We start from the raw sequence: 72089 nt of genomic DNA, 5'->3' as shown, positions 1-72089 counted from the left end.
GCCAAATAAGACAGGTCAGGGTGAAGAAGGGGCAGCCAAAGAAAAGCCGACCACAAAACGGAAAACTTATGACAAATCAGACTGAGGCAAAAAGAAAGCGTAGCTTTTTTGGTTTCATGGACAAAAGAATTTCTGTGGCTGGAATATGACAACGTTAATACCATAATGTTCTGCCGGGTGTGTCGTGAGTTTCCCTCGCTATCTGAGTCAACAAGCGCCTTTGTAACTGGGACCAGTAATTTTAAGAAAGACCCCATCAGAATCCATGAGAAATGCATTGTTGCTCAGTCTGCAGTATCTTTCCCAGAACAAACATCCATCCATCCATCCATTCGCTTCCGCTTATCCTTTCCAGGGTCGCGGGGGGCGCTGGAGCCTATCCCAGCTGTCATAGGGCGAGAGGCGGGGTACACCCTGGACAGGTCGCCAGTCTGTCGCAGGGCCAACTGCGACAGACCCAGAAGGAACCTTGAAAATATTCCTGGGAACTAAAGTACTTTGGATGGAAAAATGGCTCAAGATACCCATACAACAGCAGTTGCAAAAACATACTAAAAATAAACCAAGCACAACAAGAAGTCCTGAAAAAGCTGTTTAGAACCGTGTACTATGTTCCAAAGAGTGAACTACCACTGGCAAAATGTAGCCGTGTTTGCAAACTTCAAAAAGCAAATGGCCTCGATCTTGGTTCCACTTGCCTCTTACCCGTGATTTCAGTGGAAATTTCAGATTCAGGATCTGACACAGACTGATTCATGTTCTACACAGTTCCAAATATTTGAGTTGATGACTGTAATTTTTATACAATTGTTGTAATTTGTGTTTTAACAATTTTTTTGATGGATGTTTTGTTTCCTTTACAATATTATACTTTAATGTATATTACTGTAAAGGAAACAAAACATCCATCAAAAAGTTGTTCTCATGTTTTTTTTCGGGCTAGTTAAATTTATTTTGGGCTACCAAAAACTGAAGAGTGCCTGCCCGAAGGGCTACCAGGGATTTTGAAATTTTGCGAGCCCTGGTCTGATACCCAACCTGACATATAGACACAAACAAACAGGCACACACAGATACAAACATCCATTCCCACCCTCATGCTCTCATATGCAATTACTCAGCACTCACCCAACGTGGAGACAGACATAAATAGACACTGTACACACAATCATACTCCCCAAGCGTACTCTATACCCCAGGTCTAGGTACCCTTGCCCCTGGAGGGGGAAACTGCACCCAGACCCAGGTAGTGTTACCCTTTTCCCTGGGGTGGAGAGAAGCAGACCGCCCCGACTCCGCAGCAGCAGGGAGGCCCCACATTCCAGACCCCAATCAGATGGCCAACTCCTCCTCCCAGCCCCCCCGCCCAACAGGCAACAGAGAACAGGGGTGTGTGAAGACTCCCTCCGCCCGCTCATATGTAGTGTTGATGCATGTGTGTTCGAAGGTGCATTTAAAACCCAGGAGGGCATGGAGCTACCTGCCAGAGAGCAGCAGGTAAGCGCATAGCCCCTCCTGCTAGCCCTCAATGTCTACGTGTATTTAAAATTGAGAGGTGGGCAACGACGCCAGGGGTGAGGTGTACACCCTGATGGTAATTTGGATTCCGTGTAGCGTTCACACCCCCAAGATCCTATATGTATGTGTAATGAGAGTGTGAGTAATGTGATTTCCCTCTTCGCTTCTGTTTTACATATAATCCCCTTTCTTTTGATTTGGGCTTTCTTTTGTCTGTTTAAACATGTAAATGATACATCAAAAAATACTCCACAATTTTTAGTTTTAAAATGCTTGAGGAATTTGTCTTTTATCATCAACATATATTTAGAAATGCACACTTACATTTTACTTTAAGGGTCTTGGATGTTTCTTGGTGCTTTCCTCCATGGTATGTAACTCTGCATTGTAACAGTTTGTTGTGATCAGTGCGGTTTGAGCGAAACGTTAAAATTGATGTTGCCTTCCACTGGCCATCATGAAGCTTTTGTGCTTGAAAATGCTGCTCTCCAGAGTGACTCCAGTGAAAAGCTGGTGGATATGTGGGGCAGGAGTGAAACACAGAGCAGGATGCAGACACAGGTTGACCCTCCTTTATGTCCTCATGCGCAGAAAAATCAATGGCATTTGGTTCACCTGGGTTAACAAGAAAGATCATGAATAATCAAGTTTTCTGTGAGAACACTTAATGTACTCGGCAGTTGATACTGTATTTTATAAAGCTTTGACTTATGAACTTGCCTTCCTTATATTAATGAAATTTGTTGATACTGTATTTTTCGGACCATAATATGGACCGGATTATAAGATGCACTGTCGATGAACGGGTCTGTTTTCATACATAAGACGCATTAAGCGAAACAAAACAGTCAGATAAGTCAAACCTTACTCAACTCATTCTTCTTGCTTCCTCCACTTCCGTACCATTGATTCATTAATGTTGAATTCTCTCGCATCTGCTCTATTCCCATGTTGTTGCAGTATATTAATGACTAACCTCATATTGTGGATGGATTATCTCAGTTGTTCTCCTGACTGAAGTTTGGTCCGTTTACAGCATCCTGCGTTGCGATTGCATTTGTCCCTAACCATCGGGAACCCTCCCATTAATGAGTGGAAAAAATTTTGCGTTCATCCTCCAGCTTCACTGTGTTTATGTTATGCTAACATAGCTGTGCCGCTAGCGATTATGTAGCAAATCATTATGTACCAGCTAATTCAACTTCAGTAACCCTACAAAAGTCACCGCTACTCAGTTTTCTGTCTTCGTTTATGTTGGAAGTGATAGCAGAGCTGTACGATTTAATTTTTTCAGAAATCTCTCAGTCAGAACATGCTATATCATGTTTAGGTGGAAACTAGCGCGCTAACTTCCTGCTAAATTCTGACTCCTTACATTTCATAAATTCTGTTTTCATGGATGCCTGGATGTTAAACTTAATTGTTACACCTGGTAAAGCAGCAACGCAGATCATTTTATTAAAGATGAAACAATTCTTTAACTCAGTTTTTAACTCTCAGTGATGCTGCAGTGTTCGTTTGACTTTGGGACCTGAAGCAGAGTTTGGACCCAGATTACTCCGCGAGGCTCCTGACTACAGTAGCCGTAATTCTCTGACAGTCCATCAAGCGTATCAAGCTTTGTACTAAAACACTTTTTGACAGATTTTTGAGCGTACCACATAAAATCGGTTCGAGGTCAGTAACCACAACCAGAATTCACACATAAGCCACACCGGATTATAAGGTGCACTCTCGATTTTTGAGAAAATTAAAGGATTTTAAGTGCACCTTATGATGCAGAAAATACGTCAAACATGAAAAAAATGTTGAAAATCACCAGCAGAGTCTAGTGAGGTTATTAATACATAACACAGATATATTACTAACACATATTACAAGGAAGTATGGGGGGAAAGAATAGGAAGAAAGATATTTCCTGTTTTGTTTGAGTTGCTGTTCATGAAAAAAGAATCAGCTGTGGTTAGAAAATATAACAGGAAAAGAGTGGTGGCTTCATTTGGAATGATTTAATCTTTCCATGTCTGCATGTTTCCAAACCGATGCAAGATGTACTTTCAGTCTGATTTCAAGCTTTAGAATGTAGGGAAAAAAAGAATTGGACACAACATCACACATAAACTCATATACTGAAAGATAAAATGAATTAGCCTGATTTAATAGCACAAATGAGGAACATGAAAACAGAAATATTAAAGAAAAAAACCCCTCTAAACCAAATCAGTTTGTATTAACCACAAAGCCCGTCTTTCAAGGTTCTAAGTAATTAGTTACATTGGGCTTTCAGAAGCAAAATGTAAGGAAAACAGCCACAAACACTGCTGGATAATACTGATAATAAAGTGCTCTTATCGGTTGACTTGCTGGTTCATAAATGCATTGTCAGAGCTTAGGTTTGAATGAGTTAGGTAACAAAGCAAAAGCGTATCTGTTATTAGTACAAATGAATCAGGTCAGACCAGAAAACTAGCAACAACACTGAACAAACAGAGACAATACTAAGCTTGGAAAATGCGATTTTATTATTGGCAATATTAATTAACATTTTACTTACGAATCATTAAAATGGAGACTTTCTTATTTAAGTAGGAAAAACTGTTGTAGCCTCCAAGTTCAATCCTGAAGTGAAAAGGCCCTCCATCGTTTTGTTGAAGATTTTCAATCATCAGAGAACAGTTACTCTTGCTGATGTCTCCAAGAAGTTTTGTTCGTCTCCTATATTGCTCCAGCATTTTAGACTCAGTTGGATGATAGATGACTTGATTCCCATCATTGGTCCAAATCCCTGTGAATGTTTGGACCTTTGCATTTGGGTAGTTATAAGAGCAAGGGATCACCACACATGAGCCAAGGAGACCTTTTACTGAGGATGGGACATCAATAGTCCAAGATGACGCTTCTGTTTGAGTAACTGTAATAAAATGCACACCAAAGTGTGAAGAAATGAAGCACAGAAACAGGTTGATCAATGAGAGACAGGAATCTTAAATTTATGAAACAAAATGCTGATTCCCCTAAAAACCGCCTGGACAACAAAAGATGCATTATAAGACACAAAACTGACTCTTCAGTTCTGTAACTGGCAAATAAGTAAGTAAACATTACCTCTATTTATACACATTGTACAAAATGTATCATACCTTTGACACAAATGCATATGAAAAACAAAAGCCACTGCCAAACATCCATCGCTTCTTCTTATTTCCACATCTAAAAGAAACAAAACAAATGTGTGTGTGTGGGTGCTTTTATTTCCTCTGTGGACAAGTGATGTCAAGTTTCCATTCTGCTTTTAATACTCACTTGATCCACTTTACCACAACGTCTCAGTGTATAATGGGGAAGCAGGTCATACTTATCAATATTTATCCTATTTGAATGATTTGCCAAGGTTTTATCAAAGGAATGTTAAGAAAATAACAGAAGAACTGCTATGGACTTGTAGAAATTAGATAAGATTATAAAATAACACATTTTATTTTTCAAAAGTTGAATTTCAGCATTCATATGTAACGTATTAATAATAATGATAACAATAACAATAATAATAATGATAATAATAAGAAGAATGATGTACGAGGTATTTGTCATGTCTTTAAGCTTATGTTGTATCTATACTAGAGATGGCACGATACCACTTTTTTATGTCCGATACCGATACCGATATCATAAATTTGGATATCTGCCGATACCGATATGAATCCGATATAGTGTGTTTTTTAATCAATAAAACTGTTTTTTTAAATATCTTGCTGCAATTTGTATAAGTTCATACTCAAGTTTACATAAACAACAACACTAAAGCTATTCTGTTATACCTGTGTGTAAAAAAAAAAAAATACACTGCACCCAAAATATTTCATAGTTCAGCAACACTGATCAATCTAATAAACTTAAACCTACTCCATCCTCCCTATTCTGGTATTTTAAAGAGTACTTAGCAGAAATATTAAGCAACCTAACTAATAGGGTTGCAAACTCCCAGCAAAAAAAAAAAAGGGAACCACCCCCCACCCTCCACCTCATGATGCTTAATCGACGTAATCAACTTTAATTTGATGCAGGGTGAAAAAAAATGCACAGAAATAAATTATTTTTCAAGAATAATTAAACAGATTCAACATCTTTCTTCTACGGAATTGCAGAATTCACAGATGGTATCTTCCCAAAGGAAAAAGTACTATAGCTTACTAGGTTATATTAGACTTAACAGTTACTATATTCAGTAATGGACTTCTATACATTTTACATCAGATTAAAACTTTGGGTGTAAGATTCAGATAATTATTTATTAAAAGCTAGACATTTTAAATGAGAATAAGAAAGAAAAGTATGTCTTTGTGCCCCCTTTTCCCTGTTCATGCCCTATCGGCCCCCCTGGCTAAACTTTGCTAGATCCGCCCCTGCACAGTTACCAGCCGTCAGCTACGTAGAAAAGGATCCTGGTGTAGAAAGTAATATTAAATAAATTCTAACAACAGCTTATCAAGCTTAAACGTGCTGCTGTTGTTCAGCCGCTGGTTTCCTCTTTCTGGTGCAAAGTGGGCCAAAAACAAAGAAGAGAGACGGACTCGCGACAGAAAAGCCGATCAGCTGATCATTAAGCAGTTTCACGATTGAAGTAGCAACAGGAAGGTGAGGGAGAGAGAGAGAGGCAGTCGCTCTATATATCGGTTGTTAAGCTTAACATGGGAACGCTTTACAAACATTCAGAGATGAACTTACACACTTGCTTTACTTCTCTCTGGGATAACTTCCTCGGAGATGAAATGCTGGTTTGGTAGCGAGGCTACAAATACACACAGCTGCTCTATCACGTGATGCATACTGCTCCGACATGCTACGGTTATGAGCCGTGTTACACCGTGTCGCAAGTTTTGTGAGGTGTTTTTTTGATATTTAATGGATCGGATTACATTTTTTATTTCTCGCCGATATCCGATCCAGTAATTTAGGTCAGTATCGGACCGATACCGATACGTAATATCGGATCGGTCCATCTCTATTCTCAACATGAACTACTGTTACAGCAACAGACATGGACTACTGGTGCCCCACACAACAACTCAATGTCCACTATGTGAAGGAGCCAAATACATGCCTTCTCCTCTCATTAATCTATAGCACCAAATCATCAGTCAGTCACCTGTGACCTCGCCTCTTCACCTCTGTCCGAGCTACAACATGGCAGAGCTGCCTCTGTCACCTGATAAATAACAGTGAGACATTCCAAATACATGCAGTCACACATGTGCTTCAAATACAGTAATGAACCAACAAGTCAACATCCAATTTCACCTGTGATCTTGTATCACCTCTGAGCTTTGTGTTGGTTCTTCTGTCGCCTGACAAATAGGACATACATAACAATAAGAATAAAATGGGTAGCTGCTTCAGTGTTTCTGTCAGATTGTGCAGATCTTGACTCATCAGTAATGTTTGTAGGGTGAGTGCATTTTTAAAACAATTTGTGCAAACTGCACTACAAGGTGGACTATTTGCAAAATCATGACTACCTCATGTTATTTTGTCTCAAAAATTAACCCTATGAATATGTCAGTACCATTAGGATGAAATTATTGTGTCACCAACATTTTAACGTTAGATATATAATTTTAACAGCCTCTGTAAACTAATATCCTGGCTTGCTTGAGGCTGCCGTTTTCTCTGACAGTTTCAATCAAAATTAGAAATGCTACTCTGAGACTGAGAGAACTAATAGTGCTGCATGTTGTGCAGTTAGTTTCCAAAACACGTTATTCATGGTTACATACAATTTTAGACCAAAGCTTAGCATAGCCTGTAACGTTATTATGACGGACACATTTTATGAGTTAACTTGGCTTTAAGTGACTTACAGGTTTCTTTGAAAAATACTTTCCTATATCCAGGTTCTTCCATTTTGCTGCCATCCTCCTCTCCTCCTGCGCGGAACTGCAAGGAGGAGAGGAGCTTGCCGCTGCTAAAACTAAACAGAGCTCCCTGAAAGGCACAGCCAATCACATTGGTCATATTTGTCACATGAGGTAGGACTCCAGTAGAGAACGTAATTTAACTCTTTCTGCACCGCTAGGTGAATGAGACGTTGACAGATCGTTTTTTTTTCTTTCTATCGGGTTTTGTTTTTCTTTACTCGAAGAGATCAAATTATTGGTGGGGACAATTCAATAACCGCTGGTAAATCTGTACAATACTTTTTAAGACAGACATACAACATTTAAATTTATGCTTTAAACTTTTTGATACAGTTTATGGTTAAAGCTGGAACAGGTATCCATTAAAACTCTAGGCTGCTGGTGGCTTCACACAAAGCACTGAGCACTTCTTCTTCACAGCAAATTGGCCAGTGAGTACGTAAAAGTCATTTTCTGTTCTTTTGTTTTACTGAACACAACAGTTAGGGAGTGACAAGACAGCAGTCCTGATACAATAGCTGTTTTAGTAATACATGTTCTTCAGAGTGTACACAGGAATGTTGCTTTGCTGACAGACCTTTCCTTAGAACTAAGAAAAGCTGTTGTATTGTGGTATTCATCAACCTGAAACAAACTGACTACCTCAAAATGTCTTGCTTCATTCACATCACACCGGTTGAGAACCACTGGTCCAACAAAGAAAAAAGCTTAATGCTACTGGCTGTTAGCATTAGCTTTCTTCTAAAATTATGATGGATGGAAATTATTGCTTGGAATAACTTTCAGTTACAGATTTTTTTCTTTGCATTTGTAAAGACAGTAGGGTGAAAAGGCAAGAGAACAGTATAGCATCTTAAACCGGTATTTCTGGTTTTCAGTGATACTGTATACTGTACCTTATTCATACACGTGATGATATATCGTCGGCAACAACAAAACGTAATTATAATTTGTGTGTGCAGTTCCTTTCATTACACCTAAACCACAGTAAGTTTAATTTTTTACGGTACTTTGTGCTTACCTGCGCAGCAACTTTTGATGATCTAGACTCAGAAAGCACTGTTACAGGTCCTATGAAATGCTTCTAATCTGAATGAATGAAGCCTTTATTTGTCACTTGCAGTTGTTTGCAGCAAAATCATACCCCTTCCAACCATACATACATGACACAAACATCACATTGCGGAGACAGGTCCGAACAGGTAGCATAAAGAAAAACAATGAAATGTGCATGTATGAATGAAATGTAAGAGCAGTGGAGGAGGAAAAAAAGAAACTCTACTCAGACTGAGCTCCTGATAGGGGATGAGTATGAGAACAGAAAACAAAAAATCCTCAGCACAAAATCACATGAATCTTCAACACCATGAAAACACATGGCAAGCAACAGGGCTGGCTAAAGGGGTTAGAGTAAGCCAATGTAGACAGCAGCATTGGGTCATGGCATCTCTAGGCAGTCCAGCTGACCCGCCGTCTGCATCGCATGGGGGGCAAGCATCAGAGGAGTTTGGAATGGGGGAGGGGAGTGAGTGTGCATCTGCGTCCTGTTTTCAGCCTCAGAGAGTGTCCTTTCACCCAGTTAAGCTTTCTTCAATTTCCGATAAGCCAGGGCCAGTCAGATCAGCAAGAACCCCATTATCGTGGTTCCAAATAGGTAGATGTCTTCAATGTCCTCAATCGACAGTCCCGCCAGGCACACGGTGCACAACTTCTATCATCCATCCATTGTGTATCCGGCAGGGAACATCCCTCCAGTACACTCGGGCTGTCCCGAAGGCTCCTCGTCGAGAAGAGGGTGTCAATTGCATTTAGGGACCAGTTAATCAAATCCATAATTCTTCTTTAGGTTTTAGAGAACAAGACCCAGAGACTCTCTGAGGGTTAGAGTTAGACAAGACTAGAGAAGGACATAAGAAGTAAAGCAGGAAAGATAAGGTGAGGGAGAGTGGGGAGTCCACCTCCGTCAGAGCCAAAGAAAGACACCCAAGTGATGGAAATGATTGCAATAAAACTCTAGCCTGCAATGGAAATGAGGACTGTTAGGTTTATACTATTGATTGTCATTTACGCTTAGAAATATATATATTTATATATGCTTAGAAGTATATAATCATTTGTAGATTGAAAGAATGTCTCATCCTAGGAGGTCTGTAACAACTCTGTGTAGTGTAAAGAGGGGAGTGCGTTCACTCCTCTTCAGAGTGTTCTGGTATAGATCACACACCTCCTAGGGTCATGAGAGAGGTCGTATCTTCTCCTGCTGATATATGGTATAGCAAACACATGTATATCTGTTTGAGTGTAAGAGCCCTTTGTTTAGATGGACCGCTAGACTCCTGGCACCAGCTTTGGGGAGTCGTACACAGGGCCACACACACACACACACACACACACACACACACACACACATACCTACACTATGCACAGACTGGTACCCTTTGTTCACGTGTACGCCTATGTAAGACGTCATATGTTAATGAACTTATGCATATTCATATAACCTCAATAAAGAGCAGTGATGCAAGGGAGCAGACGAGAGCGACTGGGGTCAAGCGAAGGAATGGCGCGTGTCATAGTTCTCTCCCTCGTGCACGAGATCAAAGAGCTCTGGTGACTTGCGTCTTGCTTTTTGCTGTTTTAGTTGAATTGTCTCGTTCCAGCGAGGGGTTGTGCTAGACAGACCCATCAAGGACTACTGCATCTCAGCAGCAGGTAACAGGCATACAGCATTTAGTGTCTGCATGGTTGTTCTTTTCTGCTCAGAGAAATGTTCAGTGATTCTTCATCTGAGCCAATACAACAAAAGCAACATGTTCATGTTCCTTGACATATAGATGAAGCAGCAGCATATAATCTGCAAGGCTTAGGTTTGGAGCAGTGCAGCCAAGATATGTGAGGTAGCTGGAAAAAAGGACAAACTGAAATATTGAGCTCAATAGGACTGTTTTTTTGTGTTTTTGTTATGACAGGTTATTATTATTGTTATTATGGAAATTGTAAAATGTTTCATTTTATTTTCACTTTTCTACAAAATAATAACTATTGTCACTCATTTCCTGTCTCCAGCCATTTCATTTCGCATTCACCTCAGTTCCTATTGTAATCCTGTTGAACCTAGCAACTGGTCTGTACTTTTGGCTGTCCTATACTACTTAACGTGAGTCATGGGTTACAGTAAGGACTTAGGAAAAGAGAAGAGAAATGTGCTGGGAACTGGAACAGACTGAGGCTAGTCTCTTCTTAACAACCATGTGTCTGTGATATAACTAAAGTTTTGTCACAATGTGTTCTAACACAGGTGTTTTATGGAGGTCATATAAACACGAAAAAAACTATGAAAAATACCCGTTTATTACAAAAGCTTGCATTTTAAAGAAGAAGCAGGACAAAGCTTTCTTTTGATGTTAAAAAGCTGCTAGATCTAGGCTCAGTGTCAGTTTTGTGACTGAAAGTTGATGACAGGAGTATTTTTGGATCTGAACCAATGGGATATGTATTTGTAAGAGTTTCACTTTCGGCAGGAGAATAAACGAGTCAAGCAATATAAATTAGACAGTCTTGAAATTTTCTGCAAATCGCACAAAATCGAATGTTCAAACACAGTCTTCTGGTCGAGATATTTGCTATGAGAACAGTTTATTTTCATAGTCGGTGGATGTTATCAGAAAGAGTGTGTAATAGGCGCTTTGTGTGAATGGTTGTAATAGTATGGAGGACCACAAGAGCCACGCGCATCGAAATAAAAATCTCTGTGCTTTAATAATGAATTGTAGAATAAATTCTGCAATTGTAAATTCATTTTTGAATTCCAATTTAATAAACTGCATTTCAAAATCCTTTTTCCAATTGCATTTCAAAATCCTTTTTCCAATTGCACTTTAATAAACTGCATTTTAAAATCCTTTTTTCAGTTGCACTTTAATAAACTGCAGTTCAAAATCCTTTTTCCACTTGCAATTTAATAAACTGCAGTTCAAAATCCTTTTTCCACTTGCAATTTAATAAACTGCAGTTCAAAATCCTTTTTCCACTTGCAATTTAATAAACTGCAGGTCAAAATCCTTTTTCCACCTGCAATTTAATAAACTGCAGTTCAAAATCCTTTTTCCACTTGCAATTTAATAAACTGCAGTTCAAAATCCATTTCCCTTTCCTGTTCGCTCCGGGATTAACTGCTGGATTAGCTCTTCGATTAACAACTTGCTGGAGGCTATTCAAATTAGCCACACCGTGGGATGTAAGGAGCTCTCTGATTGGTTGGTCAGACACAGGCTGTCTGCCAGGCTGGATTTTTCTAGCTCATAGCTTCTCCCTGCTACAAAGCGTGTGTGCTTGTACAAAGGCCGTTCAGCGTCGGGATTTACACTCGGCTCGACACGGATATGTGAAGAATGAAGGGACCCTGCAGCGAAACGGAGAGCCAACCTCTGACTGAGTGCCTGTCTACACAGTCTGACCACCTGTTGAAGGTAAGGTGCTAACGTGGCTAACGCTAGCATCACCGCACGTAGCCCCGTTATTTTAAGATCATCTTAGCTAATGAAAGTTTTACGTCGCAGCTGTACGAGCTCGCTACGTGTTTTGTAAGCTGCTGTGCTCTTCACAAATAAAGCTGGAAGCAGCTCAGACTGTTAGAACCAGCACTGAGGCCCGTTACATTTATACAGTGTTAGAGCAATGGCTCCAACCTACAGCCTTTAAAATAGCGATTACAATGCTGACAGTAAACTCGTCAGTCCAGATGTTACCACATTACTCTATGGTACTTGGAGTTAAAAACAACTGAGACAGGTTGATTAAAATAACAGCTGTCAGTTCTCTCATTCCTTATATCAAGACTGGAGATCACACTACTGATTTCAGTTCATTTAATATGTGAGTGCACAGATTCATTCTCAACTGGACATAAATGATGATCAAAGGTTGTATATATGATGAATTCATCAAATCCCAGCCTCTAACACAGTGCGCTGAATCTTAGCTTTGAATGTCCAGTATATTCTAATCAGTGCAATTTAAGCATTCACTGAACCTATAGTATCTACACCTGTGTGGCAAATGTGTGGTAAAGATACAGATAATGAAATTTAATTATTAATACAATATACATCATGAAAAATGAAAGCTGAAATTGATTCAGTTTAGTACTTTTCTCTGTATGCTCTGTGATTATAAAGGCCTTAAATTCTGTGATATATACTGTAAATGATTTTCACAGAGGTCTTAAAGTACTTAAATCACTGCTGATAGTCTGGTTGTTTACATTTTCACATGTTTTTGTGTCTGTAGGGCTGTTTGATGACGATTTGGACTCCTCTGGGAGATGAGGACACACCCACATCTGTTCCATACTGCAGCCATTGATGGTGTTACAGCTCTGAGTCAGCTTTGGGCCATCAGATGCACACACTGGAAAACCAGCACCTGGACTTCATGCAGGAGAGACTGCCTCAGTGATGGACTCTGCATCCTCTAATCTCTTTCTTCTTTAACACACGATTAAAATCACTCCAAAAGAGTGTAAACTTACTGAGGAAGTCTCTAACTTGTACACATTTGTACATTTACTTGTTTTATGAGTTATTTTTAAGAAGAGTAAAGTTATTGACATAAAGTTGTTATTCTTCTGTATTTATTCTTTTGTATCATGTACCACAGTCATACTGAACTTTATAGACCTGGTGAATTGGAGAAAACAAAAGATCACACACACACACACACACACACACACATATTTTATATATATTTATCACTCATCTAGGTGACTTCTCCAGTGTCACGGGTGACTGATGAATGTATCTCCCACTGGAAACCACTGTGTCCAGTTAAAGTCAATCGACTTTTTTTAAGGAGAGTTGTTAGATGCTGTGCTCATGAGGACAATGGGTTTTAACTTGCAGCACAACACAAAGCTGCCATACTGGATCAACGATCAAAACACTTAATTGAGCAGAATTAAGTCAAAATGTAATATCCTCATATGATGACACATCACACATGATCCAGCATTGTTCTAAGAATGCAAACTTTCTTATTGGAAGTTTCCACAGCTGCCAGAAAGGGACAGATTTCTGTCTGGTCTTAATGAGTGGTCGTTGCTCTCTTGTTTTCTCTGGAATTGCTGCACAGAGGATGTAACACCCATGATAAGCACTGAGGTTTGTGTCCTTGTCAGAAATCAGCAATACTCAGCTTCCAGGTAAGGAAGAGTGGAACCAGAAGATATTCAAATGCATCTCTCCACAGCTGCTGATGAATTCTACAAAAAACAAAGTTTGTTAAAAACACTTGCAGGTGAATCACCACTGATTTATCAGTGACATCCATTTACTCAAAAATTACTGACAAGTGGATAACTAGAATATATATATATATATATATATATATATATATATATATATATATATATATATATATATAATTTCAAAATGTCCTGTACAAAATGGAACTGTATATGACAAATGTGGTGTGGTGCTTGTGGAATTTTTAACAAGGACCCTACAAAACTTTACAGTACTCATGCTGCCAAACTTTTGACAGCTAGGTGTGCAGTAGGGCTGGGTATCATCACTTATTTCTAGAATCGATTCAATTCCGATTCACAAGGTCCCGAATCGATTCGATCCACGATTCGATTAAATTCGATTTGAATCTGGGAAATTTTGACAGTCAGAAATATAATTCAGATCAGTACATTGACATATTTTTGTATCTATAAAAAGGAAGCTGACACACGCAAGTCTTTATCAAAGGTGTGAGCGTCACAGCAGATGCCTTTGTGTCAAAGTAGCTGAAGATAAAACAGAAAAACATGAAGGTGGTTGTCCTCGCCTGGGATTTTATAAAAATATTCTGCAGTACATCAAAAACGAAAGAAAACCATTAATCAACATATGAACGTTACCTCTGACGTTACAGTGGTTTTATTAGAGACACGGCTAAGCGTTTTGCATTTTGCATAATTTTAAAAAGTTTAAATTTGTTCAGTATTGAACGGCAGAAATTCGGTTTTCTTTTCGGAAGAATGTAAAACGAAAAAAAAAAAAAAAACAGCGGCCGACAGCGCTGTAAACAACAGTAGAGTTGTGCGTAACAACCAAGCGAATAATGCAGAAAACAGTACACAGAGAGAGAGAGAGCTGTGCATGAAGTGTGATTTTATCGTGGGTGAAGCAAAACAGTAAAAGTCAGAGGGAATTCATGACGATGTTTACGTGAAGCGTAGTTTGGATCTTCTTTTGCTGCTGGTTCGGTCAATATTGTTTGGAGAGAGATAAAACTAACAGCTTTAGAATCAGCGCAAAAAGGGCGTGAACACAAAGTGCTACCCGCCGAAATATCAGAATCAGGGAGCTGTCGGCTTTCAGCACCGACCGTGTCCATGCAGTTGTTGTGCCAGAAAGTGATTGCCGTCCGTGGGAGCGCGCGCAGACGCTTAAAGCTGCAGCGCCCGTCGGGTGAGAAAGGCGACATCTCACTGATTCTGATCCGCGGGTCCGCGCTGTGTGTTTACGTCCCTGTGCAGAATCCGTGTACCTGCTCTCATTTACTGTCTTAGCTGTTTGGTGGTTGTTGAAATTTTGTGAGGTTTCACTCGAGATTCTGGCTTTTCTGGCAAAATAAATTAATATTAAAAAAATCGATTCAGGATTTTAATGAATCGATTTCACGTTATCCAAGCCAGAATTGATTTTAATCGATGAATCGATTATTAAAACCCACCCCTAGTGTGCAGTTCCTGCTTTAAATGCATTCAAAATCTAAGTGATAAGAGGCCAGAAATGTTTGAACTCGCTTATGAACCTACATCACTGAGGCCGTCTCTCCTGCATGAAGTCCAGGTGCTGGTTTTCCAGTGTGTGCATCTGATGGCCCAAAGCTGACTCAGAGCTGTAACACCATCAATGGCTGCAGTATGGAACAGATGTGGGTGTGTCCTCATCTCCCAGAGGAGTCCAAATCGTCATCAAACAGCCCTACAGACACAAAAACATGTGAAAATGTAAACAACCAGACTATCAGCAGTGATTTAAGTACTTTAAGACCTCTGTGAAAATCATTTACAGTATATATCACAGAATTTAAGGCCTTTATAATCACAGAGCATACAGAGAAAAGTACTAAACTGAATCAATTTCAGCTTTCATTTTTCATGATGTATATTGTATTAATAATTAAATTTCATTATCTGTATCTTTACCACACATTTGCCACACAGGTGTAGATACTATAGGTTCAGTGAATGCTTAAATTGCACTGATTAGAATATACTGGACATTCAAAGCTAAGATTCAGCGCACTGTGTTAGAGGCTGGGATTTGATGAATTCATCATATATACAACCTTTGATCATCATTTATGTCCAGTTGAGAATGAATCTGTGCACTCACATATTAAATGAACTGAAATCAGTAGTGAGATCTCCAGTCTTGATATAAGGAATGAGAGAACTGACAGCTGTTATTTTAATCAACCTGTCTCAGTTGTTTTTAACTCCAAGTACCATAGAGTAATGTGGTAACATCTGGACTGACGAGTTTACTGTCAGCATTGTAATCGCTATTTTAAAGGCTGTAGGTTGGAGCCATTGCTCTAACACTGTATAAATGTAACGGGCCTCAGTGCTGGTTCTAACAGTCTGAGCTGCTTCCAGCTTTATTTGTGAAGAGCACAGCAGCTTACAAAACACGTAGCGAGCTCGTACAGCTGCGACGTAAAACTTTCATTAGCTAAAATGATCTTAAAATAACGGGGCTACGTGCGGTGATGCTAGCGTTAGCCACGTTAGCACCTTACCTTCAACAGGTGGTCAGACTGTGTAGACAGGCACTCAGTCAGAGGTTGGCTCTCCGTTTCGCTGCAGGGTCCCTTCATTCTTCACATATCCGTGTCGAGCCGAGTGTAAATCCCGACGCTGAACGGCCTTTGTACAAGCACACACGCTTTGTAGCAGGGAGAAGCTATGAGCTAGAAAAATCCAGCCTGGCAGACAGCCTGTGTCTGACCAACCAATCAGAGAGCTCCTTACATCCCACGGTGTGGCTAATTTGAATAGCCTCCAGCAAGTTGTTAATCGAAGAGCTAATCCAGCAGCTAATCCCGGAGCGAACAGGAAAGGGAAATGGATTTTGAACTGCAGTTTATTAAATTGCAAGTGGAAAAAGGATTTTGAACTGCAGTTTATTAAATTGCAGGTGGAAAAAGGATTTTGACCTGCAGTTTATTAAATTGCAAGTGGAAAAAGGATTTTGAACTGCAGTTTATTAAATTGCAGGTGGAAAAAGGATTTTGAACTGCAGTTTATTAAATTGCAGGTGGAAAAAGGATTTTGAACTGCAGTTTATTAAATTGCAAGTGGAAAAAGGATTTTGAACTGCAGTTTATTAAAGTGCAACTGAAAAAAGGATTTTAAAATGCAGTTTATTAAAGTGCAATTGGAAAAAGGATTTTGAAATGCAGTTTATTAAATTGGAATTCAAAAATGAATTTACAATTGCAGAATTTATTCTACAATTCATTATTAAAGCACAGAGATTTTTATTTCGATGCGCGTGGCTCTTGTGGTCCTCCATATAATAGAAGTTGTTATAGTAACGATAGCAGTCTCAAAACTTTGCATTTGGCATATAGTAAGAATATTTGAATTGAATGAAACACACAAATTGGCAAGTGAATGTGTCAAAGCCATTTTCTGTTTCTGTTCTCTTGTTTTACTGAACACAACGATTAGAGAGTGATGTGGCACTAATCTAGATATCCTGGGTTTTTCAGTAATACATGTTCTACGGTGTGTACAGAAGAATGTTGCTGTACTGCCGGATGTTTCCTTTAAACTAACAAAAGCTGTGTTATTGTAGGGTTTCATCAGCCCGAAACACAGTTACAACCTCATAATGTCTTGCTTTGTTCACATCACGCTGGTTGCGAACCACCGGTACAAACCTTAATGCTACTGGCTGTTAGCATTGATACAAATGATGGCTTGGAATACTTCCCAGTTGCTACTATATGAGCTCAGTTTGTGTTACATCTTGCACATTATCTGGAGAGGTATTTTCATTTCTGTTACCTTTATTTTTTAAATAACCATTTCAAACTATTTACAGAACAATCAGGTGTTCTGCATTCAATAAGATGCCACACAAATTATTTGTGCCACTCCAAAAAAATAATTTCTGTCCACTATAAAGGAGAACATCACAGCCTGATACCTGCAGGTCTGACAGCAGCAGCAGGTGTATCACTCCTGTTTCTACCTGGAGACAGCAGTCACCTCATTGTTTTGACACACAACACTGTAAAAAAAAATTGTTGCGAAAACGTAAAAACTCAAGGCAACCCACTGCATTTACGTTTTTAGGTTCTGATGGATAACTTATGATTTCAAGTTTAGGAGAAAAGTTGCTTCAATTAATGTTTTTGTGTTTACAAGACTAATAACTGTGCTTTTTCTCAACTCATATTTTATTGTTCCACCAATGTAATTCCTAAAGTTTACACAACATATATTTTTTTGTTTTGCCAATCAATTTCCTAAATTCTAGAAAAAGTATCCTTTATAGTTTTCATGAGGTGCTCCCTGTTGTATTAATGAATGTTTACACAATGTTGATTTTCAAATAACTTTATTGTGTTCAAACACAACTGCACCACTGACAATGTTTTGAGATCAGCCATTTGTAACATACTGACAACATTCAGCCACAAATAAAGTCCTCTTCCTTTCCTTTTCGATCTGGTTTCCATATATGGAAACCAGATAGAAGAGTTCACATCCTGCCATCTGATGGTTTGATCTGTTTGTTAGTGACTATCAATCAAGATATGTTTGATATTCTGTCTGACAATACCACACCTTTAAAATTGGATGAGTAACATTTATTACACAAATTTAACTTTCATTTTGTTTTTGGAAAAGGACTTTATTTGTGCCTGAATGTTGTCAGTATGTTAAAAATGGCTGATCTCAAAACATTGTCAGTGGTGCAGTTGTGTTTGAACACAATAAAGTTATTTGAAAATCAACATTGTGTAAACATTCATTAATACAACAGGGAGCACCTCATGAAAACTATAAAGGATACTTTTTCTAGACTTTAGGAAATTGATTGGCAAAACAAAAAAATATATGTTGTGTAAACTTTAGGAATTACATTGGTGGAACAATAAAATATGAGTTGAGAAAAAGCACAGTTATTAGTCTTCTAAACACAAAAACATTACTTGAAGCAACTTTTCTCCTAAACTTGAAATCATAAGTTATCCATCAGAACCTAAAAACGTAAATGCAGTGGGTTGCCTTGAGTTTTTACGTTTTCGCAACAATTTTTTTTTACAGTGAACACAAAAGTATCCACAACACTACACACTAACTACACAAGACAACACATTAACTACACACTCCAAACACGCTAAACGTCACAAATCTCTCACATCTCAAAACTCGCTCTCTCTCTTTTTCTGCTGTCTTTCTCTCTCTCTCTCTCTCTCTCTCTCTCTCTCTCTCTTTCACGCCGTCACCCCTAAAACTTCCCCCTCTTCCTAAACTTTTTTTGGTCATAAGCAGAGAGTGCTTGCTTGCGCTGTCCTTAGACAGCAAGCGTGAATAAAATATTGAGGAAAAAACGCTGCGTATATATTGTTTATCATGACTCTGGTTTTACGTGGCCTATCAACACAATTTACAAACTGGTATATATCACCTTGTTGCTTTGTAATCTTAAAGTGGTCATGTGATTGGCTTACCACGACTACTATATTCTTCCTCAGTCAAACTGCAGCACTCATGTGATTGTTTTTCTCCCTGAGCTCCAGGTGTTTTGCCAAAAAGTGATCGTCTACCAGAAAGTGATTGCCGTCCGCGGGAGCAAGCGCAGCTGTTTAAAGCTGTAGCGCCCAGATTACTTACGTAGACAGCTACTTCCATGCAACTGATATAAGGTGCAGTAAGCTGAACACAGCTTCAACCGTCTGTCTGTTGAAAAATAGTAATGCGACCGCACCGCATTTTCTTGTTAGTAAGGGTAACAGCGTTGTAACGATAGGAATAGTAATCAGTTAGATTACTTGTTACTGAAAAAAGTAACACCGTTACTTGTAACGCTGTTATTCCCATCACTGGACATAGATATAGACTTTATGTATCCCACACTGGGGAAATCTGAAAATTCACATGTTACAGCATCACCAAGGTCAGGAAGAAAGAGTGAATTAAAGATATCTTAGAAAAAATAAAAATAAAAAAACAAATAAAAAATGGGAGTACTGGAAATTGGGAAGTGGGAGTGATAGAATATACGTGTGTATTTTAGCAGGTATCTATTGTATGTGTTTGTTATACTACAGCCTGATATGATCCTCCACATGCAGGTGATGAGTTTGACTGTTGTCCATGATGGATGGACATTTGCTTGGCTAACACCCTCCTCTCATTAACCTCCTCTATGGGGTCTAAGGGACTGGCCATGAGACCGCTGGCCCTCTAAAACAATGAAGTCATTTCCTGTCTCTCTCCGTGATGCTTCCCAGCAGAAAATAGCAAACTCATATCAGCAGAGATGCGCTGTGTTCGTTTATTCATCTCCTGGCTTGGGATGATTGAATGGACTGTTAACACCCAGAGTGGCTGCATTAACAACAGAACAAAGGCATGCAAGTTTAATGTAATCCAAACCTGTCAGTCAGACATCATATCCATGTCACAAGTTGTGTCATCCACGGCATTATAGATTACAATTAAAGAAAAGGAAAGGTTCTTTGTCCACCACTGAGCAACTTGTGAACCAAGACATGTTCAGATTTAAAAAGACATGGGCCACTGTGAAATAAGCCATTATCTTTTAGTTATTTAGAAGAAAGAACATTTAGTCTTGTTTATTTGTATATTCACCTTTGAATTATTAAAAAATAAAACCTGACATCACAGCAGTTTGTACCTTTAACAGCGTGTAGAACAAACCTAATGACATTCACATAAAGCTTCAGTCAAACAATTCTTTGAGGGTTGCAAAACTGGGCAGGTAACTTGCATAAAATGAAGCTGACTCAGTCCCCAAAACAACTGAAAACCTGTGTGTTTATCACAACAACATAGCAGTGTTTGCTCAGTATATTTTATGATTTGGCTTAGTGTGCATTGCACTAAATTACTCAGCAAGTGAAACAGCCTCACATGTGTTAAAAGAGAGAGAAAATACTATTTTCTGAAATACATTGTTTATTACAGTCAGTGGCCAGTAGGCGTCACTGTGGAGATGGGTTTAAGATTTCCAGTACAATTTCGATGAATGTTTCAGTGTTTCACAGAGCCTCACTTTGCCTATCACTACCTCACAAACTGTGGTCTGTTGGTGAGATAATCAGTTGTCCATACAGTAAGGCGATGGTCGACTCCTGCTGAATTATATTGAAAGCATTAGTTTTTGTAACACAATCAGTTTTAAATTTTACTAATTTGTTATCGACATTTTTTGATAGTGGTATATGTATTAAAAGGATTGTGACCGTAAACAGCAGGCAAAATGCAATTTGCCTCAGGGGAGAACAAATTCTCTGTAACCTGCTTTGTAACATTTATCCTTCACATCATTTTCCAGCACAGAAAGCAAGAACATGTTGACCTCGGTTCCCTGATAGTCCTGTCCCTGGCCTGGGAAGATACTGCAGTTGAGCACAGATGATGTTGCTGAAAACAAATCACGTGTCATTGGATGATTAAACGTGTGGTCTGCCTGTTGAAGCATGTTGGAAGTACTGCTTTGTTACCAGGATGCTGATTACATTACAAACATACATTTATTAATACCTGCATATTTATTTTTTTAACATTTTTTTGCTTAATCACCATTCTTGAAAAATCTTTGGACATCATTGGTGACTTTAGAAGCTTATCACTCTGTTTCCTGTCAGGAAATGGGATGTTCACAGGTGAACTTACCCCTTGGGCAGAGGTGGTGAGTTTGAAAAGAAAGAGAGAATCTTCTCTCAGCACATGACTAATAAAAATGTGAGAATAACTTTTATTTCTTAAGTCATTGTTGACGATGTCTCAGTTTTTATGATGTTTTAATGTTTTAATAAAAGTTAACTTACAATGCAATCAAAACTCCCTCTGCAAGATCTGATGCACTCAGTACTTATTTTGTTTTAATAGTGGACATTTCTAACTAATATGTACATGACCCAGATAACACTGAGTTAAGTCAATTCAAGTCATTCAAGTTGTGAGAATGAATCAGACTCAAAGCATTCAAAGTTTTATTGTTGACCTAACCTGCTTTTTGAAAGAAAGATTGTTTTGATGTCCATTATACTTCGGTTTTATCAGCTTTCACAGAATCACAGAAGAAGCACTCCAGAGATGCTCAAAACTAGAAAACAAAACAAAACACAAAAGCATTTCTAATAGCGTGAGTATTCATCACTAAGACAAACTAAATATTGCTATCTGTAGCAACAACTGCTGCTGCTCTCTTTGGGAGTGGACATCCTGCAAAGATCACTCTTAACAACCCAATGATGCAATAATGAAAGATGGTTAAATAATTTCAAAACTTTACCACGAACTCTTCTTACAAATGTATTGAAGCTTTAAAAATTTGAAAATATTATAGAATAGAAATTTAAATAACTTGACTTTGTTTTATAATTATTATTTGTCACTGTCAAACACAGAAGGAAGGAGTGCTCTGAAAAAAGAAGACAACCTTTTGTCACCAGAACTGCTTATAACCTAAACAGAAACTAAACTGAAACTCACTTGTATCCGACCATCACACATATACGCATATTTGCTGATCCCTGGGACTGTGCTGCTCCCCAATGTCATGTTTTTTGTTCAGTTATCTGTTCTTTAACTTTTACATTTCTAAAAAAGTAAGTACTGTAATTTCCAGTTATTCATTGTTATTTTTTTAATGCGTACATGCTGTATTGAACTATTAGTTTTTTGTGTAAAGGTTTTAGAATGTGTCCATGCTTTGCAGACAAGAAAAAATGATTTAACTTATCTTTACCTTGTAATATTTCTTGTTTTATCAGCCTGTGCATTGAAATGTTATGAATGCATAATGGGACCCTCTCTGGGAAGCTGGACTGAAACTGAAACTGTTTTAGATCCATTACACTCACAGAGCACTCTACAGGCTGCTAACATGGAAACTTTAAATAAAAACAGCAGCATGTTTCATAGACCTGTCATTTGTTCTTTTGATTATCCACATTATTATCAACAGCTTCATCCATCCTGGGCGAAAACTGGTGAGGGAGACCATGCTGGGTTTCGTCGTTCCAGAGATTTGGAGAAACTTGTTCGCTTTCTTTCATCACAGAAAGGTGTCACATGTTCTGTTAACCCACTGAGAGATGCACCATTTCAGAAACATCAGGAAGACTGAAGTTCATTGTAATCCTCGTAATTTTTTTATAACTAACGTATTAGTAGTTAGACTCTGCAACCATGTTCTACCGTTTTGTGCTAGTCCTGGTCGTTTTTCTCTACTTTTTTCACCCGTGTCTGGGGACCCAGAGCAGGGATCCTTTGTTTATAGTAAGGATCAGCTGTTAGCGCTGTGTCCTGCCGGCGGACAGACTCGACATTCCCAGCGAGCTGAGGAAGAAAAGACGGGGGTGTCGTGCTGGGAAGGAGCACCGTCGCCCGAGAAGGAGACGTTATCGACCATCTCTTCCTTCTGTAATTATTGGAAACGTAAGATCTTTGCCCAATAAGATGGATGAGCTCACGTCGCTAACCTGGTCACAGAGGGAGTACCGGCAATGTAGCATCATGATGCTAACGGAGTCATGGCTAACATCGCTATCTCCGGACACGAGCATGACACTACTGGGATTCCAGCTGCTGTGAGCGGACAGGACGAGAGACAGTGGTAAGAGGAAAGGAGGGGGACTGGCAGTGTTTGTGAATGACAGATGGTATAACCCTGGGCACATCACTGTAAAAGAACAACTCTGCAGCAGAGACATTGAGCTGTTAGCCGTTAGCATGCGTCCGTACTACCTGCCCCGGAAATTCTCACATGTTATCGCGATAACAGCGTATGTCCCCCCCTTGGCCAACGCGGATGCAGCCTGTGGTCGTGTCCAAATTCATGGGCTGCATCCTCCTGAGGACGCATTTGTAGACCGATTACGTCACAGCGACGCGCCGAAGGCTGTCCAAATTCGTAGACTCCTCCGAATGCAGCCGACAAATGCGTCCTCCTTTTCCCCGAATTTGAAGGATGGGTCGGTTGTGTCCTTCGTGGCCCACCATATCCCAGAATTCATAGCGCGGCCCAGCCAAACTCCAGTTTCCGGCAATGGCGGCCGCTACTAAGTTTTAAAATTACTTTTATTAATCTTTCTGGGTCACAAAATAAACTTTTAACATATTTTCAGGCGAGAATGTAGCTGTGTAAACTTCAAATATCTGCTTGGTTTATCAAGGTATCGCATATTTGCAAAAGTGCTTTGACGTTTTCGGAGACGTCTGTTACCCACCAGCTCGATAGCTAGCCGAGAGCTCGAGGGTCACTGAAGCTGCTGAGAACTGCACAACTCCCGGCACATCATTTTCAGATCACCGCGGACTTTCGCTACTCAGATTAAACGTAATATATAAGTCACTTAGACAACCTAAAAATGATATTGTTTGGCTTTTTTCAGTGTTTTATTTGTTCGTGAGTAAATCGGTTTGGCTGAGATTAAAGTTATTAGATTAGATTAGATAAAATAAAACTTTATTAATCCCCCGGGTGGGTTCCTCCTTGGTTTTCACACAGCTGAATAAACGTCAAACAGAAAACCAATTAAACAAAAGTGTGAGATGGTCGAGAGTTTACGCCAGTGTCCTTTTATATTTTAGATAGCAAGGAGCAGACGGCTGAGTTTATAGCTGTGTTCCAAAACGTCGGCTGCATCCTTCGGAGGCGGCATTTGAAGGCCGATTACGTCACAGCCAGGCGACGAAGGCTGTCCCAATTCGTCGACTCCTTCGAATGCGGCCGACAAATGCATCCTTCATTTCCCCGAATTTGAAGGATGGGTCGGGTGTGTCCTTCGTGGCCCACCATATCCCAGATTTCATAGCGCGGCCCAGCCAATTTCAGTTTCCAACAATGGCGGCCGCTACTAAGTTTTAAAATTACCCTTATTAATCTTTCTGGGTCACAAAATAAAGTTTTAACACATTTTCAGGCGAGAAAGTAGCTGTGCAAACTTTAAACATCTGCTTGGTTTATCAAGACATCGCATATTTGCAAAAGTGCGCCGACGTTTTCGGAGACATATGTTACCCACCCGCTCGATAGCTAGCCAGGGGGTTCAATGATCACTCGAGCCAGCAAGAGCAGCGGACTCCCGCTTCATCGTTTTCAGACCCTCTTTCGCTACTCAGGTTAAACATGAGTAGTCACTCGGATAACTTAAAAATGTAATTGTTTGGCTTTTTTCTGTGCTTTATTTGTTCTGGAGCAAATCAGTTTGGCTAAGATCAAAGTTATTAGATTATTAGATTAAATAAAACTTTATTAATCCATCCGGTGGGTTCAAAAGAAAACTGATTAAACAGAAGTGTGAGATGGTCGAGAATTTATGGCAGTGTCCTGTTATATTTTAGATAGCAAGGAGCAGACGGCTGAGTTTATTAAACTCCACCGACACAGCGGTGACGCAAATCTGAAGGCTAGACAGTCTCATTTCACAGCCTCGCACTTCCGGCCATCTCGGTCTTCGAAGGACCCGGCCCACGTAGGCCGCGAAGGCCGGGTCCTCCGAAGGATGCAGCCTACGTTTTGGGACACAGCTGTTTAAACTCCACCGAGACAGCGGTGACGTTAATCAGAAGGCTAGACCGTCCAATTTGTTTGTTTCAGTTCTATGAAGCTTTGAGTATTTTGGATTAGTAGCACTGCTGTGTTTGTTGCATCATATTGCTGTAACTGTTTATATGCTTTATATATTCTGAGGTAAGTTGATCTATAGTGTTACATCATATTCTATAAGGATGTTATGTGTTTGTAGACTTTCTGCCCAGTTTGACCCATTTAGCAGAAGTCAGCCTGTTTAAGGCTCTGATATCTATTCTGTGTGACTTAAAGCAGTTATGACATGGTCTGATTTTCTCACCCAATAAAGGAATATTTCATATATCAGTCCACTCTTCATTCTATCAGAAACAGTTTTCACAGCTCGTACATTTTCCTTTTACACATATATATATATATATAAGCATTGAGCCAAATTTAGTAATGCCAACATATTGAAAGAACAATGTTTGTCTCTTATATATAATACATCTATATATACACTGTCAGAGGTACTTGTCTTTGAGTGAAGATTTAAGGTGATAGGAAATATAAATAACTGCTACTTGCATCTTTGACCCAGAGTTCAAGCTCATATATATCTATATATCTATCTCTATCTATCTATCTATATCTATCTGACAATACATATAATATTGTCCATATTATATTAACATTACCACAGTGAGATGACTTTAGTCTCATGAATAACATTAGCTAATTATTATTTACTAACTAATCTTGAAATGTCTGTTCAGTACAGAAATGAAGCCCAACTATCATGTTTTACAGTCCTGTGGTCTCAACTGATCAAAGTGATGTCATGACAAAAATGAATGACCAACAAAACATTTTTTCTCCTTCATTTCTGTCACACAAACATTTCTCGCGGTTAGTATCATGGTTGCTAGGCAACCTGAACAGCGCGACGAAGGCTAGACCGTCCCATTTCACAAGCCTCACACTTCTGCACTTCCCGTACTTGTAGTACGCACCGTACGTAGTACGCATAGTGTGCGTACTTCAAGCGTGCATACCCTGAATTGGGACACAGCCAATGACATGAAAACTGGACTTTCAAACTAAACAGGAAAACATGGCAAGACACAGGCATGACAGCATTTACCAGGCAGACCAGAAACATGACACATAAGACACAATAAACAACAATGGGAACTTTAACACATGGGAACACTGCTGACACACATGAACCTAATGACAGGGCAGAGGAAGGGAAACTAAATACGATGAACAAAGAACATACTGGACTCTTTCAAAGTAAAACAGGAAACATGGAGACGTAGACATGACACACAGGGGAACCTAATAAACCATGAACTAAACATGGCTGAATAACTAGATAACTGAAAAGAAACTGGAATACAGATGAAATAACAAAACAACATGAAACTCAGAAACATTGGGTTGCATGACCCAGGACCATGACACAGAATTCGTTGTCCAAGAGATTGATTGATGACAATCTCTTTGACACATAGATTGGCTGTATGCCATGCTATCACAGATACTCCTGATCTGAACTTTAATCATCATGAAGTATTTTGAGAAACTGATCAGAGATTATTCAAGGGCTTTCACCCACATTTTATATTATATATAATGACTGACTCTCTCACACAGTTTGTAAATTATTATGGATGATTTATCTGCCCAGCAATGTATACATCTCTTAGCAACGACCAGCAGTTTTTATTTTCCTGTTGAATGAGAAAGTGTTTTGTGAAGGCTGTGTGCAGGCAGGAGTGGTAGTAGGGACCCAAGGTGCAGACACTCGGAGGCAAAACTTGAACTCAAAACAGCTTTAATGCTAAACTCAAATGTAACATAACTGGATACATCAAAATAAACTTACACCGGAAGACTAACAGAACACACAGCAAGATAAGGGTAGATCGCAACACAGACACAGAGAAACACAGGGCTTAAATACACAGACGGCTCAATCAGGGAATGGGCAACAGGAGGGAAACACAGCTGGGGCAAATCAGGCCTAACGAAACAGGGGAAGCAAAACCAGATACATTAACATAAGACACAGACTTTCAAAGTAAAACAGGAAACATAACACAGACTGAACTAAAGACACAGACACTGACTGGACACGGGGATATAGCAACTAAGGATTACACAGAGACATAAACCATAAGACAGAACTCTAACAAAGAAACCAAAGACTAGAAATGATAAATAATATAATAAACTCAAAACCTCTGGGTCAATGACCCAGGCATCCTAACAGAAAGGAGTTTGATCTAAACTTTAATCTGGTGTAGGAGCTGCTCCCTCAAATTACCACATTGATTCAAAGTGTTGCCTTAAAGTACAGTGTAAATTATTAACATTGAGTATTTAAATGGTAAATGGACTAATTGCTATATTGTGCTTTTTCACTTTCCTGGAGCACTTAAAGCGCTTTATACAGCATGCCTCAATCAACCATTTATAAAAGCACCTTTTTTTCTGTGTTTAGGTGCTTTCTATCTAATATTCAAACACATTGATGTCTGCACTGATCAATGCATTGGAGAGCATCCATTTGATAGGGCTAGTATCTTGTTAGTATCTTGCCCAAGGATCTTTGGCATGCAGACTGGAGCAGCTCCACCCTCAGGAGTAAATGACCTCTACCTCCTGAGCTATACTTGTCATGGTTCTGGTTCATTTTGACCCAGTGTTTGGAGTTTTGTGGTTTTTGTCATGTGGTTTAAGTTCACTTTGTTATTCTTAGGGCTTATTCTATAGTGCCTTGGTTATTCTGTTTAGCTTTCGTTTATTAGATTCCCCCTTGTGTCTTTACCCTCTGTGTCTCCCTCTGTGTGCCTGTCTTTATTTTATTGTGTCCTTGAGTCTTTGTGCCTTGTTTCCCCTTGTGTTTTATTCCATCACATATCCATGTTTCCCCAAACTGTCATGTTTGTGCTCTCCCTGTGTTCCTTTGCTCCCTCTCACTTGTCTTTACTCCAATCCCGCATCATGTTTCCTGTTTAATTATGAAGGTCCCGTGTTTCCATGTTTGTTCTGTTTAGTTTTGCTTCCCCTGTTTCCTTATGCTATTCGTGTCAGATGTGTTCCTCGTGGATTCTCACTTCCTTGTTATCTGTCTGTGTATTGAGGTCAGCGTCTCCCTCAGTCCTTTGTCACGTCCTCCCTCATGGTTGTGTGTAATTCTCCATGTGTTTCCTTGTGTGTTTAGTTAATTAGGTTTCCCAGTTTAGATTCCTTCATTCAGCAATAAAGCTGTATTTTGAATTTAAGTTTGGTTTCCATGAGTTTGCGTTTGTGTCCTTTTCTGCCTGTACACAACCGATTCATGACAGTAGAGACATGTTATTCAGAGTCAATTAAACATCAATATATGTTAATAGTATGCAGAATATCTTTTGTTCTCCAGAGCATGATTATATTATTTTTTACCCGCCAGGTAAAAGTATGGAATCTGGACCTTTTCACAGAATCCTGCAGCGACATTTTCTGCTCAGTGCTTTTATACTGGGATGCTCTGTGACTCTGTTATTTTTGTATTTTAAACCAACTACTAGCTGGCTAAGGGGTCCCGTAGACTCAACAATATTCACAGAACCTTACCTGAACCTTTTCTCTAACAAGATCAATAAAAATGTGACCATTGTGCTGATCTGGATGTGGCCCTTTGGAAGAACATTCGACCTGAACATTTGTAGCTCACTCTTTAATATTGATGGCTGCTTCATCACAGCAGACAAGAATTTCTACAGTAAAGCAAATGGGGTCATCATACATCACCGGAACATTAGAACTGACCTTTCCAATCTCCCACAGTACAAGCGGCCATCATTCCAGAAGTGGATATGGATGAACTCAGAGTCACCGACACACTCATCCCAGCTGCCTGGGTTAGAGAACCTGTTCAACCTGACTCTCAATTATCGTCAGGATGCTGACATTCAAGTGCCGTATGGGTACATCGTACCAGCAGAGAGTCAAGAAAATTTTATACCACCAAAGAAAAACAAGCTGGTCTGCTGGATTGTGAGCAACTGGAACCAGAACCACAAGCGGGTGAAATATTACAATGAGTTGAGCAAACATGTGGAGATTCAAACATATGGACGAGCCTTTGGGAAGTACATCTCTGACCAAGACTATTTCCTCACCATCACCAGCTGCAAGTTCTATTTGGCGTTTGAGAACTCCATTCACAAGGACTACATTACTGAGAAATTGTACAACCCACTCTTAGTGGGGACAGTGCCAGTGGTTCTTGGCCCACCCAGGCAGAATTATGAGAACTTCATCCAGGGAGATGCCTTCATTCATGTGGAAGACTTCACCTCGCCCCAGACACTGGCAGATTACCTGCTGCTCCTGGACAAGGATGAGGAGATGTACCTCAGGTACTTTGAGTGGAGGCAGGACTTTAAAGTAAAAAAGGCGTATTTTGGGGCTGAGCATATATGCCTGAGCTGTGATTATTTGCGTAGGCACAAGGAGTACAAAGCATTCAACAACCTTAACAAGTGGTACTGGGGTGGCTAGTGCTTTTTAGTAGAAGGAGGGGCTAGGGTGCATGTGATAGAGCATAATAAAAAAAAACAGTGTTCTGTGTACTTTACAACTGGCCTACTAACACAAACTAGCTCCTCCCTTTGTCCCTGTGCTGAGATTTCTGAATGAACTGATATTACTTTTCTCTTCATGCCTTCACAAATACACATTCTGTTCTGTGCGTTATTTTGATCGATTTAGAAATTACCATAGTAATAATGGCAGTTAAAATTATCTATCAATAGAGAAAATAAAGAACGTTGTTTTATTTATTTTGCTTTTCTTTTTGTCCATCTTTTATTAAGCTTTAGAGCATTCTCCAAACCAATCATATATTCCTTTTATTAGACAGCTGTGTAGCTGATTATGCAGAAGGAGAGTCCTCATCCTATGCTATCCCTTTTGTCCCTGCTCAGGCTCCTAAAAAGTTTGTATGTCTTCCTCTGGGCTCAAACCTTCCTGTTTTACTGTCTGGCCTTCCTCTAATTCCTCTAATCTTCTGTCATACGTTAATGACAATTATCTGTCATACAATGCATGATTACTATTAATGTAATGGGTGATGCCACCTAACATCCCAGGGGTTGGCGTCTCCAGGCCTCAACAGGCGGTGTCCTGCAGGTTTTAGGTATCAACCTGGGTCAACACACCTGAATCAAATGATTAGTTCATTACCAGGCCTCTGGGGAACTTCATGACATGCTGAGGAGGTACTTTAGCCATTTAAATCAGCTGTGTTGGATCAAGGATACTTCTAAAACCTGCAGGACACTGACCCTTGAGGCCTGAAGTTGCCCACCCCTGTAACAACCTATTACTATCACTCCGGGTGTGGAGCATGCAGTTTAGTCAAAAAGTTTGACTGTGTAAAGTTACTCATTAAAACAATGTTTTGGGAATTTTGATGTTTCCTTCATGTAACTGTTTTAATGTTCATGAAATAAAAAGAAATGTTACCAGAAATACACACAAAAATGAAATGCTTGAATAGTATGCATTTGATGACAAGAGTGGCTGTGCACTGTGACACGTGAAAAATTATAGACAATACAATTGTTGGGTATGAGAGTGCTACAAAGACATATTACCTTGCACTTTGGTAGGAACACACTTCAGTTGAAGAATCTCAAATATTTCAGGATGTAGCAGGTGTGGTTTCAGTAAAACCAAAAAAACTAACTCAAAACACAAAATGCAAGTATACCATTGATGCCCCAGTTTCAAACTGCACAGTGTCTCACTCAGGTCTGCTTCAATAGAGCAAAACAGGCTGTGGTGGGTTTGTTTCTGCTATTGAACAAATAATATTGAGAGTTTGTAAACACAATGTATATTTAGCAGAATCATTTATAAAAGGAGAATTATAAAAGAAATATTTAGGCAAGCCACGTTAGTGCGCACTGGTACTGTGCATTTTTTTGCCATTCATTGGTCGTAAAAGCATTTTATAATATCCTCACAGCCCTACCCTACTTAAATTGGCTTAAGTAAAGTTTAATATAACCATAGTGATGAGAGAATTAAAGAGGAGTCTAACTGTCTGAATGTAGACTTTAGAGATGGAGGGCACCCTCTGGCAGACCAGTCTGTATATGCATACTGAGAGCCGGCCATCATATAAAATCAGTTCACCTCTAATCACCAGAACAAATGTTTGCAATGCCGACTCAACAACACAATGTATAATCTATTTTTCTTTCACACATAATAGGAAAAGGTTTTAAGTAATCTGAATATATTAATGCACAAGAAGGATAAAAGATTGTAGCACCAGTTGCACCAGTTTGCATTCTTCCCATAGATTTAACAAGTTTTGGTGTATCACTGATGTCATTAAAAAAGGCCATGAATTCCCTAGAACCTTTAAAAGCCCTTTGTACAAAATTTTCCAACAGGTAACCTTCACAATGGTGACCAAGTTAGTGTAAACATGTGAGAACAAGAATGAACTATGGTATTCCTTGGCCACATCGTGGTTCAACTTTCACAGTCTTATTAGAAATGTGTGCTATTCAGTAACATTGTGACTGTTATTTATGCATATGTTGGTTGTTGCTGTGGTCTCTGTTTTTCCTTTACCTCTCAGCAGTTGTTGAAGCAAATTCTCAGTGTTTTTTCTCTCTCTTACTTTCTCTTCCTATCCATCTTCTTCTCAACTATTTTTCTCTCCCTTTCATTCTGTTAACTTTCTCCCCAACTTCGCTTTCTTTCTTCTTCATCTTTTCTGTCCCCGTGTTGTCCATTGTGGCTGTAATAACTCAAAATAAAAAGTACTATCCATCCATCCATTTGCTTCCACTTATCCTTTTCAGGGTCGCTGGAGCCTATCCCAGCTGTCATAGGGCGAGAGGCGGGGTACACCCTGGACAGGTCGCCAGTCTGTTGCAAGGATAACACGCAGAGACAGACAACCATTCGCACTCACATTAACTCCCGCATTCACACCTATGGGCAATTTAGATTAAGCAATTGACCTATCAACAATTCTGATTGCTACACTGTCGGACAGGACAGGAAGACAAACAAGCAATCGACACTAATGATTGGTTGGAATAATTTGTCTTTTATCACTATATGAGCTCAGCTTGCGCCACATCACTGCTGCTAAATACTTTCTCCATTTTTTTTAAATTAAGGTTGTTAGGTTGAAATAAGGTATGGGTTTATGGTGTTAAATTGTTCTAAAAATGGTTTATGGTCTTAACCAATTGCAGTTGAATTTATCTAATTCTTTAGAATGAAAAGTTGCAAACAAAAAATATAGTCATTTAAGACTGGCAAGAGCAAGCAGTATAGTCAGTATCACTTTCCTCCCCATTACAATGCCCCTGTCAAATGTGTGAGAATATTAGTAGAGTGTAATTATCACACAATTCTCTCTGTTGTCAGACACAGGGCCTAACTATGTTTACCTAAATTTTAAGTCAGACCACTGTTACATTTTCTAAAAGACATAAATGTGGACTAAAAAACAGTTTAAAAGTTGCAGAGACTACAGTACAAGTCATTCTCTAATTATGTGAAATTATTTTTAAAAAAAAATAGCAGCATTTCTTTCTACTTATATTGTTGCTTTAAATGTAAATTCAGTGATAATTTCATTGTATAATATTTGTTATCATCCCAGGACATTACTAAGAGATTTCAGTTGGTGGGGTAAAGCACTCAGGAGCAGCATAACACCCCCTACAACTGAGTGCTGCAGAATACTTCCTGCAGAAAGGCTGAGAACAAGTTACGTTGTCAGTCTCAATGTAGAGAAACATACAATTAAATTAATCTCAATTATTCCTAATGTACAGTCAGGGGGACATCCTGGGGATTATAGTAACTTTTGCAGAGGTTTGACTAACAGAGTGATGTACCCACTGTCTATTTTCAGATTAGAGGCACTGTGTAAGCTAGGGCTTTGAAATGTTTTTAACACCACAACATATAGAAAAGGAGCTTCAGCAAAACACACACACTATATTCTTATTCATGATGTATGTTATATATATTGTCTACACTGCACTTTTTCTTTCTTTGTCAATTCAATTTCAACCCTACTGAAAATGGAGCAACAATGACCACAATCAGGAAGTCTGTAGGCCCTCACACAACCAACCAATCACAATCACCACAAAATAGACCACCATGTTTTTGAAAACACATCAGAGCACCTTGAAAGGAAAAAAATAACTTCAACCTGTCTACAGCCGTAGTCAGAGGTTTACATGCACTCATGTTCTTATTTCAGGGTGGAATGATTGCACAGTGTACATCTTTAATAATGGTAAAAAGCAAGAACTAGTATTTTCTTTAATCCACAGCATCAAAAGTGTACATACAGGCTCAAATTTATAAATGCATTCAAATATTTTAATAAGGTTCTACATTGTATTTTAACTCGATATGGACAAGACAATTTATAGTAATAGTCAACTTACTCATTTACCTTTTAAAAACTGTGTAGTTGACAGATCAGCAAATAGCCAAACATGGATCCAAACTGGTGAAATAATGTAGCCAAGACAATCCTCATGTTTGTGTTTAAACTGATTTGGTTCCTAAATGTCAGGCTTTGCAGGATTAAGAACCAAATGGAAAGTTCAAGATAGACTAAGAAAAAGCACGTCTGAGACAAAGTCTGACAAAATAGGTCAGTCTACAGTCAAAGGCAAATAAATCCAAAGCAAGCAGAGAACACACCAGCAGGTTTATCAGACATCACAACATACCACAAAGGGAAGACAGCAGGGTGTTCAGGTAACCGACCTCAGCACAGGAAATCACTCAAAATAACATCACAGAACTAAAGCCATCACAGCAATCAATTGACTTTGAAAAATTAAGAAACTTATGAAAAGTGTTTCTCATTCATGTGGAAAAAGTGCAACGTTTCCACTCCTTTCCAGTCTTTCTGCTCTCATTACTTTCTTTACATATTTTACAAAATATGACATATTTTGTAAAATATGACAATGACGTTCTGCTACAGCAAACTGTGACACTGAGCGCTTTGCAGTTTACAGCTCCATGGTCATGAAACCATTTCTGTGGCTCTGAGCAGCCGACCATGAACAGCTATATGCAGAGCAAACTCACTGTGGGAATAAAAATGTGGTACTCATGATTTCAAAACATATTCTTCTAAAGTGATTCAATGAATATCAGTTGAAAATCTAAAAGTCAAGTGGAAAGAATCCAATAAATTTTTAAAACTGTGATTAAAGCAGATAATTTACAATTATGTCCATGAAAAAAAAAAAAAAAAGATTTGATAAAACTTCTATAATGGAATAATACAAAAAACACAATTCAAACTAACACAGTTTATGTCTTGAAATGAGCTTTAACAGGGTCTCTCTGCAAAAGCAGGTCCAAAAAATGACAGCATAGTTCTCATTATGTTTTGTTGTGTAATTAATTAACTATCCTGGATAACACTGTTAGTCTGGGACTTTTAAGGTCTAGACTTTGCCCAGCTGCTTGCTTAGCTGTGCAGTAAAGAGATGCAGGACAGCAATCATGTTATAAAGCGGCTTTATGTTAAATAGGATAAATGTGTTCTAATGTATATTTAAAGAATTTAGTAGAAGGTTATTTTAGTCAGCTGATCAAATAAGACTGAAAGTGTGGGTTGTACCACTTCCCTTTTCTGGCCAACTCTGCTGTGAACTATGCCTCATTCTTATCAGCTTTCACAGGACCTCAGGAGAAGCATTACAGAGATGCACTAAGCTAAATTTCAGCAGGAAAAAAAAGAAGAAAAACATGAACTACTACCCACTAAAATCTTTGTTAATGTGTCACTGAGAAAGAAAAGGAAATAAGAGGACACCACACAAGGAAACTCTGCTCTCAATATAATTCTACAATATTTCAAGTTTGGAAAAAGAAATGTTGAATATTTAAAGTACAAAGCTTATGTAGATGTAGTTCTTTTGTTTAACCAATTTCCACATTTCCACTCATGGTAACCAGTCAATTTTTCCATTAGAATATGCTTCTAAGAATTATTATCTAGAGAAAAAGAAACACGTAAGAATTTTTTATTTGCAAAGTCAGCCACTAGCTGCCGGGCAAATGTGGATCACTGGCTGTCAAGGCCGTAAAGTCGGTAGGTGGAAGTAGACCCAGGTAAAGACAAACACAGAGTGGCAATAAGATTTATTCCTTGTTTTATTGAAAACAAGGAATAAACTATGGCAAGATGCGAGCACCAGGCGGGGAAATCTCTGATGAGGAGACTGAAACAGAGGGAGAGTATGGTTAGAATCTAAGTGAAGGAGAGCTGCTGGTTACTGATTTGTGACTTACTTGCAGATGGAGGGCATAAGGTTCTGGAGGTGGGTATCTGGGTGAGCGTCTGAGTGATGAGTGAGTAAGTGAGAGGGATTCTAACCTTGTATTCCAGTAATCCAGATGAGTCAGTGGGCAGGAGGACAGGCAGGTGAGAGCGGTTAGTTATTAGAGTCCAGGGGAACGAGTTGCAGAATAAAGCCGGTGATTTGACCGTGGAGACACCGTCCAGAGGAAGGTGCTGCAGATGAGTAATGTGGTGACTTGATGAGATTGCTAAAAGTACAAAGAAATCATGGTAAATACGGCATGATCATAAAAACAAGAAGTTACGAGGCCTGGTTACTTACCATCCTGAGGTAGCTGACGACTAGCGAAAAACAGATGGCAATGCTGATCTTAAGCACTGTCCTGCTGAGTGCTGCAGATGGACAACAGGTAGAGAAGTGTAGGTGTGGAGACACTGGCACACACAAATGTAAGATGCAGATGTGAAAAAATTTGAAATATTATCTACTTGAGTTTTTGTTCTTGAAAAACCAAAACAAATGAGGGGAAAAAAACCTGACTAACTGACTTGTGATAAGGGTTTGACTGACATTATGGACCAGCAGATGCAAGAGGAAATGGACTGAAGCTGGGATATATACAGGGCTGAAAATGAATCAGTACATGAAACATTTACTTCAGATAATTATGAATTTATGGATTTGCACATCAGCTGGTTAGATAGCTCAGAAAGTATAAGCTGAGTAAAGAAGATTAATTTTAACATTCACAATTTTAAATTTTTTTTATGTTCTGTTTGCATATGTGATATGCAACATTGTGACTTATCAAAGTGAGAACATATGACTAGACTAATCAACTCTTGGGTCACAAAACTTAATTTAATCTTTCTATTATATTTTCTACCAAAGGCGTAATGTTAGATGGGCCAATAAGGCAGTGGCCCGGGGTATTTACTTAGCTCTGCAGGTATTTACTTAATCATTTTGCATGCTACTAATTGAAAGAGTGAACAGTTACTGAAAATGTTTGATGGTGGAGTGGCAAGCTGGAAAATATGTTACTTGTACTTTCTTACTTTGCCCTTTGTTATTTGTAGATAATGCCCATGAACAATTTTCAATTTGTCTGTCTTAAAGATGGGGTCATAGGTGCAGCGCCATCATAAATTATGCTCAGCAAGCCAGTGCACAAAGGGTATTGACCAGAAGTTGAAAATGGGAAGCAGGTTGAGTACACTGCCAGGACATTCGATTTGAGCAGTTGTGCAGCAGCTGTGAGGCCCTGTGGTTAATGATGTTCTCTCTTTTGTTTCATGCTTGCATTACAGTTGTACATTGCAGATCCAGGAAGTGTTGACGTTACATGCAAAGCATTATGCAGAAAATTTAACAGAGCAGGCGATGACCACTTTTTAGCCCTATACTGGAAAGGATGTTCAGCATAGCCAGGACATCTTTCTGTTATCTGAATTCAGTTATGATAACAGAACACTGGCAGTTAGGATAAGTTAATGCAGGTTTTCTCCTGCATGTTCACATCAAGGCACATGGCCAGTCATGATTATAACATATTACAATAAAAAAGGGATCCACTGCAAAAAAAAGAGAGATTTTCAATGCTTCCCTGTCCTTTTATGTGCAATATCTTTGCTTATATTGGTACACTGTAGTCAATGAAAGGGTAGTTTATGAAAGGGTTCCATATAAAATAAAGAAATAACCTGTTTTGCAAATATCTTTATCCTCTTATTATTACTCCTTTGTTGCACTAATTAATCACATCATTTTTGTCCACTTAAAATGTCTCTTTAGAACTCTGAGGTTATTTTGTTGCAATTTCTGATGCCCTCTTGGCCAAATATACTTTTACTGTCAATGACACTTTTTTTGCTCTGATAAATAAATAAAGTTTAGATAAGAGTCAACATGTTGTTCTTCCTCTCCTAACCTAACATGAGGGCGAGAGAGGAGAGATGACAGGCTTAGGAAACGTAGAACGGAACACAAAGATGAAAACAGGACATAAGGGCTCATATAACATACATAAACACAGACACAGAGAGAGACACAGACGGCAAAGTTACAAGGGGAAGATGCTAAGTAATGCAGAAACGAAACAGGGAATATAAGAAACTCAAAACATGAAAGCTAAGACTACTAATGAACCAGAACATAACCCATAAAACAAAGTATGCCAAGAATACAGGAAACACAAGATGCTGGACCAAAAGGATCCAGAATCTTGACGGTTTCTTCCTGTAAAAAGGGAGTTTTTCTTTCCCGTTCTCCCAAAATGCTGGCTCATACATTGGGGTTAGTTAATCCCAGTTGAAAGTACAACGTTATTTTTACTTTTTTTTTTTTATTGTTTTTATTGCAGCTTCTACCTTGTAAAGTGGATGTTCTCTCCAGCTCTGAATGAATCATTCATGCTAGACAGCTTATTAACCAACAAGTCATTAATATCCTTTTAAATATGGTGAGTCATTTTTTGACAGATACGGAAAACCACTTGGCAGACGATCGGCAGAGCGGCTGATTTTACAAAGGAAGTATAAATGAGAAAAAATTAAAATGTTAACCACAGAGGAACACACAACAGACCAACAGTAGGGCATTATTAAAAGCACTGTGTGAGTGCTTGAGCGTTTTGGGTGCTTTGATGAGTTAGACTTGCGTTGAGCTGCTATAATAAAGGTCAGAAAATCCGTCAAAAAAAAAATTCTGACTATGCAAGTTCAAACCTATCAGTATTACAACTCTGCCATTAAGAAAAGATTGAATTTGATCAATTATAATTGCGTATTTCTTTAAAAAGATTAAAGAGTTTTAGGTTTGTTTTTGTGTTTTTTTTCTCCCAACTGCAGCTTCTTTGGTGCTGAACGGATTGCGAGTAAAGATTAAATATAAACATAGAATTGAAACATTAATTTTAAATAAGGTTAATAAGAACAAATATGTGTTTTGTTCAGGGGCGATTCTAGGATCAGAGCTTTGGGGGTGCTGAGCACCCAGAGAGCTGCCCATCCAGGCAAGGTAAACTTTACACATCAGGATGAGACTTCTTCCCTGTCTCTCTCAGTCCCTGCATCCTTAAATGTCTCCAGTTGTCCCGAGTTCCCTCTGACTGTCTCCTTGGTGCATTTAAACCCCTGTTCCTCCCTGTCCTCATCGTCTGTTGTCTTCATCTCCATTATCAGTCATCATAATTTTACCCTCTCTGTGCAAGTCTGCAAATTTCTTTATTAAATCATAAAATTCATCAAGTCTCTCTGCGCCTGGGTCCTTGTCACAAAACATGACATCACTGTTTTGTACATTTTAAGACAATTTAATCCCCACATTTGTGAAAGAAAAGCAAAACACTTTTGAAAAGTCTGCAACAAAACCATCAAATCTAATAAAGGTTATTTAAATGCTGCTAAAGAAGAATGGATTGGAATTAAAAAAAAAAAAAACATATCCTAACCTTAATTACTGCGGGAGAATAATGATGCTCACAGTGAGTAAAATGTAAACTCAGTGCATTTTTTGGACAGAGATACACTTCAAATTTGTATGTATAATATAATGCAGATACAAAAAAATACACTCCAAAAACAGAGTCCTTGAAATGTACAAAATATTATTAAAAGATTAGAAAAATGGAGACACCTTGCCCTGTGGTACAATGTATGAAAAGATCTTTACTGCAGATGCTACTATGGCTCTGCAGATTTTTTCTTTTCTTTTAACCTATGTGCCTCACCTTGAGGTTGCTAAATCTGTCTATCACATTTTGGTGGTCAAGTCTCTCAAGCATCTCTTTCTCAAATGACCTCACAGCCAGGTGCTGGAGTCTGCTTTGACCCATGGTCCTTCTCAGCCAGGTATGGAGCTGACTCAAGACACTAAAAGACCTTTCACAGCTCCAGCTGCTAACTGGGTTTGTTAGGGCAACCTGAATAACAGTTTTCAGTGTGGGGAAGATCCGATTATCCAGAAGATTGTACAATGTTAACATATCTGGAATTGCACCAGCCTCACTCTTGAGCTTCAAAAAGTTTTTGGCAACCGTGACTTCCTCTGACTGAAGCTCAATATGGTAATGCAGTGCCAGGGCTGACCACCCAGTTTGTTTTGCAGATTCTGTATAGCAGCTTTAATATAGGGACAACACAGCTTCCCGATTGTATCAGTAAAATTAGTTGTTTTTTTTTCTTTGCCAGTTTAACAGTTTCTGTTTGGCCTGTTAGTATTCCCTGTCTGTTTTCTTACCTGGTTCTTCCTGAACTTGTACTTTCTCCTCATGTTCTCCACTTTCCTCTCTCCCTCTTTGGACTGACAATCACACACAGATAGATTGTATTCAATTAGATTTTTTTTTAAACTATTAAGATGACTAATAAAAAAAGTCCTCTCTCAATGTACTTTCAACCAAAAGGCAAATAACCAAACCACATGTACATCTAATAAAGGATATAAATATTGAAACACTGATCCAACATTATCCTTTATTGGTGGATCATTTGATCTTACACTTTTACCTGAATGTGGCTCCTGTTTTTGAAAAAACTTCCTCATATCCAATATGAACCTGGCTGTCTCTCTGCGCGCGCGCACGCACACACACACACACACACACACACACACACACCAGGAGTTATAAGGTTAATGGGCATCCAGTCAGTTAGCTAGTTAGTACCTTGGGTTCAATATCAGCACATGCACATATGACAAAATAACCAGTTTCTCTCATTACATTTCAAACAGGAAAGTGGTAACAACAGTAGGCTACGGACAATGTCAAGTTTTACATTTTAAATAGGTTGTATAAATTACAATGGGAGCAACAGGACGGTCAAATGTGAATGATTTTACAACAGAGCAGGACGGATTGTAGGGTAGCAAACATAGTCGGGAAACACGTTTTCAACACAGCAGGTTACCTGGGTGTAATGCTTTTCAGCTAAAAAGAAAGATGGTCTGACTTCCACCTAACTATATAAAGAGTAACTGAAGGTTAAATGCAGCTAAAATGTCCTGTTTTAAGCCAGGTACTTACACCTCCGCTCCGCTGCGTCTCAGCCACTATCGCTGTGGCAGCAACGGTGCTAGAGCCAGAGTAGTAGGGGAGAGCCGACCTGGAACAAACCATTTTGGGAGGGGGGACGGGTCATCTATACTTTTGTTGTTAAAATGTTCCATCTCAATTAAGTACTGTATGCTTTTTATATTTTTAGCAGTGTGTCCCAAAAACAGATAATATTGTCAAAAAAAGTAAGAAATCTTTGGGGGTGCTGAAGCACCCCCAAAAATAGGCTAAAATCGCCCCTGGTTTTGTTTTAGGATTCTATATAAAGACTTATAGAACAATGCAATTCAATTTCAAAATGCTTTGAGACCACGAAAACGTCAATGAAGTCTATATTTAATATTGATAGTCATCGAGGAAACACAGAACTTTAAACCAGTGCACAGAGGCTCGAGGAATCTTCCGTGAAAGGTTATGGCTATTTCCTGAAGAACTGATTGGCTGGTGGGCGGTGATTTCATAGCTTTGATCTCTTAACTTGATCATTCACTGCTCCGGAGGAGGTTAGTTCTGCAATATAAATTACAGCTGTGATGTACCCTAGTGAGAAGTGAACGGACTTCCCTTCTGATGAAAGACTGATTACTGATTGGTTATTAAAGATAGGAACGATGAAGAGCTCAGGTATCTCCAACTGCTAAGGTAAACTTACTTAGAAGTCACTTAAAATAAGAATAGCTTTTGTAATTTGTCAGGCTTACGAATGAATATGTAGGACTTTTCCTTTTCAGAGCGCAAAGTTTTGGAAGGGGAGAACGACACAAACGTGATTACCTAGTTTGCAGCAGCAATTCACTGCAACTTTTACTAAATTTAATTCCGAAAAAGTTAGACCTATTTGCCTCGTGCGGTTGTGATAAGTGCTGATATGAATGCTCCTTTATGTGGAATTAGATGGAAATGGTTTCAGAAAGAGTGAGTGGATAGCTCAAAGCTGTGAGCGCGGTGTGGAATCTTTGGCTCTCATACGTAGCTCTTGAATCAGTCCTCACTAAGGCCACACATATTTATGTTCCTTAACAACACTGGTATTTGGCGAGACAGCACGAACATAACTGAAACTTGGAACTGACGGGCTTTCCCAGTCCTCAAAAATGAAATCTTTCATTAATTTAACAAAATTATGTTCTGTGTTGTATTTAGAGTATCACCTATTCATGTTTTTTGTTGTACAAATTGTCATGTTTATTCATTCCATTTATTAAATCAATTTAAATAAAAATAATAATAATAATTTTGTGATTAAGAATGTCTTGTTGAAAAGCAGTCCGCTCAGTTTATTTTGCATTATTGCAGCACTCATTATTGTGAAATATAACTTTGTACTCTTTTTTGTTTGTTATTAGTGTGTACTCAACTATGCAACCTTACAAGACAGGTTGATTAAAAAACACAGACAGACACACACACACACACACAGACAGAAATTATATATTTTAACTAGCCAATCCTAAGACATTGTTTGACACATCGGTCCCAAATTAAAAATCCAAATTCTTTTTGATGGTAAAAAAAGTGAAAGTGAAAGACAAAGTTCCTGGCTTTTATCTAGTTTTTGAGATATCCATGTTGAGATATCTGTTGCCTCAGATTTCAGTGTGTGAACAAACGGCTTGCAGTGGGTCAATGGACCATTTAGCAAGAAATGTTAAATGCCTATTTGAGATCGAACGACCCACTTTTAACCACTTTTTTTCGGTTTCTATTTTTTCTCATTCTTATTAAAGTTACCTGTTTCCCAGCATGTTCAACAAAATAGTCTGTGTTCTAGTTTTGAAGTGAGGGATGTTTTCTGTGGAGATGGCATGAAAAGTTGCTTGGGACCATGGCACTGTTTCAGAGCTGTTCCCCACGCACCAAAAATAACCAAGTTGGTGCAATCGGATCTCCAGTGAAAGTAAATCCAAATTGAAAGCTAACTTTCGGTGTATTGCCTTGAGCTCGCCGTTTTAGCTTTCTTTTGACCACCACTCGTACGAGGCTCTTCTGGAGTTTTGTCCAGGGGAAATTCGGAGTCTGCAATTTACTTTTCAAATATTTATCCATCTTTGTTGTGGGTCCTGCAACTGCCACGTACCGCACGCATCACTAATTCTTAACTTAACTTAACAAGACCATATTATGCTACCCACTGCCACCCACTGACATGAAAGAGAAATTACTACCAGTCCGTGCATTGAAAGCACAGATGCCCAACAATGATTTTATTACTTGCAGTAATTATTCAATTGTATTTTTTGGACCAATTAATTGAAATTAAATAATTTCCCACGGCACACCTGACGCACATTAGTGCATGGCGTGTACCGCGAAAACCACTGCACTAAACACATCACCTGTTCCAACTGTTAACCCAGAGGTTCCCAAAGTGTGGGGCCCGCAGAGCCATTGCGGGGGGGGGGCGTGGTATGAAAAGAAAAAAAAAAGAAAGAAGAAAGCTTGGACACTGCTAGCATAATGGACAGGTTTTTGACGGGGCTCCCACACAAACGCAAAGCAGGAGATGAAGCATCGCCAAATATGTTTCCAAACCAACTTCCATCCAAGTCAAAGACTAGAAAATATGGTGAAGCACATCTTCCCTTTGGCTTCACCTGCACAAGTACCAAGGTAGGTCTCCCCTGCAAAATTAGTTTCCCTGCGTCGGGAGCACGCGCTGGGCTCTTCAAATCACGGACAAACAGTATCCAACATTCTTGATTTTTAGTTCACAAACACTTCTTGTAATGACTACTCCTGACATTTTGGACATGTTAGCTCTTTATACAGTAAAGTTACAGTGGGATACAAATAATATCAGGCTGATCCTGTCATGATTTGTTCCCCCGGTTCAAATCACAGACAAACAGTATCCCACAGCTGTTTTTGTTTTTGAACCCATTTTGCACAGAGAGGCATTTTTTGAAAAATGTATTGAAGGTATGTGCCTCTTTTCACGTCATGCTGTACGCCACGTTATTGTTTACATGAGATGAATTGCAGAATGGCAGATAGACAAAATACTGTTACTGTTAATCTGACTATCTGCAGTTTTTACACGCTTACATACACGCAGTTACTGTCCCTCCCTTTAAAAAGGCAGAGGCATCACGGTGTGATTATTTTACGTGTAGTTGTTTTTTTTCCTGTGTAATAATATTCAACATTGCTATCAATACATTTTTCAAAAAATGCCTCTCTGTGCAAAATGGGTTCAAAAACAAAAACAGCTGTGGGATACTGTTTGTCTGTGATTTGAACCGGGGGAACAAATCATGACAGGATCAGCCTGATATTATTTGTATCCCACTGTAACTTTACTGTATAAAGAGCTAACATGTCCAAAATGTCAGGAGTACAAGAAGTGTTTGTGAACTAAAAATCAAGAATGTTGGATACTGTTTGTCCGTGATTTGAAGAGTCCAGCGCGTGCTCCCGACGCAGGGAAAACCAATTCTGCAGGGGAGACCTACCTTGGCACTTGTGCAGGTGAAGCCAAAGGGAAGATGTGCTTCACCATATTTTCTAGTCTTTGGCTTGGAAGGAAGTTGGTTTGGAAACATATCTGGCGATGCTTCATCTCCTGCTTTGCGTTTGTGTGGGAGCCCCGTCAAAAACCTGTCCATTATGCTAGCAGTGTCCAAGCTTTCTTCTTTTTTTATTTCTTTTCATACAGCGCCCCCCCCTGCAATGGCTCTGCGCCCCCCCTAGACACTTTGGGAACCTCTGGCCTAAGGGATGAGGTCCAGAACAATAAAAGCCAAAACAAACCTGCCAAAAAACCTACAGCTCACACCCCTAGGCAAGTGCCAATAATAAATTATGAATAATAAATGAACACTGAATTTATGCTTCCTTTCACTACCTTGCATTTTTTCCACCACAAGCATTCTCTTTTTAATATTTGTACATAGGAAAAGAATGTTTAGTAAGCTAATAAGATCAATGTCTTTTCACTGAATGAAACTGCGTACAATGTTGTATTTTTTGTATAATGATAATAAAAAAAATTTGTTTTGATCCTGACCTTGCCTCATGTGATGAGGAGGATCTTGAGAAAGGTGACTGACTGAGGAGCTTGTTAATGATCTAAATACAATTGGGACTACAGTCACAAGAACACCATTGGTAATACATTGTTAAATGACTTGCAGTACCTGCTCAAGAAGGCACATGTACAGGCTTATCCTAAGTTTGCTAGAACACTGAAGGTCGGTCATGAATTTTTTTCCAGCAATGACCCAGACTATACCACCAAGGCAGCAGCACCTTATGGCTATGGAGCAACCGAGCCAGTCTCCAGACCTCCATAATATTTTTTGAGGGAGCTGAAATGTTAATTTCTCTTTAAGTGAGCATATTTACAAATTTTTCAAGAGATCTAATAATTATTTCTCCGACTGTATTTGAACGTTTTCTCTTACATGGATTTCAACATTCAGTAAAATCCATCAGATTGTTGTTGAAAGTTTTTCAATTTTTTTTCTTTTTGAGCATGGATTGAAGGTATTGCTTTACACACAGTGCAGTGTAAATTATTAACAGTGAGTATTTAAATAGGCTATAAAATCTTGTTCAGTGTCAAGTAGATATTATTAAATTGTGACATCTGCAAAATCTAACAGGATTAGATGCCCAGCTTGATCTCATCTCCAGAGCATGAGTTTGTTGTTTTGTAATTTTCCCCCTTTGATTTTCCCTTTTTAGGAAAGATCATGGAAACTGGACCTTTTCACAGAATCCTGCGACCGATTCTGCTCAGTGCTTTTATACTGGGATGCTCTGTGACTCTGTTTTTTTTGTATTTTAAACCAACTACTAGCTGGTTACCAGGTCCCCTAGAGTCATCAATATTAACAGAATCTGACCTGAACCTTTTCTCCAACAAGATCAATAAAAATGTGACCATTGTGCTGATCTGGATGTGGCCCTTTGGAAGAACGTTCAACCTGAACATTTGTAGCTCACTCTTTAATATTGATGGCTGCTTCATCACAGCAGACAAGAATTTCTACAGTAAAGCAAATGGGGTCATCATACATCACCGAGACATTAGAACTGACCTTTCCAATCTCCCACAGTACAAGCGGCCATCATTCCAGAAGTGGATATGGATGAATGCAGAGTCACCGTCACACTCATCCCAGCTGACTGGGTTAGAGAACCTGTTCAACCTGACTCTCAATTATCGTCAGGATGCTGACATTCAAGTGCCGTATGGGTACATCGTACCAGCAGAGAGTCAAGAAAATTTTATACCACCAAAGAAAAACAAGCTGATCTGCTGGATTGTGAGCAACTGGAACCAGAACCACAAGCGGGTGAAATATTACAATGAGTTGAGCAAACATGTGGAGATTCAAACATATGGACGAGCCTTTGGGAAGTACATCTCTGACCAAGACTATTTCCCCACCATCACCAGCTGCAAGTTCTATTTGGCGTTTGAGAACTCCATTCACAAGGACTACATTACTGAGAAACTGTACAACCCACTGTTAGTGGGGACAGTGCCAGTGGTTCTTGGCCCACCCAGGCAGAATTACGAGAATTTCATCCAGGGAGATGCCTTCATTCATGTGGAAGACTTCACCTCGCCCCAGACACTGGCAGATTACCTGCTGCTCCTGGACAAGGATGAGGAGATGTACCTCAGGTACTTTGAGTGGAGGCGGGACTTTAAAATAAAAAAGGCCTATTTTTGGGCTGAGCATATATGCCTGAGCTGTGATTATTTGCGTAGGCACAAGGAGTACAAAGCATTCAACAACCTTAACAAGTGGTACTGGGGTGGCTAGTGCTTTTTAGTAGAAGGAGGGGCTAGGGTGCATGTGATAGAGCAGGATGATGATTAAAATAAATAAATAAATAAATAAATAATAATAATAATAATAATAATAATAATAATAAAGTATTGTAAATACTAGTAATACTTATACTTATGAAATAGAGTACCATGTTACAATAAGACTCCCCTTCTACATGGCTAATAAGCAGTTTATAAATATGTTATTATTTACTCTGTATACACTTTATAAATCATTTATAACTGTTTATTATGCATGAATTAAGGTTGAGAAAGAGAAAATCCTGACCAGTTTCTTGCCAGATCTGTTAAGATATATATTTCATCAAGAGTTCCTATATTAAACATTTCAGACACTTGTAAACATTTTTAGCATATAATATAGCACTTTGTCAATGCATTACAAATATCCACAGTTATCAAAGGGAGCCTTGTTGTAAAGTGTAAAACATGTCACTATTTATTATACCTAGACCTAAATTACAATCAGTGCTTGAAATAACATGTAATTACCATCAAAAATGGTAATGTTCTACTGTTCACTGGTTTCACCATGCTTAAGCTATTGTGCAGAGGTCTGGGGCAACAACTATAAAACCACATTACATTCACTTTTTACTCTTCAAAAACAGCAATTTGAATCATCCACAATGCAGCTTATAGGGATCATACAAACTCACTATTTTTGCAGTCTGAAATATTGAAAATTGACGATCTAGTGAAATTCCAAACAGCACAAACTCTATTCAAAGCAAAAAAAAAAAAACTGCCAGGTAATATTCAGAGTATGTTTTTTTTGAAAGAAGGAAGTTATAATTTAAGGGCTTTTGTAACTTCAAAACAGGGAAGGTACGTACTACAAGAAAAAACTTTTGTGTTTCTGTGCATGGAGTGAAACTGTGGAACAGTTTGAATATGGAATTAAAGCAATGTCCAAACATAAAACAGTTCAAAAAGAGTTATAAAAATATGATCTTCTCGAACTATAAAGAAAGGGAAAATATTGAAATTAAGTGAATGTCTCTATTTAAAAAAAATTCATGATGTGATATTATAGTATATAGTATATCAGAAATCTGTTCACTATTTTTATTACAAATTATATCAGTAAGGAAGCTGACTAAATATTAACTGATAATTTATGGCAAAAGGGTGGGATTAAATAAGTGTTTACTTCTTCCCACTCCCTTTCAACATGTAAATTAATCAGAATGGTAGCAATATTGAAATGTATTGATTTTTGTATAGTTTTTTTCTCTCTCTTATTTTCTTTTCTAAATGTACCTGCATATTGTTTACATGTTTGAAATAAATTAACAATTAACAATTAACAATTATATTTTTGAATAAGCGTCCCAGTGGTCCATCAGCGTGTTGTGATTCGTCAACCAAGACAAGATAACCATTCAAAAACCATGAGGTGTTCCTCCAACAACATCTCAGTACGATTGCCAGTCTATGGACATGTCCTTTGTTGGTCATCCAAGCTCTTTCGATATGTTGTCTATGACTGCCAGATTGAGGACCTACAAACCACCTCCTGTGATTTACCATGTAATGTCTGTACCCCATGTCAGTCAAAACATTCTTGTAGGCTCTCCACTCATCACTGATAATAGCACTGTTGGTGGAATACCTGTTTTCTGGGATTTAATTTCCTTTTGGGATTAAAGTAACTACTAAAAGTTTTAATTGAATTATTTGAATTCTGACTCAAATATTAAAATAATTATAGTAATTAATTACTATAATTAATATATATTTATCAACTGATTGTACTGATTTGTGACAAGAACAATGTAGTTAGTACACTGAAAACACTTGTATTGTTAAAGGCGTCCATGTTCAGATCTGGATTGTTTAAAAAAAAAACTTCCCTCTTGCTACCATCGACTTAGCACACATGGGATTTGCCAGGAGGTTTTTTTTGCCTTTAAAATTTTATTGCAGTGTAAAAAATACACAGTAATAGGTAATTACTGCCAAGTACTGAAACCTGATGCTGCATTGGACAAAAGCACTCACTTGTTATACTATTTTTTGATGACTGTTATAGCCTTAAATCATCATCAGAATTGAGATGCATCATTCAGGTTGTGGAATGACAGGCTATGACAAGAGAGGCAGGTTAAGGAGTGAAATTGGGGGAGCCATTCCATCTTCAGTGTCAAAACTTTCCTCATCCTCAACGAGAGGCATCTCTGCAGTAGCCATGAAAGCAGAAGCATCCCCTCACTTTGGAAGAGAAAGTCTGGCAGAACTTAAGTGATCACTCAGGTGGTGATGCACAGAACAGCATCCACATTTTCCATTGGGTCAAATTTGTTTGTTAGCTTAATCATTAATGGCTTTGGTAGATGGCGTAAGCATCTGGTATGTCCCTTGCTACCCTTTACCAGGACCCACCTCTTCCATTTGCAGGGTGTAGAGCAGACTTGGGACTTTGGCTTTCCCCTGAGGACAGGTCACATCTCATCAGCCAGAGCCAGGGGATTGGCTGAGATGACTGGCTCTCCTCCAGAAGTTGCCAAACCGAACTGGGGGACTGTGGTATCGCAGTGAGCACCTGGGAATGAGCACTGAGTAGAAAGGCAGCTGGTGATGTTGCCAAGGCAGGAGACATGTAGGAAAGCCAGGTGCCTTCTTGCGTGGTTGCATAGATGAAAACTCCACTCTTTCCACTAGTACCTAATGCTTGTCACAGTTTTCAGGGTTTTCTATTAGGTTTTAATACCTGGTAGCAGGTACTTTCTTAGTACCTACTCTACCTAGAATCCAAGCAATCCAAGGCAATCCGAAATGTGATGTCAAAAGATTGCATGCCATTGACTGGCTTGTCAGTGGCATCACTCAGTCATGAAACCATGACGAAAATCACAAAAATCAAAACCGTCATTTTTGAAACCCAGCAACGAGGGAATTGGCTGCACAAAAAAACAACACTGTGGCCCCTGATTCTCACAAAAAGCAACAAACTGAACAGCAAGTATATCATTTTAATGTAAAATTTACTCTGTAATCCGAATCCTCATGTCAATTCAATACAGATTTGTAAGTTCTGACAGTAGTTAACATTTGAGTTTAGAAACTTACAAAAAAAACTTGACTGAAGTAGAAAGGATTTTACTCAAAAATGTTGACGTCAGTCAGGCTTATTGCTGTTAGGTGATGAGTTTGAAGTGGGCAGGCATTAGAGCAGAAAGGTGAGAGCTCAAAGGAGGACATACCAGTTTTTGAAGAGTTGAGCAGGAGGAAGATGAAGGCACCCACCACACATAAGAAACAAGATATGAGTTTGGAATAATTTGTATTTTATTAATTGTCCAATTATTGTTTGATTGCTTACTAAAAACAGAATAATTGTTTGGCATTACAATGTATAGCAAGGAAACATTTCAGCTGAACACAGAATACACATGGGTTTGTGCAAAATGAATACATGTAGAGTACATAATCAGCTAAAATTTGATTTCTTTAACTGCTGATTTTATTATTATTATTATTATGAAATATTTGCTAAAAGTGCATTAAACTGTACCTCTCCTTGCTTTATCAGTTTAATTTCAATCCTGCTGAAATTGTGTTGAAACTGTTTTCAACATGAAAATGTTATAACTGAAAACATTCTTGAGCTGAAAAATTTCCTCAGCAAATCTTTGTTCCTGTTATGACTTTATACCCTAGGATCCAGACAGACTGGGTAATTAATATCACCAGTTCTGTAACTTGAGACAGATTCATCAAGATCAGGTAGTCCATCAAATTTACATATGATCTCAGTGTCTCTGATGAGGGGGGAAAGAATAAAACCATCTGGAAGGAGTGCAACAAGGCTGCCTCAATCAGTCGAACCACGGAAGGCCTGTGTTGATGAGCAGTTTGCTGCCCTTGACTGCAGTTTGTGTCAAGGAAACAAATTCTCACAACTTCAGAGCCATAGCTCATACCGCTCGTCCATAATATATTTTGGGTGTTGTAATTTTGTCCTTGCTCAGGCTTCTCAAAAGCTGGTATATCCTTTTCTGAGCTCACACCTTCCTGTTTTACTGTCTGGCCTTCCTCCACTTCATCTTCTGTCCTGCTTCAATGACAATCATCTGTCGTATAATGCATGATCACTGTTAATGTAATGGGTGATGCCACCTAACAACCCAACTGTAGGTCACTACTACTGCAGGTATAGAGAATGTAGTTTAGTCAAAAAGTTTGACTGTGTAAAGTTACTCGTTAAAACAATGTTTTAGTGATTATGAAGTTTCCTTCATGTAATTGTTTCAATGTTCATGAAATAAAAAGAAATGTTACCAGAAATACACACAAAAATGATGTTATAAAGTAAGAACCCGTTTTTACTACAATGAACAAAAGATTAAAAAATAACATTTTTAAAGCTAGTGGTGGGCCTTTTTTATTTTGTTTATATTACTGTATTGACATGTTGTAAGCTTTTTTTTTTTCATTTCATAATCATTTAATAAGATACTGATATAAATTAAGCTGTAATTAAGATGTAACAAGGTGAAAGGAGGGCTTTTGAGAGACACAACAAATGCACATACTGCAATTTTACTGCCAGTTAGAAATATATGTTTGTTTTCTGATGGATTAGATGAGAACATTGGTCTGTAAGTCTAAAGCCATCAACATGTTGAAAAGCTGTAGTTTTAATTTGGGTTTGTGCAAATGCAGTTCATTTACTTATCTAATTTTGAAGCAGGCATGACATGAAAAAGTCTTCGCCCTGTCCCCGACCCTCAAGAAAATTTAATGTTTTTACATCCTGTGCTGAAAACTAAGGGTGACTAGTAAGTGAGACTCTAAGTAACACTAAGAAAAATGTAAGAATATTTAAGTCCTTTTTGATTGTGTAGTTGTAGTTGTGATGTGCTGATGGCTAACATTTCTGAGATAAAAAAAATTGTGCTCCTGTCTTTTTAAGGTCTTTGCAAAAGAAGAAGGGTAATTCTGCAAATGAACAGTTTGACAGTAAAAACTGACATTTCAGTAACAGTGAAACCAAATGTGCATTGGGGAAGCTTTCAGTTCCTTAAAAGAAAACAGTTTTGTTTTACATTGACTTTATATTGACATATTTGCTGTGAGCTTAAACAGACCAAGGAATTAAACCTTGGTATAGGTTTTAAATAATGGTTATCATCAAGTCTGTTTATGAAAATAATTATTTGATGGAACAGTGAAATCAAAATAATAATACAAGTTAAGTTTTATTCAAATGCATGGTTGTTTAACATTGCAAGTTTAGTGTATTGAGTCATAAACTGTTGAACTAATTGTAAGCTATGTAAATGATTTAATTCAGTTTACAATGGCTTCATATTCAGTTTCTTTTTTAAGACGCTTAAAAAAATCTGTCATCAAAGGAGGAATGGAGGAGTGGTCTGAGGAAAAAGACAACCCCCTCTCATAAGAACTGCTTACAATCTTAACAGAAACTAAAAGAAAAGAGCTAAATTGTATGTGACCATCTCAAAATGCATCTCCTTATGCTGACCATTGGGGTTGTGCTGTTCCCTAAATGTAAGTAAATTTTAATTAAATCTTGAACAAAAACGCTTTTCTTTCAAATAAATAAATAAATAATCCTTATAGAAATCTAGACCAGGTGGCATCACTTCCTCTTCCCCTTACAACACAGCGTGGTATTTTGTGTAACTTAATATGTGTAGCTCAATTAATTTCAAGCTAATTTCATTTACTTATGTCATACTGCAACCTCCATGCGCTTTATTAGAGCACACCTGTTCTGTAAGTCACCTGTAAATTATATTTACAGAGGGCTATTCATTTGTTGTGTCACTAGCAGTATGACCTGCGGTTCTTCAGTTCTTAACCAGTGTGCAAAATTTTTGGTTAGCACCTCGTTTAGCACCTAGATGCAATTAATACGTGTAATTAATGTAGCTTGTTTGTAGCTTTGCAGGAAGAGAATGCCATTACATTTGTATAAATGACCTCCCCACACATTAGAACTGTGTGCAGGTCACTTTGAGCAGAGAATCTTATCACAATATCTTTCCATTCATTTCACAATTTTTGATAATAGCATGTTCAAAGGTTAGCTGTTAGCAGAGACGGGTCTTCCAGCGGAATCTGCATGAATACTGAAGATACTTATTATCTAGATGGAGGAATAATCACACGTGGGGCATCGGCTTTTACCGGAACATTCACACCAATGTGACTTTGTTTATTGAACTCTCGAGTATACTCCACATCATAACAGGAAGCATCCTTTCAAAATAAAATCAGATCAGATGACAATGAGGGCATACCTATTAACTAGCTCAACACCCCCACTTGCACTCATATTGTCAGCTTTACATGCATTCCAAAAGAAACAGTTTCTTTTTCTTTACTATTTGTTTACACTCCAAACATATATTTCTCAAACTTCAATAACTTCCCCTTTGTTGCTGGCTTTGTCATAACATCGGCCACCATCAGACCTGTCGAACAATATTCCAATATCAAATTTCCAGCATTAACTGTTGATCTTACAAAATGATACTTGATATCGATATGCTTACACCTCTGTCTGTTAACAGAATTCTTTGCCAATGCAATAGTCCCTTGATTGTCCTCAAAAAGCTTTGGTGGTCCCTTTTGATGCTCATACATGCTTTGCAACAGTTGTGTCAAGTACAAATATTCTTGTGTTGTTGCTGCCAAAGCTATGTACTCTGCTTCACAAGTTGACAAGGCAACAGTTGGCTGCTTCTTTGTTCACCATGACACCAAAGTACCTTTTTCATTCAGGCTTATGCAGTAACCTGTAGTTACTCCTGTCAGTCACATCTGCAGCCCAGTCTGAGTCACTGTGACCTTGTACTCTCAAATCTTTGTCACTTTTCCTATAGCACAATGTCTTGTCTTTTGATTGTTTCAAATTCCTTAGAGCATGTTTCACAGTTGTCCAATGTTCCAAAGTTGGTTCTTTGAAGTGCTGTGACAGCTTACTTACAGCAAAACTCAAATCTGGTCGTGTGCAAGAGGTCAAGTAATAAGGCTGCCTACTGCCTCTCTGTACATTCTGACATTGTTCATTTTCTCAGCATCATCATTGTTGTTCAACTTTTGTTCACAAGGAGTTGATCTTGGTTTACAGTCTTGCATTTGAAATCTTTCCAGTATGTTTTCTACATATCTCTCTTGTGACATTTTTACACAATCTTTGGTTTGCTCAAAATCAATACCAAGAAAATGTTTGAGTTTCCCCATATCTTTCATTTTGAACCTTGCAGTTAGCATTCCCTTCACAGTTTTCAAAACACTTTCATCACTGGCTGCAATAATAATATCATGAACCCATATCATGATCACTTTGTCTTTTCTTGTTTTCCTTGTGTAAACACAATGATCTACAGGACTCTGCATGAAACCGTTCTCTATCAAATAGTCATGTAATGTCCTGTTCCAGTTTCGGCCTGACTGTTTAAGCCCATAAAGTGACTTTTCCAGCTTATAGACCAGTTTCTCATCTGTTTTTCCTTTTACTTCATAGCCTTCCGGCTGCTCAACATAAACTTCAAAGTCTATTGGTGCATGCAACTATGCAGTTTTTACATCCATCTGATGCAAAATCAGGTTTTCTTGTATCGCACACTGCATCAATACTCTTATACTTGTCAGGTTAGCAGTCGGAGAAAAAGTTTTGTCATAGTCTATCCCAAAGCACTGGTTGTAACCTTTAGCTACGTACCGTGCTTTATATTTTTCTGATCCATCACCACTGTTTTTCTTCACATATACCCATCTACCCCCCACTGCTTTCTTTCCCTCAGGTAAGCTTGTTAGGGTAAAGGTGTTCTCTTTTAAGGATTGCATTTCCTCATCTATAGCTGCTTTCCACTCTTTAGAGTTGGGTGACTTTACAGCTTCACTGAATGTCACGGCTGAGTTACTTATCAGTAGTCTATGTTAGTCAGCACTTGATCATCAATGTCTTCTCCTGACTCATATTCATTTAGATAATCTGGTTTCTTTCTTGTTCTAGAATGATACCTTCTGGAGTTTTCAGTCTCATCACTAAGTGGCGTCTGACTGTTCACTTCTGGTTGGTTGTCAGTACCTGGTTCCTGTGAACTGGTACTGGGGCTTTCCCTGTTCACGTTTGGTCTCTCCCTCACCTTTATGTCCTCATCCTCAGATGTCGTATCAGTTTGTGTTTGCTTTTCCTCATTGTGTTTGGTTACAAACTTAACCAGCCTAAACTTTTGCACTTTAGAGCTGTCTGGGAAATAAACCTTGTATGCTGGACTGTTTTTGTCATAGCCTACAAAAATCCCTTTTGTACACCTAGAATTGAGCTTCCCCTTGTCTTGCTTGTAAGCATAACACTCACACCCAAACTTTCGCATTCTGGATAGATTAGGCTTCCGCCCAGTCAGCAAAAAGTAAGGTGTCTGTCCTGTCCGGTTGTTAAAGCACCTGTTTCTCACAATAGCCACTGTTTGAACTGCATATGTCCATAATTCCTTTGGTACGGTACTCTCAATAAGCATGCACCTTCCCATATCAAAAAGTGTTCTCCAGCCACATTCTGCTGTACCATTCTGGTGAGGGGAATATGGGGCTGAAGTTTCATGTCTTATTCCATGTTTGTTTAACAATGCCTGATAACTCTTTGCCATGAACTCTGTGCCATTGTCTGACCTGATACACTTTACCTTCCCGTGTGGGGCTGTATCGGCCAAAAAGATTTCAGTTGCTTGCACTGTTTCACTTTTGTTTTTGAGAAAATATACAAATACTGCACCAGAAAAATCATGGGTAAACAACAATGCATATCTGTGTCCATCTCGTGATTCTGGATCTATCGGCCCTGCTAGATCCGCATGTACCACCTCGAGAGGTTTCTCGGCTCTTCTGTCAGGGTTTCTATTCCTAGTCTGGACAAATTTTCCCTGGATACACACCTCACAGTTCAAACTTTGGTTGTCTGTTTTCCCCTTGATTTTCATACCTTCAACCACATTTTGTAACTTCAGAATGTCACTATGATTGCAATGTCCCAAAATTTCGTGCCATGTCTGCACATCAAAACAATTATTACACTTATCATACTCACTTACAGTTTCAAGGTAATAAAGTCTGTTGTGCTCATGGATGTAGAACTTTGTACCGTCTCTGTGTTGAAGGACGTTCCTTCCTTTCTTAAAGATGATAGTAGCTCCATTCGCAGTGGCCGCTCTCACAGAGAAGATATTCTGTGGAAATGAGGAATGTATAGAGCGTCTTTCAGTGTTGTTTTACACTGTCTCCCTCTGCTGTCAATCAAGCACACCTCTGCATCTCCTCTGCCTTCAGCCACTCCTTTACACCTGGTGCCATCAGCTAATTCCACTCAGTGTGTTCCCAGCTGGAAGTCGTCATTAGATTTCTTGAACGCTGTTTTATCGTTCAGGCTGTGTGATGTTGCACCAGTATCCACCATCAGGCCTTTGGTCCTGATGTCCTGTGGCTTTTGAGGTTCCGCATAGTCATCGCTCATCCAGAAGACATAGGTGCTCTCTGCGTTGCCGCCCTCCTCCGAGGCTGTGCACGCTTCATCATTCCGTTGTTGTCTCCTGCAAGTCGACTCTCAATGGGTCTTGCTTCTACAGTGACACTTAAAACAGACTATGTCTGACATGTCTCGCCTGTAATCTAGACCTTGTAATCTAAGATGTCCCAAAAATTTTGTCTCCCACAATTCATAATTCTTCTCATCTCCATCAAAAACCAACCTTGCCCATCGGCCACTGGGTTCACCGGCATGCTTACTCATGGTGCTAACTTAGCATGCTAGTCCTCACCGAACACGCTGTACTTTGCGACTTTTCTGGTGGTAAACTTTCCCCTGGCATAGCCTCAACATTTTCCTGGGCCCATAACCTGTTAGCAGAGACGGGTCTTCCAGCAGAATCTGCATGAATACTGAAGATACTTATTATCTAGACGGAGGAATAATCACACGTGGGGCATCGGCTTTTACCGGAACATTCAGCATAACAGGAAGCATCCTGTATATATATATATATATATATATATATGTATATATATATATATATATATATATACATATATACGGATACATATATATATATATTCGTTTGCTCAATTTAGGAGATACCCCCTCTTGTGGTGCAATGGAGGAGTAACTACTCTTTCAGTACTGTGTCTGTTTGGCGACTGGGACACACATTATTTTGAAACCACTAAAGAAATTAAAATATTTGAACAACCAGAGCATTTAACATAATATATTATTATAATGAAATTACAATTATGGAGAGGTGGCTTGTTTTTTGTCACAATCACACATTTCTTGCCCTTACACTTGCTAATGTCCTAAAGGAGTTATTTTATTATAAACTTTTACATACCCCATATTTTCTACATCACACATGCTGGTGGTCAAGGTGCTTAGCTAGCAAAAACGTATCTGTTATGTAAATTCAATTTAATTCAATTAATTTATATAGCACCATAACAACAGTGACCTCAAGGCGGCTTATTTCTATAACAATAAAGAGAAACTGTAACAACCAAACGACCACCTTTGAGCAAGCACTTGGTGACAGTTGTAAAGAAAAACTCCCTTTTAACAGGAAGAAACCTTAGGCAGAACCAGGCTCAGGCAAGGCTTCCATCTGAGCCATCTGACAGGTTTGGGGTCAAGGGAGAAACACAGGACAAAGACACACTGTGGAAGAGAGCCAGAAATGAACAATGAGTAATGATTAAATATAGAATGGTGCATAAACACATAGTGAGTAAAGAAGAAATACTAAGAAATAGGCCTATTGCAGAATAACTAAGGGAGGATTTAGGACCCCTGATCCAATCTCAACTATATGCTTTAGCAAAAAGGAAAGTTTTGTTCCTTAATCTTAAACGCAGATAGTGTATTTGTCTCATGAATCAAAACTAGGAACTATTTCAACAAAACAAAAGTCCTAAAAACCCAAGGCTTCCTCCCGTTGTAACACCGCACAAACCACAATTAAAACAGCAGTCTGAGAGACCTTTAATAAAAGATGGGGGCTCAAGACATTGTATGTGGTGAGAAAAATTTCAAATTCAATTTTGGATTTAACATGAAGCTAATGAAGAAAAGCCAGTATAAGAGAAGGCTTTTCATGGAGTTTTTAAGACAACCTGAAACTAATGAATTACCAGCTAAAAAAGCCAAAGAGTAATAAATGATGAATTTATGACATGACAACCAGTTTCTCAGCTTCACTCTGAGACAAGATGTTTCTAGTTTTGCACAAATGACATGGATTGCAAATCATTGAAGTTTGCTAGCAGTTGTGTTTCACAAAGTGCAGATTGTTACTGATTTGGATTCTGATAGTTAGGGCTGGATCAGATGACCATCAATGATCCCTTAGTTATGTGGGCTTAGACTATAGGGTGTTCCATGAAGCACTTCTTCAGTGGCATCTTTTCACTCTCTGCATTTGTATACCACTGTTGCATTTAATCATGAGCAATAATTACATTTTGGATCTCCATTTTGTTCTTGTTTGCCTCTCTTTGTCTCTTCTGCTCTGTTTTCTCTCCTCTCTCCATCTGCTTGCTGTGTTTTTTCCCAGATGTTGTTAAAACACATATACTTTAGACCTATTTTAAAATACTTGTCAAATTGTCTAAAATTATCCTGAATGTTTAAGAATATGTTCATGCTTAGTACAAATGTTGAAAGAAACACTGATTTAACTTCACTTTATTTTTTCATATCTTGTGTTTTGTCAGCCTGTGCACTGAAATGTTATGATTGCATAGGGGAATCCTCTGAAAACTGCAATAAGATAACAGAATGTTCTTTCAGTACTCAGTGTGCTTCAATCAGACAGATTACATATGCAGGTATAGTATTTTATAGTTCTTGTTTTAATCAGCTTTGCACTAGCCCAATTTACAATGGCTACTCTTTGGCTGCAGGTGGTTCAAAAGTTGATCTCACAGTGAAAACTTGTGCTGGATTTTGTGATGAGGGCTCTTTCAGCACTGGAGTCGGCAGGAACTTTTTCACCACCAAGTGTTGCAGTTCTGGCCTTCTCTGGTAAATCTCTGGTAACTTTCATTGTGTTTCTCAGTATTTGGATGTTATTGTTTGAACTGGCATTGTTCCATGAGCAAAAAGTGTCCAAAATGAATAAGAGATGAGTCCCTGTATTTTGTATATCAGTAATATTTGCTGTTAAACCTGTTAATCAGCTGGGAAAAACCCACTTGATGAATTAACTTTGAAAAAGGAATTAAGGGTTCAACCTCATAATCCATCCTTTCTTCTCTAATTATTACATATGCTTTTATATTTCACAGTTGGCAATATCGTCTCTCTGAACGGAAAAAAGTGTTTCTACTGTGATCAACAAAATTGCAAAAAAAACGCATAACTGCTACAAAAATGAGGACTTCTGCTTCTCAGCAACAGGTAACAGGTTTCTTCTTCCTTGGTTCATAAGAATATTCAGAGATTCCTCTGTTAAAAAGTGCAGTGTAGCAAAAATCTTTTCATTTCCTCAGTGAATTCAGAAGGGGCACAGGCAACTGCAAAGGGCTGCATCTCCAAGTTTTTTTGCCAAAAGCCAAAAACTGTATTTGAGAAAGGATTCATTCGAGAACTTAACTGCTGCCAGGGTGACTTCTGCAACAGCGCCAGCAGTACAAGTGCAAGTTTTCTGCTCTTGGTGGCATTGCTAATCTCTACTAATCTGTTGTCTTAATGTTTTTTTCTCATATTCAAACTGCTTCCAGCCGTTTCTCCAGAACCCACAGATGATTTAAAGTTTAGTGAGAAAATTACTAAATATGATTAATATTTGTGTCCTTCGTCAAAATGTTCAAAATCTGTTTTTAAAAAAATATTGCCTGTAAATGTTCTCTTGTATGTAGTAATAAATTGCCTTTTATGATTTCCAATGTAAAACACTGATGCAATTAATACATTATTTTAAAGTTATATTTCATTTATATATAACTATAAAATAAAATGTGGCTGATTCATACACAATCGCTTCAATAAGATCTTGATATGAAGACAAATCTTAAGTATGGCTTAAAGTCTACAGTGCTATTGCAGCTGCTCCATAACCAACACCTGTGGCAGGCTAAACATGGGGTACTAAAGACATACACGAAGGAAAATCGAATGAACTAATCTGCTGAATATTCTATTTATTCAGCTATAACACTGTCTTAACAACAAATCAGTACATGGGATCCTTAAAACTAAACAAAAGCACAAGAAAACGCAACTGTGACAGACAAACTGTCACACTAATTATTACACCAAATTGCATCAACGTGCTGTATCAACCCACATATGAAAAGGTGTATCAAACTGTATATCAAACTGAACAGAAAGTCACATTATGCTCACCCAGCCCTTGCGCTCATCAAACACCAGGTGAGAAGAAAGGTGAGTGCAACCATATTATCATGAAATACACATCCAAGAGTTGTGCTCCACAAGCATGCACTAATGTAGTGTGTGCATTAACTATTAATGCACACACTATTAATTTGCAAAAAGTATTTCTTCAAGTTCCTAATTAAAAAAAAATCTTCTCGGGGATGGAATTTACTGAGCACCTGATAGATAAACCTGATACATTATGCAATATGTGTGAATTATCTGAAGAATAACCAGCTCTGCCACTCTTATTGCTGTATTTCATGTATTGTAAAGAGAGTTTGGAATAGTGCTCTGAAAATAAATTAATCACTATTAAAAATCACCAATTGCATTTTTCTAAAGTACCAGATTTTGTGCATTTCATATTTAAGACTTAATAATCTTGCAAATAAAGCAATTTGTGGAAAATCAATTTTCAAGAGTGCCTATATATAGCAACACAAAGACATTGAATAAGTTGTCCTAAAAATAAATGAACAAAGGTATGATTCAATTAGCTTTTTTTCCCACCTTCCACCTTCACTGTTGCTGTATTTCTTTTGATGTTTTTCATTTAAACTGTGAAAGCTTCTTTTAGGGAACTGAGTTCTTCTCCTGGGATCTGGGATAAGTGCTTTAGGTTTGCAAGGTGTATTGAGGACATTATTGATGCTGCTTGTTGTTCAATTTACTTCTTTGGTCCAGTTAGAGCTGGTAGGAAACCTTTTGAGCTGCCACTGGATCAAACTGTACCACTGCTACCTGAAAGTCCGATGGGGCCACTGATGGTCTACTGGGGATGGCGAAGTCTCATTTAGCTGTCTTGGCACACTTTATGCTATCCAGCCTCCTTTAGAAAAGTTACTATTTATAACAATAACTATGTTTAATTAAATGTAATCTTTATTGCTACCTGAAGACAGCGTGCTTCAGGAGGAGAGAGGTTAGATGAAGATCCATGTATTTGTGTTGTCAGTGTATATGTGTGTTAGAGGGAGAAAGAGTAATGAAGAGGTAAGTACAGAAAGAGCTTTTAAAATGTGTAAGAAGGAGTAGCAATAGTAATAGTGCAAACACAATAATAAGAGAAAAATATCAGCATGCAAGCACTCCACTTTAGGCAATTCATAAATTATACTTTTTTATATTGTTACTACAGGTCTCATTACACTAATTAGAACTTAGGTTTTACTAAAGCATGTGTCACACATCGACTGCAGGTCTGAACTCTTCTAGACATTTCTCAGTGAGGCTGTGTGCAAGAACTGTTTCACTGTCCCTGACCATAAGCATGCCTTTAATCTGCCGCCTCCCTTGTACAAAGTCTGAGCAAAAGTCTTCCAATAGCAAGAACATATCTAAATCTTATAATTAACATCTTAGTAAATTGGTCCTATGTGTGTATTTTAGAGTGAGTAAATAAACATTAATAAGCAGGGGTTTCTGCTGGCCTTTTGGTTGGCTTAGTGATTTGTAACTGAGTTGCAAGAGAAGCAAGTTAGTACTGAGTTAATTAACGCACTCAATTTTAATTTGGATTTTTTATCAATTTTTTTTTTTTTAATTACTGGCTGATTCTCTGTGTGTGTTTTTGATCTTTACTGATGTGACATTTTGAAATTGAAACATTACAGAATTTGTTTGTTAACTTTCAATTTTGATGGCTGTTTTAATCATTAAATTAAGTGTCCTTTATATAGTAAATATTTAAAATCAAGCAAACAGATACCCTAACCCTAACCCTTATAATCTGTGACTTCTGTGGCTTCTGCTGCTGTCTGATGCAGCAGGTCTACTCAGTATGAAAAAAATAAAAATGTTAGGAAGCAGCAATCTAAATTCAACTGTACTACGTGCCAAATTGTGAGAAAGTGAGGAAAAACTTATGGTTATAAGATTTGTGGTTATATTTAGAGCTGTCTTTGTGTTCTCTGTCAACTAAAGGTTCTCACTCTCTTTTGTGCTTTTTCTCTAACATGTTATTAATATTTAGAGCATTCACCAAACCAGTCATAAATGTTCATTATTAGAGAGCTGCACAGTTTGAGATGCAGCAGAAGAATCCTTATATGTCCTTATCTTATGTCTATCCATTAATGTGGTCACATTCATTGTGCCAGTTTCAAAATATTACATAATTATCTCATATCTAATAATACTGAGGCTACGTCCACACATACACGGGTATTTCTGAAAACTGAGATTTTCCATTCTCATTTTTAAGAAAGTCCGTCACATGTTCAGTTTTAAAAAATATCTCCGTCCACATGTAAACGCTAGAAACAAAATTTTGGCCAATCAGAAGTCTAGAAGCCTGTGAGGGAAAGACTAAACAGGGTTTTGTACCCTCACAAAACCTTAAGTACTCAAAAGTTTTTGTTTTTCTGGAAAGGCAGCTAATTTTGTGTTTCTTTTCAAGTGCCATTTTCAAGTGCCTTCATCATTTCAAATGTTAATAACTAAAGACAGTATTTTGGTTGGTGTAGACTCACAACTTGGGAATGAACAAAATGCATACAGCATACACAAATTTTATTTTTTTTTAAAGTAAATTTATTCAAAACTGACGTCAGGATTTGGGTTGTGAGAGTGTCTGTGTTGAATGTAGAAGCCACGTCCGAAGTTCACTCTGATGCCTCTGTCTTTCTAAATGGAGGGACAGTAACTGCGTGTGTAAATGTAAGCGTGTAAAAACTGCAGATGGTAACATTAACAGCAACAGTATTTTGTCTCTATCCACCATTGTAGAAATTCATCTCATGTAAAAAATAACATGGCGCACAGCGTGACGTCAAAAACGACGCACACCTTTGATGTTGGGGCGGTCCTCATGTGAGCCAGTTTCATCATAGCACTTGATGGTTTTTGGAACCTCACTTGTCATGGTCCGGAGTCTGGTGACTCCGTGTTTATATTTTGTGTTTAATAATATTCAGTGATTTAGTTAGTTTTCTGGTAATTTGTTATTATTTCCGGTGTTTAGGTGTTCTCTGTGCCTCCCTTGTATTAGCTGTGTTGTGTTTAGTGTTCTTGGTCATGTTTCCTGTTTTACTTTGGAGAGTCTTATATCCTGTGTGTCAGTGTATTTTGCTTTGATTCCTCACGGTCTCGTCTGATTAGTGTCAGTTCCCTGCCTGTCTGCCATTTCCTCATTTCTCGTGTGTGTATATATAGCATGTGTTCACCTCTGTTTCTCGTTGGATGATCTGTTTGTCATCCCTGTTCATCATTCTGCGCGTCATTGCCTGTGGTTCTTCCTCTGTGTCTCCATGCCTCAGGTTCCTCGTTCCTGGTTGTCAGATTTTGCTTCGTTTCCTCATGTTTTTTAGTTTAGCTGTTTCCAGTTTAGGTTTTGTTAGTTTTCTCAGGTCCCTGTTTGCCTTTTGTTTTTTTGTGTTTTTGTGCTGCTCAAATAAAGGCTCACTTTCAGTTTCATACTCCGTTTATTCATCTGTTTGTCTGTGCTTGGGTCCACACTCTCATCTCCACACCGTTCGCTTTGCAAAACCATGACAGCACTTGGGGACACATTCAAAGTTTTAGCAATTTTCTGAATTGACTGACTTTCAGTTCTTAAAGTAAAGATGGACTACTGTTTGTATTTACTTAGTTGATTGGTTCTTGCCATAACATGAATTCTAACAGTTGTCAAATAGGGTCTCAGCTGTGTACCAACCTGACTTCTGCACAACACAACTGATGGTCCCAATCCCATTAAGAAGGCAAGAAATTCCACAAATGAACCCTAACAAGGCACACCTGTGAATTGAAAACCATTTCAGGTGACTACATCATGAAGCTCTTTTAGAGAAGGCCAAGGGTTTGCAGCGCTGTCAAAAAAGCAAAAGGTTGGCTACTTAGAGGAATCTAAAATATAAGACATATTTAGAGTTATTTATCAATGTTTTCTTTGCTACATAATTCCATTTATCTTGCTTTATATATTTGACTTCATCAGTAAGTATCTATAATGTAGAAAATAGTAAAAATAAAGAAAAACCATTAAATGAGAAGGTGTGTCCAAACTTTTGACTGGTAGTGTAAGTCTGGATTTTTTACCCCTTTAATAATAAACACCATTTAGGAACTGCATTTTGTGTTTACTTGTGTCATGTTTATTTGTTGGGACCCCAGTCATCCACGCCCGGATTCAGGTCAGGTGATTAGTTGGGCCATTCTAGCAGCTTTATCCATCCATACAATGAGTTCAATTTTGGTCTGATCTACCAGATCAGTATCTCCCAGTAATTTACAGGCTTGCCAAATTGTTGTTCACCAAACTTTAAACCCACTTCAACACGATTTTTCTTCAACAATGGCATCTTGCATGGTGAGTGTGCATACAGGCTAGTGGTTGAGTGCATTACTTATTGTTTTCTTTGAAACTGCGAAGTACCAAATTGCACCAAAAATCTAAACTTCTATGGAAATGAGGGCAACTGCATCTCAGAAAAAGGTAACAGGTCTATGGCATTAAGTGTCAGCATGTATTGTCTCAGTGGTGAAATGGTTAGCACTGTTCACCTGTCTAGGTTTACTCTGCTCCTTATCGTATTACCCTGAATTGCATAAGAAAATAAATGGATGGATCTTCCTTCTTTAACAGTGACTCCTCTGATGAAAATGGCAGTAAGTAAAATTATTTTCATTTCCACAGAGAATATGCAAGGGAAAGTTTTTTTTTTTTTGAAGGGCTGCACATCCAAACTGACATGTTCAAGGCCACAAATGGCAGGACTCACTAAAGACGTCATTACCTCCTGCTAGGGTGACTTCTGCAATAAGGTCAACAATAAAAGTACCCGGCTTCTGTATTTCGTAAAACTACTGATCTCTTTGATATTGTTCTCATAGTTGATGGAGGCAGTTGCATCATTGCTCAGTTTTTCTTCTCATTTCATAGTGCTTCCTCACATTTCAACAGAACCCATAGAAAACAGAAATAAAGATTTAAAGAAAAAAAGACTAAATATCATTTCCCTTTGTGTTCTTCCTCACAATTAAAAAAAAATCTGCTTCTTGTCTTTTGTTACATGCTAAATGTAAAATTTCTCTCTCGTTGTGTCTGTAGTAGCCATATATCTCCCATAAATAGAAGATAAGCTGATGTGAAGGATTTTTGCCAAATGCAAAAGAAATGACAACACCCAGGAATCCTAACACATGAGTCAAAACGGAAATGGCTCTTGGCTCCATCAATGTACCATACTTTGGTTACTGTAACTGTACTGTAGCTGAAGCACACAGTGTTGCAAGTCAAGCAAATTTATTTACAGTGTTTTCCTTTGCTTTTGTGAGGGCAGTTTTTCGAGTACCATCATTGCCCCACACCAAACATTATTGGCATGTCCACGCAACCAACAAATTAGGGAAGACATGACCAGATAATTTAGAACAGCTGTGGATCAGCCTCCCCTGACACCCCACCCTGAAGCCATTGCTCCACCTTTCCCTTTGGAGTTTGGAGTTGATGTCACGCCGCAATGCATTGTGGGAGCGCGGCACCATTTTCGGGGTCTACGAATCAAAACAAACACACTGTGTTGGAACGACGATTACAAGATGCTTAAAAGCAGCTCAAAAGAGAATGGACTGTATAGAGACCGATTTCGTTCAGAGGCGAAGCAGTGGTACCTGCAGAAAATAGCGTGCATTGGAAATGTGGACCCGTATGAAACACGGCCATGGAGTAGAAACCCTGAAGACCAACCGCTATTGACGTACCCAGATAGCAAGGAAACATTGAAACAATGTTGAGTCAATATCAGGCGACGTCATTGAAGCAATGTTGAAGTGTGACGTTGACCCAACGTCACTCTTGCATCCATTTTTAAAGTTGAAACAACGTCAGGTTCTGATGTTGAATCAATGTTGAAACCTGACATTGATTCGACGTTATATTTTCAAATACTGTTGACACTGAAACAATGTCAGATTCTGATATTGAAACACTGTTGAGCTATGGTGTTGATTTTCCACCTCTTTCGCACAGTTGTTCTTTATTAAAACAACAGTTAAATCATGACTGGTAATCTACTTTCTTTATAGTTATTTTAACCAATACTAAACTACTGCATGTTTCCATCAATACTTAAACCACCTAAACACATAATTGCACTTATTCCTACCCTTTATAAAAATCAAATGTCTCACAATGTAACATGTCAATATTAATATCCTAAAATAAGAAAGCATTGCATGTGATGTAACAGGGAAAAAAAAACTGAACAAAAAAAGGTCAATAGACATGTTTCGTTTGCTAAATACTTTATTAAAACACAGTTTTCTATTTACATTTATATTTTAACATAACTTTGTAGTTTTTACTCCGGGATGGGGACGGATGATGTGCGTCCTGCGCCACCCAAACGGTCTGGGGCGTATCGGAGCCATTTCTGCACTGCCTGTGCAAAGACAAACTCTGAGTTTGCCCCTAACTGCTGCGTCAGGCCATCTTGGACAAAAATACACACACACACACACACACACAAACAAAAAAAGTGAATTAGAGCACATGAATAAGCTCTTGTTATCTGTCTTCAGCAGGGAGAAAGTATGTAAACTCCTAGGCTGATAAACATGAAAGTCACCAGGCGTAAATCTGCAAACTGCCACATTTGATTCCCAAAGAGCTATGAGCGGAAAAAGTGATAAGTCTTAGCATGGTGTGTCGTGCATCCTTTAAAACAAAATAAACATGGGGTCCTCGGGCTGTACAAACTACAACCCGAGGACTAAACAAGCCAAAGACCAAAGACTCCATCTCCAGATTAACCAGACATGAAAGTCTTGTTATTAAAAAAGACAAAGTAATATAGCAAAAACCGGACATAGGAAATGTGAAACACACCCAGCAGATCAATCGATCCCTTTATTGTTCACTCTAGGCTCATAAAACTACAATAAACGGTAAAACTTACCAAATATGCATCTGCACAGCGCTGTATCTTTAAATGCCCTTTTTTGCTTCGTCTGGTCCTTTGTTTTTTTCCCTGCCCAGTTTAGTACTGAGGCCAGCTCGTTTGTGATGGCATAAGCCATTACACGGCGGACTTGCACCTCCAGTGTGGTCCCTCCAATCAAGGCAAAGCGTCTCACCTATAGACACATTTTAAGAGATGGAATTAGCATGTCTCATGTCTTAAATGTGTATGCAAGTGCTTGTGTGTATGCCGTTGTTATGCATTTAAATCACATCTGACAGCTATTACACTTTATAGTTACAAAGTGTACATAAGCTTTATATACTTACCATTGCCTTATTTGGCTCTTGCGATTGAAGAGCTGCCTCTGCATTGTTTAGCTCCTCAATGTTGTGCAAGGGCAAATCCAAAGGGAGTACCCCAGCATCTACCGATTCATTGGAGCTGGTATTGCGGATGGCTCTGACCTCCTCACGGAGTTCGTTAAGAGATCTCGTCAGGTCTGACAGCATCGTTAACATCTTTTGTGAGGTCGCATCTGTTTCAAAGAACAATTCCAGAAAGATTAATGGCTTAAGCAGTGAGAGGCGAAAAACTAATATATCCATAAGTGATGGTGTAACATTCTGCATTGAAGTATTAGTTGTTTTAACTGCTAAAAGTGTTTGCTAGTTTTTGCCTGTCACATATATATGATATTTGTATATGTAGCTTGCCATCACCAGTGCGTGAATGTGTGTGTGAATGGGTGGATGACTGAATGTGTAAAGCGCTTTGGGGTCCTTAGGGACTAGTTAAAGCGCTGTACAAATATAGGCCATTTACCATTTATACCATGTAAAATCTGAAATTCCAAGATGTTCGAACTTGCCTTGTAATAGTGGCCTCACAGAGTCTCTGGAATCTACAGAAAAACAAATCACAACAAGATGACATTCAGGAGTATAAACTGGTGTTTTGAAGATAAATGCACAATGACATTGTGATTCAGCTTTAAAACAACTTTAAAAGCATACCATCTATAGGGAAGGCCTCAACATCAGACTCTGCATGCTGGAGAGATTGCAAAGCTGTGTCGTTTGGAGTGTTCTGCCGGTAGGGATGGGTATCGAAAACCGGTTCTTGTTGAGAACCGGTTCCCACTGTTTCAATTCCTTGGAATCGTTTGCCATTTTTGCAAACGATTCCCTTATCGATTCCAGTCGCCCCGAATGACGTCACCACGTTGCGGAGCGTCGGAGCGTACCTGGCAGGAAACACGGCGCCTAAGCGGCTCAAACGCTTAAAAGTTTGTTTATACTTTACGAGAACAGATGACAACAGGGCAACTTGCAATACTTGCAAAGTAGATATTTCATTAAGGGAGGAATAGGGATGGGTATTGATAAGATTTTAACGATTCCGATTCCATTTTCGATTCTGTTTAACGATTCGATTCTTTATCGATTCTTATTTTTAAAAAGGAGAACACTAAGGTCGATTATCTTAGAATTTTGTTTTATATCTTCTCTTTGAACAAGATAGAAATTTAGGAGTAACATGGCCTTATAAACCCAACAGTGAGATCTTAAGAGATCCAGCCTACGGCTCTTCAATGGGGTGTCACAGGGTCCCCAGGGAAAATTGTAAATGTAAAATAATAAAATAAATATTCTTCTGTAGCAATAACAAAGTACAACATAAATTATTCTGTAGCAATTACACAAGAATATCCAGTAATGTCCCTGCCTACAATTAAACACATTCACTTACCATCTGCTGTGGCAAATGGCTGCAAGGTTTTTACCACAAACTTAGTCACTGCTCGGTACATTCGGGCCTGAAAAGAGACGCTACCGGTGGACTGCAGCGACAACTGCCAGCGAGCGCCAGCCAGACTGTCTCTCTCATCATGGTCACCTAAATGCACAGTAATGGCAGGTTTTGTAATAAAGCAGACCGCGCTAACATAATATGCACTGTTAGTTGATTATTTTCCTGCCGCATTAACGGGAGATGACGTGCAAACGTTACCGCTGCTGCTGGGTTGAGATTCACGAGTCTGGAGCGGAATTAAAGACATTCATTTAAGTTCATCGCGTGTTTTGTGAGCAAATGCTTTTGCATATTCGTAGTGTTTCCTCCCTTAAATGAAATATCTACTTTGCAAGTATTGCAAGTTGCCCTGTTGTCATCGTTCTGGTAAAGTATAACCAAACTTTTGAGCGTTTGAGCCGCTTAGGCGCGTGTTTCCTGCCAGGTACGCTCCGACGCTCCGCAACGTGGTGACGTCATTCGGGGCGACTGGAATCGATAAGGGAATCGTTTGCAAAAATGGCAAACGATTCCAAGGAATTGAAAAAGTGGGAACCGGTTCTCAACAAGAACCGGTTTTCGATACCCATCCCTAGGGAGGAAACACTACGAATATGCAAAAGCATTTGCTCACAAAACACGCGATGAACTTAAATGAATGTCTTTAATTCCGCTCCGGACTCGTGAATCTCAACCCAGCAGCAGCGGTAAAGTTTGCACGTCATCTCCCGTTAATGCGGCAGGTAAATAATCAACTAACAGTGCATATTATGTTAGCGCGATCTGCTTTATTACAAAACCTGCCATTGTGCATTTAGGTGACCGTGATGAGAGAGACAGACAGAGTCTGGCTGGCGTTCGCTGGCAGTTGTCGCTGCAGTCTACCTGTAGCGTCTCTTTTCAGGCCCGAATGTCACCGAGCAGTGACTAGTTTGTGGTCAAAACCTTGCAGCCATTTGCCACAGCAGATGGTAAGTGAATGTGTTTAATTGTAGGCAGGGACATTACTGAATATTCTTGTGTAATTGCTACAGAATAATTTATGTTATACTTTGTTATTGCTACAGAAGAATATTTATTTTATTATTTTACGTTTACAATTTTCCCCGGGGACCCTGTGACACCCCATTGAAGAGCCGTAGGCTGTGGATCTCTTAAGATCTCACTGTTGGGTTTGTAAGGCCATGTTACTCCTAAATTTCTATCTTGTTGAAAGAGAAGATATAAAACAGTTCTAAGCTAATCGACCTTAGTGTTCTCCTTTTTAAAAACAAGAATCGATAAAGAATCGAATCGTTAAACAGAATCGAAAATGGAATCGGAATCGTTAAAATCTTATCAATACCTATCCCTATCTGCCGGAGTGGCGAAAGGTGCCGGAAGCTGGGAGGGGCATTATGATGCCTGCTGTCAGTGGGCTGGGGGGAAGACTGCGGAGTGGTGAGGGCTGTTTAGAAAAAGATAAATTTTTTAAAGTATTTAAGAATACAGACAACTTGTCCAAAAAGTTTCCATGTGTCACACACAGATATGTACACAGACACTAGACATTATTTTATTACCTGGTATTTTCACTCGAGGTGCCTGGGGAAACCGTTTTTTTGTGGGCTGCTCATCCTCTGAGTCACTATATGTGTACAGGGGATTTGGTCTAAAGAAATAAGTAAAAAAAGTTCATAAGTAATTACAAATGTTCTTTTGGCATATTTTTTCCTAAAGTTACAGTTTGATTTATAAAAACACACACAGGAAACGGAGATGTGCAAGAAGGTGCAGTATACAAGGAATTTTTGAAGTGCACAAGTGTACACAGCTTTGCATTTTTAAAAAGTTTACAAACTTACAGTTTTTGGACTATATTATGTGGTTATATTGCAGTATTCAAGCATCACAGATATGTACAAAAGACAAGATTATAAATTCTTAACAATCAAAGATATGTTTGTGAATAAAAAAAGTTTTACTTGTGCTTTCTTTTATGACTGGTCTGAGTTTCAGCTTCGGACTGAAGGTCAGATGTATCACAGTGTTCACTTAGTCCTATGTGTGAAGGGACAGTTACTGTGTGTGTATATGTAAGCATTTAAACACTGAATATAAAAACGTGGCGCACATAGCCTGATATATTTTCGTACCTTATCTGTGGAGTCAGCGCGTACAAGTCGTCATTCAAACAAAGGTAAGTCAGCTCGAGTACTGCGTGTGAAATGCGTTTGATTTCCCTGCAAACATTCAGATTAGTGCAGCATAAATTCATTCATGAGGGGGAAATTACAGTGAGAACATGTGGAGGCTGTTAGAGGGATAACATAGTGAGTTCAGTGCACTGATGTGACATTGTCCTGAAGGATTTAGTTATTCTTTATGGTTAAAGAAATTGCAATGATTTATTCATATTTATTATAAATAATTCTAATTATACATCTTGCTTCAATATTTGTATCTTGTGTCACTATAAATACATTTTATTTTAGTTTTATACATTGATTGATGACCTGCAGAATCTCTTTATCATATTAAGTGATTCATAATTGTCACTTTATGCTTTCTCCATCTTGAAAGTGATTGGCATCCTTGCATTGCATACTTTAGGTTCATTTTCTGCAGGCAGGTTTCTGACAGAAAACAGGCAGATTTAGAATGCAGCGTTCTTGTAAAAAGATTTTTATTAAACGCATTGCTGTTTGTGATTCATATTGCTTGCCAGAAGCTCGTCCTTGGACGGCCTGCTAGGCGGGAGAGCACGCCTGTGTAACATGTCTTGATAAAAAGAGGAACGGAATGTTCCAGTAAGATAGCCACATACTGTTGTATAGTCATTTTTCTTAGAAGAGCGAAAATACACCACCCTGTTGTGTGGGCACCAGTGACTATAAATGCACGAATAAAGAAGTACACTGTGTGACTCTCTGCGGAGACGTTCACCCATGTACATGTGATTCATTACACTGTCTCATTGTGTTTCTGTTTATATTTGCAGTCTGTGGTTTGGGATTTTCCCTTAACAGTTCTATAGATGGATACATAAAGAAATGAAAAATTACATGTATGTGCTAACTTATTAAACACTTTGTTACATTTATGATAAAGTAGATAAAACACATTTGTGTCGGCCTTGGCTCATAGTTCTTATCTTTAAATGAACTTTGTCTGTGTGTGTTTCAGGTGCTGCACTCTCAAAGACCGAATGAACCAGCATTGCAGCCATGGGTCACTGTGAGCATCACAGGGAAGGTTGAAGCCGCCCACTGCACCTGTATGGCCGGAGTCGCGGAGACCTGCATCCATGTCGCTGCTCTTCTGTTTAATGTAGAAGCAGCAGTGCGGATCCGTGGCACAAGGACTGTTACAGATGAACCTGCATACTGGGTTTTTCTGGGTAATATGACCAAGAAACAGCCAGAGGTTGGCCATAAGATAGACTTCTCCTCTTCAGCTGCCCAAAAAAAGGCTCTTGATCAAAACATAAACAGACCATCCGTATTGAAAGGTAAAAGGAGCCGTCCTCAAAAAAGAAAAATCCCACCTGCT

At 38.6% G+C, this 72089-nt stretch overlaps 3 protein-coding genes and 2 long non-coding RNA genes across 6 annotated transcripts in view; 3 read left to right on the top strand and 2 right to left on the bottom strand.

The window, feature by feature from the left end:
- LOC109204093 (myelin-associated glycoprotein-like) overlaps positions 1-4731 on the bottom strand; it is an 11618-nt gene extending 6887 nt beyond the window's left edge. Inside the window, exons 1-3 of the mRNA XM_019364296.1 lie at positions 4659-4731; positions 4073-4429; positions 1843-2133 (exon numbers count right to left, since the gene is read on the bottom strand). Of these exons, the coding sequence (XP_019219841.1) occupies positions 1843-2133; positions 4073-4429; positions 4659-4707 (697 nt within the window). The 5' untranslated portion in view covers positions 4708-4731. The remainder of the gene's footprint in view (positions 1-1842; positions 2134-4072; positions 4430-4658) is intronic.
- Positions 4732-28684: 23953 nt separating this feature from the next.
- Positions 28685-30013, top strand: LOC109204126 (alpha-(1,3)-fucosyltransferase 9-like). Its single transcript, XM_019364376.2, has one exon. The coding sequence runs from the start codon at positions 28685-28687 to the stop codon at positions 29768-29770; it is 1086 nt and encodes a 361-aa protein (XP_019219921.1). The 3' UTR covers positions 29771-30013.
- Positions 30014-35173: 5160 nt separating this feature from the next.
- LOC106097573 (uncharacterized) lies at positions 35174-36026 on the bottom strand. The gene is made up of 3 exons (XR_003222108.1): positions 35914-36026; positions 35667-35839; positions 35174-35511 (listed from the first exon to the last, which is right to left on the bottom strand). It is a non-coding gene; the product is annotated as an uncharacterized LOC106097573 (long non-coding RNA).
- Positions 36027-41126: 5100 nt separating this feature from the next.
- On the top strand, positions 41127-46469 carry LOC109204044 (alpha-(1,3)-fucosyltransferase 9-like). The gene is made up of 2 exons (XM_019364202.2): positions 41127-41290; positions 45335-46469. Exon 2 carries the CDS (start codon positions 45343-45345, stop codon positions 46423-46425), a length of 1083 nt encoding a protein of 360 aa, XP_019219747.1. The 5' UTR covers positions 41127-41290; positions 45335-45342; the 3' UTR covers positions 46426-46469.
- Positions 46470-51899: 5430 nt separating this feature from the next.
- LOC112848157 (uncharacterized) lies at positions 51900-59354 on the top strand. 2 transcript variants are annotated; one of them, XR_003222110.1, is made up of 4 exons: positions 51900-51971; positions 58383-58503; positions 58767-58878; positions 58971-59354. It is a non-coding gene; the product is annotated as an uncharacterized LOC112848157 (long non-coding RNA). The 2 variants fall into 2 exon arrangements; XR_003222109.1 differs by lacking the exon at positions 51900-51971 and adding an exon at positions 58185-58307.
- The last annotated feature ends 12735 nt before the right edge of the window (positions 59355-72089 follow it).

The sequence above is a fragment of the Oreochromis niloticus genome, linkage group LG11, assembly GCF_001858045.2.
Source record: "Oreochromis niloticus isolate F11D_XX linkage group LG11, O_niloticus_UMD_NMBU, whole genome shotgun sequence".
In the NCBI taxonomy this organism is placed as follows: Eukaryota; Metazoa; Chordata; class Actinopteri; order Cichliformes; family Cichlidae; genus Oreochromis; species Oreochromis niloticus.
Note: the sequence above shows the minus strand (reverse complement) of the source record. Positions and strands in the feature narration are given on the sequence as shown.

Bases quoted from the DNA above. Each gene is read 5' to 3' on its own strand.
- LOC109204126 (XM_019364376.2), top strand. From the start codon at position 28,685: ATGGAATCTGGACCTTTTCACAGAATCCTGCAGCGACATTTTCTGCTC.
- LOC109204044 (XM_019364202.2), top strand. From the start codon at position 45,343: ATGGAAACTGGACCTTTTCACAGAATCCTGCGACCGATTCTGCTCAGT.